This window comes from Melanerpes formicivorus, unplaced genomic scaffold (assembly GCF_026170545.1).
Source record: "Melanerpes formicivorus ecotype bairdi unplaced genomic scaffold, bMelFor1.0.p_v2 SCAF_24, whole genome shotgun sequence".
In the NCBI taxonomy this organism is placed as follows: Eukaryota; Metazoa; Chordata; class Aves; order Piciformes; family Picidae; genus Melanerpes; species Melanerpes formicivorus.
In genome coordinates this window covers 4,353,991-4,407,269 of record NW_027142376.1, presented here as the reverse complement: position 1 = coordinate 4,407,269, position 53,279 = coordinate 4,353,991, and the positions used below count along the sequence as shown (strand labels likewise).

Sequence of the window (53,279 nt, the reverse complement as noted above, 5' to 3'; positions counted from 1 at the left end):
TCATCCACAAATTTACTGATGATGGACTCGATGCCCTCATCCAGATCATCAATAAAGATGTTAAAGAGCATGGGGCCCAGCACTGATCCCTGGGGGACACCACTGGTGCCTGTCTGCCAGCTGGCTGTGGCACCATTCATCACCACTCTCTGGGCTCAGCCTCCAGCCAGTTCCTTACCCAGCTCAGAGTGCTGCTGTCCAAGCCATGGGCTGACAGCTTGGCCAGGAGTTTGCTGTGGGGGACGGTGTCAAAGGCCTTGCTGAAGTCCAGGTACACTACATCCACAGGGCTCCCCACATCCACCAGGCAGGTCACCTGCTCGTAGAAGGAGATCAGGTTGGTCAGGCAGGACCTGCCCTTCCTAAATCCATGCTGGCTGGGCCTGATCCCTTGGCCATCCTGTAAGTGCTGTGTGATTGCACTCAGGATGACCTGTTCCATGATCTTGCCTGGCACTGAGGTCAGGCTGACAGGCCTATAATTCCCTGGCTCATCCAACCGGCCCTTCTTGTGGATGGGCACCACGTTGGCCAGCTTCCAGTCCTCTGGGACATCTCCAGTGAGCCAGGACTGCTGAAAAATGATGAAGAGCGGCTTGGCCAGCTCCTCTGCCAGCTCTCTCAGCACCCTAGTATGGATCCCATCTGGTTCCATGGACTTGTGGGGATCCCAGTGGCTGAGCAGATCACCAACTACCCCATTCTGGAACAGTGGAAAACTGTGCTGCTCCCTGGCTCCTTCTGCCAGCTCTGCAGGCCAGCTGTCTGGAAGACATTCTGTCCTGCTAGTAAACATTGAGGCAAAGAAGGTGTTAAATATCTCTGCCTTTATCTCGTCCTTTGTTACAACGTTCCCCTCCGTGTCCACCAAGGAGTGGAGGTTGTCTCTGCCCTTCCTCTTGCTATTAATGTATTTATAGAAGGACTTTTTGTTGTCCTTCACAGCAGAGGCCAGGCTAAGCTCCAAATGCTTAGTTTCTATTCAGAAAAAGATACCTCTCTGTCACCAAAGCATGAGTTGGTTTAACATGTTACTCTGCACAAGGAAATAGCTTCAGATGTGGACACTCTGCACAATTTAGCTTGAAGAATTGAACCTTCCAGAATTCACTGTGAGTTTTTTATTGCAAGAAGCCAAAATCTAAAGGCAGATTTTTCCTTATTGATGTTGCTTCCAGTGCAAAACAAGGTGTATGTCAGTTCAGGAACAAACTTAGTCTGTTTGGCTTTATGCAAATCTTCCAAAATACAATAGCAGCGGAGAATTTTGCTGATAGAAATATTAGATTGGAAGGAAAACTGTCTGGCAGTGAGATAGTTACCTCCCAGGAGTTTATAACTCATAAGTTTCCTTAACTTTCCACACTTACAGACTTACTTTACGGTTGAGATGGGAGGACAAGAAGAAGCCAGGTCATTCTAGGAACTGTTCCTGTGTTCAAAAAGGAACAGATTCTGTGGTCTGTCATAATTCTTTATGATCACTAAGATGTTCTACTCAAGAACACAAGCTGAGATTTTCCAAGACAGGAGCCAGAGTGGCAACATGCCTCTACATATATCAACACAAGGAACTGATCCAATTATAGCAAAACTAATCCAACAGGCCTTTGGAATTTTAGATGGAAATGCAAAAGATGCTGTCCTTTCCTCCAACTCATTTGGCCAAACTTATGGGGACAGCAAAGTCATCAGCCCTGTGACTAGTGTCAGGGACACCTGGCGCTACTGCTGTGATCACATCAAGGTTCTGTGAATGTCTTTGTCTCCTGCTGTACTTACTGAGTCCATGGACTCTCTAGGCTGTCTAAAAGAGTGTAGATACAGTACCTTTCATCTTTTTGTGTCCTGTGATTTTTACAACAGGGGTAGAACATTTGGCACGTTGGAAGGTTAAAACTGGATTTTATGCCATTAGCTCTTTCACTAGTGAGAGAAATGCAAACAAATTCAAAGAATGCTATGGTTTTCTGTTTCATTCTCTGTTTCTGTTGTACCAAACAGGTGTTTTCCACTGAAATGAAATATGGTTGCATACTTACATTACACTAACTGTCCCACATTAAGGATTGAGTGAGCAAGAGACTGCCCATCCTTCTAGTTTTGGAGGGGTTCCTTGTGAGTTAGACTGGCAGGGCAACAAAAGAAACCTGCTACCATCCCTCTTCTCTGGATAAACACAAAATTCACAGCTACCTGTCTGAAAGCTTTCAATGTGGACGTTCACATTCCATGGGTGGGTATAAAGAAGGGGAAGAAGGCTATGGTAACAGGGTCAGAGCATTATCTGCATGAGTTTGTCATACATAGCTATTTTTAAAACTTTTAGTATTATGGTGTTACTTGCTGCCTTGAATGTCACATATAGAAGTTCCTGAGCATGGGTTATTTCAGTCAGACCAAACCCAATGTGGTGACGGTTCAGCATTATTAGAAGATGCGTGCAAGCTGCCTATCAGGACCTTGCCACATAGGACACCAAGGCCTTTGGTACTGAGGAGGGTCAGGTCCTTGCTTCTCTTGCTGGAGGCCAGAGTTTCTGGCAGACTGAGCATTTTTGCCCGGATTCAGGTTTCTAAAGGAAAAAATTTTAAGAAGCTGAAATAAAAGCAAAATAGGATGAGAATATGAAAACAACATTTCTGAGCGCTGCTGAGTTCCAACACCAACACAAATCTATTCCATTTATATATTTAGCAAAATAAATCCTGGCATAACCACTAGTACGTTTCCTCTTCTTGTAGGAGTTTCTTTTGTGTTGTGACAAACATAGGACAAATGAGAATAAGGGACAGATGTCACTGCTATGAAGGCTGGTGGGAGCTGGAAACTCCCTTCTTCAGTTGCTTTCAGAGTGTTCAAGTCTGATCAGCACCACTCACCTGGATCAGGAGCACTGGTAGAGACCAGCTGACTCTCCTCAATATGCCCATCCTGAACCTGGGATCTGAACTAGCAGGATTAATCCATCTCAATCCCAGTCTTCGGGAAGGCTTGGTCACCAGGATCCCACAGCATTTGTCACCTTTCCTCAGCCCCTACCTGAAAACCTGCCCTTGCCCTGAGAGCCTCAGCAGTGTGTCCCTGCCTACCTTCATGTGGCAGAGGGAAAGCTCTCCCCTTGTCTGACCCCATATCTCCAGAGATTCACAGCTGAACCACAGACTCACGGCATCCCGGCACCAGCTATCTAGCTGCCCTTCTCCTCTCAGCCAGGGATTTCTTCTAGTCTCTTGTCCTTTTTCCCTCTTTTCTCTCCCTCCTGGCTTTTACATTTCTTCCACCGTGATCCCTTGGGTGTTTACTGACAGGGTAATGTGACTTTTCACACCATCTGTCTGCGTACACTGCCCTAAAACTGGGCTGGGGAAAGCCTCTTCCCAACCTCAGCTGACTGGACATCTCCCCCCTCCCCTTCTCCCCCTCTTCCCCTCCCCTTCACGGTAGCCAAGCGAAGGATTCCTCTCTCCCTCCCTCCTCTCCTCTTTCTTTTTCCACCCCTCCCGCCTTCAGTGCAAGCCCAAGACGCAGAATCCTGCCGAGGAAAAGTGCTCCTTGAAACCATCACTGCAGACCCCGTTGCGAAAGTGCAGGAGGAGAGAAAAAAAGCCTCGGCAGCTAATCTCCTGTGGCTGAGGGCTTTGCAAACAAGGAGATGGCTTCAGGCTCTCAGAGATTCTCTCTCACCTTTCTCCAGGGCATGGGATGTGTCTTCTTCATCCTTCAGATCATCTCTGTTCAGGCTGATGGTGAGTCTCCCATTCAGTTTGGGCTGGGTGGCTACAGCTGCAATGAGAGCTGTATGTGGAAATGTGTTATTGCCAAAAAAATAAATTATTGGTTTGTTGGTTTTGGTTTGGTTTTTTTTTTTAATAAGAAACTTAACTACACAACCCAGTTTGGGTTAAGGAACGTCAGATTCAGAGGTTTTTGAGACTACAAATGTCCTGGGGTTAAGGAGAAAAAGGAAATAATAGATCAGAAGGTGAAGATTATTTAATTACAACAAAACTACAAGAGAGTGAACTTTTCCAGAGGAAGTAAGAATAATAAACCAAAGCCAGAGCACAGTTAAGGAGACTGAGCTGTCCTTCAGGAGACCTCTCCTTTTCTCCCAAGGATTCCCTATTTGCCCCCTTGAAATGCCTCTCAGCATCAATTTATACAGGCAGGTACTTGAGGAATGGAAGAGAAGCAGCCGAAAACTTATATGACTCTTCTGTCCACTACCTCACACGCTGAGGATGACTGCTCACCTTTCTGCAGGTGAGCTCCAGCTGCACTCCACTACTAATGGATGGGATCATGACATGAATTTGACTGGAGCACCAGCTACCAGTTACTCTGAAATGGGACTTTTAACTCTCTGATTATCATCCTAAACACCCGCATCCCTTGAAAGTTCCCCGTAGCCTGTCGCTCTTTCATTGAAAAAGCCCGGGTGTAGTAATGAGGAACAACTTGCCTTAGGGAAAACAGTGTGTGTTTTTGAAACAGCCATGTCTTTTCCTGGGAGAGCAGCACTGGGTGGCCACATTTTTTCACTTTCACAGCTGCAACAGATTTATGCCTGTTCTCAGTATTTTTTATTCTTTACTTTTATTTCAGTACTCTAATTCCTTACCACCAGTGTTTACAGCATTATTGCAGAGAACAGAGCTTAAACATTATAGGGCAATAAAACCCTCTTCTTTTTGTTCTCAGAGTATTTTCCTTTTTAAACTAATTCTTTCAGCTGATGACAAAATATGACAAAGGAAAGGGAGAAAATTAATCTTGCCTATATGTTTCTGCCACTTTTTGTGAAATACCATTAATACAACAGAACTGTGTCTTGTAAATGTGAAGAAAACTACTTTTCATTAAGAGCAAAGGAAAATAAATATATCAGGCAATGCACTGTGCTGTAGTAGGCAAAACTGTGATTCTGGTGTCAGGAGATACTCCTTCCCTAGCAAAAGTCCTCTGAAACGAGGAAAAAAAAATTACATACCCATGAAAAGAGGTTTTCCACAGAACTTAAGAAAAGGGGACAGGACAGGAATAGTTAATTTCCCTTGCTACGAAACTTTCATCTGAAGGCTTCCTTTATCTTTTCAAGAGCACCTCCCAGTCTGTGTTTTTCTATAGAATTAGTGGTATCTTCTTGGTTCCTAAATGGATGCCCTCTAAAATAGAAAGGAGAAAAAATGTTGGAGACCATTTTAAGGCAGAGTTCATGACAGGTTTTAATTGTCATTTAGTAGTTTGTCAAATTTCCTTCACACATGGTAAAGCAATTCTAAGAATCAAAGGGTGGAATATCTGAAGCACATTATGATTGTAGAGCATGACTATAATACTTTAGTTTCCATCTTTATTTAATGTCTAAATATCATCATGACGAACGTGCAAGTCCTCTATTAACATGCTCCTCAACCTGTCCTCCTAACTGTGTTCAGGCAAACAACTGCAACACTGCCCTGTAAACCCTCAGAGTGCTCTACGTTGATACAGAAGAAAACACTTCAGGTGAACTTTAAAATTCACCGCCAGACGTAGGGTTATGTATTTAGGACAATCTGAGAGCACAAAACAGGACTTGTACTCTTTATCGTTATAGTTTCTGGCCTGATCCATACAGGAGAAATCACCTTTTCATTTGTGCTGCTCTCTGGTACATGCAAATGCCACTGAAGTGCCAAAGGACCATTCTGGGCGAAAACACATATCTGTGCATTTGTTATTTTAAACTCAAAAGTAACTGCCTGCCTTGAAACCGCTGTAGGGCTTTGGAATTCACCTTGTAAAAACCCAGTAAGACTCAGGCTGGCCCCTGTCGGGCAAGCCTCTAAAACTGGTTACACTGCGTTGCCCTGAGGAAGACTTCCCTTTTATTGTCCCACACGCAGATAAGGGCAGAGGGGAGAGCGTTGAGGTCTGATGAAGGTGTAGAGCCTCGAAGCTTAGTTGATTCTCTTCTGACTAGTCCTTAACCACAGCACATATTGTGTGCTGTCCTTAGTTTCCAGGAAGACGTAGGTAAAGGCTGAAATAAAAGATTGGTTTGTTTCGCTTTACAGGTTTGTGACTGTTGAAATCTGCTTGCTCACAGCTGTTGAGGCTGGGGTGAGGCTGGGGTAAGGCAGGCAGAAGGCTTCTTTAGGGCTTGTTCCTGCTCTGACAGACTGTGCCGTGCCACTGCTGTTCGGGCAGCTACTGCAGGACCACGCAGGCTGTCGTGAGGAGTCTGCGTTACACCACTGCTCATCCAGACTTGTTTAAAATGTCTGCATTTGCACTGGAACAGGAGAATAAGGACGTGGCTTCATGCATAGGAGCTGACTCTGCTTATTGTTTTTTACACACACCACACCCCCCTTTCGCAGCTGCTAATACCACCATACCTTCTCCTGCTGCAGAGCACTTGCAGTGATACAGAGCATGTCAGGAGAGAATGGTGGTGGTTCTTCTCCCTTGCTAGGATACTCCTGAGTTGAAAGAAATATGCCAATTGCAAAAACTGCATTAATTGTGCCAAAGTGGGGTTGGTTGTTGGCTAAATCTGGGGTCTGGGTTACATCAAGCCCATCATCTAGTAGTGACCGTGCATAGTGGCGGCAAAGACTGCAAGTGGAAGAATCGTGACTCTAGGAAGCTAGGCACAGTTAAGTAGGGATCTGAGATCATAAAATTATAGAATAATTTTGGTTGGAAAAAGCCTTTAAGCACATTGAGACCAATCACACATCTGACCTAGAACCAGGTATGTCTGATGTAAAAGATAGGGGGAAAAAAAATCACTCTGGGCTTTCCTGTGGCTTACTTTGCACTTTCTTTTTTAAGAAAAGGTAAAAGGATATTAAAAGGATATTTTTTCTCTTCTGCTCTCTCTAGACATGTGCATTTTTATAGTAGGTGTTTTGTTTCCAGGCTCCCAGTTGCCCACCAGCACATATTCTTGCAACACTGTGAAAAGAAATGCATAAACAATTTCAGCTACTTGATCCTAAAGAGTGTAGTAAAATTAAAATTTAAGCTCAGATTGAGCTCCAAGATGACCTCCTGATTTTGCTGTTTTTCTGATGATGTAGTATTTTAAACAATTTAAATTAAACAAGGTACTATTCACTTTGGTTTCTCACAGAAATAAACTCCACATTCATGAACACTAAGCAGAACTGGTAGTTACAAAAATCTCTGACTGTAATTGTACAGTTTTACTGAATCCTCCACCCTTACTATTACAATGAAGGCCATTGTTAGACCCAGCCATAGAGATGGAAATTAAATTGCTCTTCAAGTACAGAAATGACTCCTCTTCCCCTGCTCTCTCTCACCTCAATTAAAAGTTTTTAGTATTTCAGTTAAAATAAATTGGACTTCACATTTGCACATCTTTCACCACATTTATTTTGTTGGAGCTGCTTTGAACTAGTATCACATCATGACATCAGCACACTGGACATGCCTTTTAAATAGCTTTCATTTTATATTACTTGTGAAAGACATTTCTATTTCAAAGTATATTTGGCCATGCAGTTTTACGTTTCTTCTTCAAGCGTGATGCAAATACTGCTGAAGACACGGGGAACTTTGAACTAATTTCAGTGGGCTTTGAACCATGCCTATATGCCTCAGAAGAACTTGTTATATCTGTTATCCAATTGGAATAAGTTAGCCAAGTTCTGTCTTCTGAGCAACCAAGAGAATTCTGCTAATTCCACTGAGATTCCTAAGAGTATGAAGAACCTGGTTTTGCAGTGATTTTATTTTTAAGAGCCCCCTTCTCTGTTTCCATACACCTCATGGCAGATGGCTCTTCAGTCTTGAAAGCATAATATGGTCCAGTTGTTAGAAGCTGAGTCTAGCAAAATTCGAAACTGGAAATAAGTTGGAGTGAGAGTAATGAACCATTGGCACAGTTTACTGTAAAGTGTGCTGTAAAGTCTCCATTAGTTGGAGTCATTGAATCATGACGGGGTGCCTTTTGAAAAGACATGGTCTGGTTCAGTCATAAATTTTTGGACTCGATGGTGGAATTACTGGGGGGTAATTTACAGTCCAGTTAGGTAGGAATTAAACAAGGTGGTAAAAATGAATGCTAGAAGCCCTGACATCTATTCTTCTGTGGAGATATAGATATATATATATATACACAAGGCTTCTCTCAGTAAAGCTGTGTTCAGCTAGTGTTTGTTTAGAATTTTTTCATGCCAAACAATAAAGTGATTATTTTATAAATATATCAAAATATAATCAATATTCTGTGATAATTGTGATCAAACAACAGTAGAGGCTGGCAACACAATGTAAGCCAGTTATTAAAGACAGGCTTTCTTTGGTTTCAAGGGCAAATTTTTCTTCAGAACTGTAAATCCAACTGTTAACAGTAGAAAAAGTTGTGTATTATCATTTATTTCTCACCATTGAACTTGAAATGTTTTCAATGGTTTCAAAAGGCAACCTGGAGAAACTTAGTGGGACAAGGCTGGTTTTCATTCTAAACATGCTAAACATATTAATTAAGCCTCCTGGTAAAGACTGCTTTGCATGGATTTTTAGCTAAATTAGAGGGACTGGTTCTCTGGCCTTCTTTATCCATTTCTGGCTAACCAGAATTTCCTCTAATTTCTTCTAAACAGTTCACTGTAATGTTCCCAACCAGTAAGTCCTTCCTATGTCACCCTAAAAGCTATTTTTCTACATAATGTCTACATCCTAGGTACACTTTTGGAGGGTAAGACTGTTTTGAATCAGTCTTCACAATTTCTATTAAAAAGTTCATGCATCTTAGCAAACACATAACAGGAGCTGAAGAAAGCTGTTACAGCCTCAGTCTTGGCTAGCTAAACTCCTCTAAAGATGTCCTTGTTACTTGCTCGTAGAAAGGCTAAACAACGAACCTGATTTCTTCTAACTGTATCTAGATGGAACTTGATCCTTAATGATTTTAATGTCTTGTAACTGAAACACTACTAGCTGGAAATTAGAATTACAACCATATCAAACTAACAGATACTATGCAGATGTTCCCTGTGTCTTTGATGATGTGCCTCAATCCTGACAGTCAAATGGTGAAATGTAGAATGGGGACAAAGGTTTATACTTAATCCCTGCTTGCCTTTACAAGCAGAACTTATTCTGCAGCTCAAGAATCTGGTGATTTATTTTGGGGGTAGTTCTCCAAATTATCTGGGGGTTAGTTTCAACTCACCATATTATATTATCACCATGCTTACTTCACTATGTCTATTCATGGCTTTGGAAGCAGTAGCCTGTGTCGATCTTGTGCTTTATTTGGGACATTTTGAAAAGGTAGAGGCTCTGTGTAGACTCCCCTTTTATAATTGCAGTTCATGGTGTTGATCACAGTATGGAGAGACAATGTAGTCTAGCGGTTAGGACTCATTGTTGCTTAATTAAATTGCTGTCTGCCCAAGTCTGGATGACTTCTTACTGGGTGCATGTAGAATTCCCACCCTTGTAGAGATCTTCCTCAGGACCCACCTGCACTTGCTAGCTAATGTAAATACAAATTACATATTTGCTTGAAAGAAACTTTGTATTTTTTGCTGTAAGGCCAGGGATTCTTCCAGCAAGTTCAACACAGGTGAGAACAGAAAGCTGCCAGGTACAGACTTGCCCTGTTTTGGTTCCCTGTGTTTAAGATGAGGTTCAGGTGTATCAATTTGTTGAAATAATATGCAGTCAGGGTTGCACTTGCTACAGAATCAGGCTGAACCAGTCTAAAGATTCCTGATACTAGGCAATATATCCTATGACTGTGAAGCCAGCTACACAGTGAACACCCAGGATGTGCTGGCATTTATGTCTTCATATAAGCACTACCATTAATCTGCTTTTGAAATAAGACAAAATAGGAGTTCCCAGGCATTTACTGAATAAACAGCGTGTCAAAGTTGTCTTCCTGTACCTGCAAGCAACCTCAATCTGTCCTTTTGAAACTTAGAAGGTATTCTTAGGGATGTTATTTTCAGAAAGAAGATCCTTATGGCAACTTAAATGTCAATACTATAAACTGTATCATTGTTTGTTTATTTTTCTGGAAATATCCAGCTAATGTGTTTATTCCATGAGCCAGTAACTTCTCAAGCTTCATTGCCAAAACCTCAACTGCCTTGTTCCCAGTTGCCAAATCCTCTAACTTTTAGCCTTACAGCTTTCACAGTATTAGATAAATTAAAGTAAAACAAACTGAACTGAAAATACAAGTAACACAGAAATTGTTACACCAGTTATGCCCTCATGCTCATTCCAAAAAGCCACCCATTAAGAAAAATCTCCCTGTCTCTCTGGAAAGGTACAGAAGCACAGTGGCTTTGCAGCAGCGTTTGAGCACAAGTTGCTGTAGAATTGTATCATTTTTATTTTAGAGAACAAGTATAAATCTATTTCTGACACAGAAAAATGGATTGCAATACTGTCTTTTAGATTTGTGCTTGGTTGTAGTTGTGATAAATGTAGCTGTAAAATGCTGAGCAATGGATTCCAGTGTTGTAGCCCACAGGAGATGTTCTGACTTTGGCTATATGTGTGCATGTGAGAGTGTTGTGCTTTCTCTCTCCAAAACTAAAGCACAGACCTGTAGAAGCTGGACAGACTTCTCATATGGACTAGGAATGAGCAGGGTTTAACCATGCTTGCTTTTCTGTTGATGAGCAAAGCTGAAAGAAAAGCAAAGACAAAGGTACTTACAGTGTTGATAAGATTACTCATTCTAAGAAGTAGGCTGCTCATCAAAATTAATTAAGTAAAAGCAAGAAGACTTTATTTGGTGATAATTTGCAGTATTTTTTTTTGTTGAGTATGTGTTGACTACAGTACTGTGGTGAGTGACATGTCTTTTCTTGGTGCTGCAGGGAAAGTTTTTGCACTAGAGTCCAAGAACAACTCTCAGAGTCTGGATTTAGCTGAAGCTGAGAAAGCTTGTGTTGACCTGAGCGCTCACTTAGCAACTGCAGAAGAGCTGAAAAGGGCTGTTCTGGACTGTTCTTTCACGGGCTGCACCACAGGATGGCTCGCTGGTGGCTCCACCGGGTAAGGACAACAGCATAACCCCTCCTGAGAGCTGTGAATGACAGCAGTTGAGCTGGTTTTCCTCATGGCATATAGCACATAGCCAGGTATATGCCACTGGCACAAAGCTAAGTGTGCCGCTCTCCCCATGACATTGATTTTGTGCAGCTCATATTGCAGGAACTTGTCAGTCTTAGATCACATATTTCACTTTGCCCTTCCTCTTTCCTTCTGAATTATGTAATTGTGGTTCCTTTCCCCCTGGCTTGTAGTGGGGTGCTGAGCCCTAGAGGAGCTTGCAGGCTGAGAGCACCATGTTTGAGTTATTGTTGATGCTCCCTCTGATTCTGTCATTCTTTACTCCAAAAACCCTGAGCCTTATGTAGAAGCCACGTGTCTGTCCCAGGTATTCACACTTGTCTGAACAGAATCATGGACTCATTTAGATTGGAAAAGGCCTCCAAGATCATTGTGTTCATGTAGCTGTGACTTACATGAACATAGCTATGATAGCACACATGGTAGTTTGTTGAGAAAGCTTACCAGGAGCTAGTGTCAACACTCTTGCTGAATTGTTCAAGGTAGCTCTCAAGTGACTCAGCAAGGCCCTAGGCTGAGCTTTCTCTTGCATTACAGATAGTGTTGAGAGATGTCCTGGCCTGCCACAGTCTCGTCAGGCAGCATTGTTTCCCCTGCTGGGACCAATTCAAAGCAGGAATGTAAAAGCATCCTGTGGTGGAAACTGCTTCTGTCTGTTGAGCACAGTGTCAGGAAGCTGAAGTCTGCCTTCAGGAGTTCTCCAGAAATCCCAGTGGCTCTCACTGAAATTTAAGATTTTGAGGGTATTTGTTGACATAGGTGCTAGCTCTATGCCAGAAGCTGCATGGCCCTGCTACCTGCAGCTCTGCTGTGGCTGATGAAGGGTTCCCAAACTCAGGAAAACTCAGACTTAGCACAGGCTTGCACAGCAGCTGAAGGCAGCAGCATGTCAGCTCCTATCAGGCAGCACTGCCTGAGACCGAGTGTGAAAGTAGCTACCAAGTGAAAAACACAGAAAGGAGAGGTTCATGCAGGTCATGACCTGGAGCAGAAAATCTGGTGGGTTTTCAGTTCTTTCCACATATTTTGTTATGTTCATCAAACCCATCCTTCCACTGCAACAAGGACACTGACAGTGACTGGCAAACAGCCTGAGTTCATGTCTGGGATCATTCAGCTTTCCCCTGCTCTAGCTCACAAAGTTGCAGCTACCTTCAGAGCACGTGGGAGAGCCTGGGGACTGCATGAGATGAGGCAGACTCAGCCTTCTTGGTGGTCAGCATTGGGATGAACACAGCACAGTGTCAGACCTTGTGCTGCACCTTGTGTCCTTTGGTTTAGACCAAGAGAGTGATCATCCAGTTCATCTCACTTGTACAAAGAACCATTCCTGAAGCACAGTGTGGACAAGATGTCTGTTCCATGTGCTCATGGAGCCCAACCTGACTATTGGGCTTCCTTCTAGGTACTGAAGTCCTTTCTGAATGGCTGTCCACCTTCACTCATTAAAGGAGTTCCTGGTTATAGATGACTCTGTTGGTTTAAGTAAAACAGGAACCTGGCCAGCACTCAGAACTACTAGAGGGGGCAGAAAAATGTAGAGCCCAAGTGCACATATCAATTTCAGCAGATGTCTCTCCCAGTGAAGGTCAGGAAGGAAGAATATGAGGCAAGATTATACAGCTAAGAGGCTTGTATCAATTAACTAGAAGCAGGGACAGGCTGCCCAGGGGGGTTGTAGAGTCTCACTCTCTGGTGATATTCAATACCTGCCTGGATGAGTTCCTGTGTGATCTGGTGTAGGTGATCCTGCTCTGGCAGGGGGGTTGGACTGGATGACCTCTTGAGGTCCCTTCCAGCTCCTCGCATTTTGTGAATCTGGAAGACCTCTCCAGGTTAATATAGGATCTGCAGCATGGTCACAAGAATAAAATATAGGTATAGCAGAAGTTAAGCCCTGGTGTTGAAAAACCTTTAAGCTGAATGAAAGCCAATGGCATCCTGGCCTGTATCAGGAATAGTGTGGCCAGCAGGAGCAGGGAGGTCATTCTGCCCTGTGCTCAGTACTGGTTAGGCCACACCTTGAGTCCTGTGCCCAGTTCTGGGCCCCTCAATTTGGGAAGGATATCGAGACTCTTGAACATGTTCAGAGAATGGCAGCGAGGCTGGGGAGGGTCTCAAGCACAAGCCCTGCAAGGAGAGGCTGAGGGAGCTGGGCTTGCTTAGCCTGGAGAAGAGGAGACTCAGGGGTGACCTTATTGCTCTCTACAACTCCCTGAAGGGAGGTTGTAGCCAGGTGGGGGTTAGTCTCTTCTCCCAGGCAAGCAGCACCAGAACAAGAGGACACAGTCTCAAGCTGTGTCAGGGGAAGTTTAGGCTGGAGGTTAGGAGAAAGTTCTTCCCAGAAAGAGTAGTTGGCCACTGGAATGTATTGCCCAGGGAGGTTGTGGAGTCACTGATCCTGGAGGATTGGATGTGGCACTTGGAGCCATGGTTTAGTTAGTCATGAGGTGTTGGGTGATAGGTTGGACTTGATGATCTTTGAGGTCTTTTCCAACCTGGTTGATTCTATGATTCTATGAAAGATGTGGTAGTGTGAAGGTTTAATCCTCCCACCACATAAAGCACAGCTAAACACAGTCAGAGAAGTGAATGAAGAGCTGTATTTTACAAGCAGAATGAAATGCAATGAATATATACAAAATATACAGAATTTAGAGTATATACAGAAATATACAGGAAAGAATGTAACACAGAAAAACCCTCCCGAGGAGAATCCCCCCGGGTTCCCCCCAAACCCCTCTCTTCCCCCCTTTCTTGTCCAAGGCTAATTGGACAGAAAAAGGATTAAAAGAGAAATGGATATTAAGGGAAAAATCATTAGTTCAAAGCAGTTGTTAAGAAAGTTAGTTTTCTTATCTCATAAGTTTCAGTCCAAGGTCAGGTGCATACAGACTGGCCAGGAACAGAAAAAAGAGGCTGAACAGACTGAAAACAGACTGTAAGTTCTTAAAGTTACATTAATTTGTTCAGAATTATCTTTGTTCTCCTTTTTACATCTAAACATTTCAGCTAGAGAATTCTGTAGCTGTCCTTTTCTTAAAGGCACTGCCTGCAACTGTCACAAAAGATTCAGTTACATGGCACTGCACTGGGCCAAGAACCTTGGTCACAGCTGCCCAGTCTCTTCCAGAATCAAAGTCTTTACAGCATCCCTTGGGGACAGGTAGAGAGGCTTCTTGTCTGACAGAGGCCAAATCACAGAGCTTTAAAAAACAGAGGGCAAACAAAAGCGAGGAGCTGAAGATTGATGTGAATGTCTTGTGTCACTGAAGCTGGGACCCTACAAGAATTGCCCAGAAGGAGAGTGTGTAAATCTGAAGCCCCTTCTCTCTTGGATCTCTCCTTTGGGCAGCTTACCAGCCACAGACTTAGAATAATATTGATATTCATTCCCTGAGGTGCTTTACAAAGTTTTCATGAGCTAGGAGTAATATCTAAGTACTGTCAGCATTCAGTGGTGATACAGTTTTGGGTTATCAAGACACTGTTTCCAAGTTCCCAAACATCAGTATACCATTGAATTTTGTGACAGTTATCAATCAAGTACGCATGGAGGTTTGTGTATTTTTGGTGATAAAGTCTCCAAAGGGCAGTCAAATTGGTGCAATTAATGAAAGGTTATATTTGAACAACTTCAAGCAAAAGCAACTAATTCCAGTTAAGTAATGCAGAAATCTCTCAGGCGGTAAGACAATGATCCTAATTTTGTTGGTTTGTGGGGTTTTTTTGTTTGTTTGGTTTTTCCCCTAAGCCACTTGCTGAGGTGTCAGGCAGGCTGAGAAGCCAGGAAAACCACCCACCTCTAAGAAATGCTTGTCACAATTGTTGTACAGGTTCTTTTCTGCAGTATTCGTGTTATGGATGATGGAGAGGAGAAGAAACCATCCTTTTTTTTTTAAATCTAAGCAATACCACTAGCTAGGCCTGACAGACCCTCAGTTAATTGATGCAGCTACTAATAGACCAGTCATGGACCTATCCCTAAATACCTTCAGTATCAAACTTGGCTAGAGTGATAGAGTTTGATGATCAATGTAGTCATCATCATACTGTTAGGAAGGAAAGGAAGATTTTTCATCCCTTCTGACTTTCAATTCCTCCAGTAAACCTCTCCTTAGTATGGAAGTCTGAACTATTTAACAGAAGCGACATTGTGGGGTCGCATCAGCATACCATTGCTGTGCAGTCACCATATCTGACCTCAATTGGAGAGCTCCACCAGAGAGAATATCTCTCACAGCTGGAAACTGATGCTCTCTTCTCTGGGACTATTTTACCCATGTCTGAGCAAGCACCAGAATGTGTGTCACTTGGTACTGAACTGGATGTTACTGACTCTGGGGAAAAACCAGGCAAAGTATAATGCCTAAAAGGATTATAATGATTTCACTGTTACTCGCTGCCACTCTGGAGAAGGAAATGAGCAGCTGAGCACAAAGTATACAAATGAGACAAAATTATTGAAATTGGACAAGCTCAAAAAGAATAGAAAGATTGTCAGAGGGATTTATATGAACAGACAAAATGCTGACAAATGGAGTTCAGTGATAATACATGCTGGAGGAAATGCATTCTACTTAAAGGGCTCTACCAGGGTTCTCTGTCAGCTCCAGAAAGATATGCAGATATCACTGTAGACAGCACACAAGAATCTCTGTCAAACTGCAGCTGTAGTGAAAACAAACAAGCCAAGAAGTTCCTAGAGTGCTTATGGAATGGGATAGAGAATAAGAAAAAAATCCATGTGTCTACACAGAGAGGTCAGTTAAACAGCCTCCGCCGCAATATTATTACGTATTATTGCTGCTGCATGTTAAGAAAGGTCCTGAAAGAGGCTCGGAAAAGACTCAAGAATTTTTACAGGAATGGAAAAGCTATAAGGAAGGGACTCAAAATATTTTACTACATTAGTTACATAATTCAAAAAATACATCTACAGTTACCCATTCAATACTCCAAGTGTCCACTTGGTAAATGGAAATGTAACAGCAAGGACAAAAGACGGTTGGTAAATAGACAATCTTCAATCCACACTCAGATGATGTAACACAGAGTGGGGCAAGCAGGCTTCACAGCATGCCTAGAGCATTCCAGAAGTGGGGAAAATTATTTTCAGAAGAAAGGACTCCTCACTGGGCACACCTTGTGTTATTTATGTTTATGAACCTCCATATCTTTGAATGTATTTGCCAGATTCTAAACCACTCAGAACTTTATAGGTTGGATCTAAAACCCTGGATTACTCTTAGCATCTGACTGGTGTCCAGTGCAGGTCACAGAGCTTTAGTCCAATGTTCTCTCATATCCTCTTGGACTGTCTATATGGGAAAGGAGATTAATAAGAGTGAGCATGATAAAAGAAGTTCCTAATTTCACTTTGTTTTATTTATTTGGTGCCTGGAAAGTATCTTAAACCTTTCCCCTGAGGAAAAATGGATTAGGCATTGGCAGTGGAAGTAAACAGAAACAAATTATGTGACTGAAGTCATTATAGTGTTGCAGATTTCCTGACACGCTTCAGTCTGCCTTTCACCACACAGACTTAAAACTGAGCAGGACCTCTAGCAGAGATACAAAACCTTTTTCACCTTTAGATCAATTTTCCAGGTTTTGCAAAATCAGTGATTTGGCTATTTTATGCTCTTACTGAATAATTACAATCCCACTTAAAGTTAGTATATCCATTACTGTTGTCTGCTGTGTCCTTATTGCTTTTACAGCCAACAGAGGCACATCACTGGATCAGATCAGCGTGAGCACATTTACAGTGCCTGCTCACTGGGCAAAGAGAAGTCAGTCTGAAGAACTATCTCAGTTTGGATGATTGACAAAGTTTTGATGTCTCATATGTAAACATTGATCCATATGTGAGTATGTAAAAGTTTTGAGAATATAAAGGGATTTCCTCTGTTGGATCCAGTGAGGTTGTGGCCACCCAGCTCACACCAACCTACTTATTACTGAACCACTACAGGGACTGTTGCCTCCTCAGTTGTGCTGGTAGAGGTGCTTGTCTCTTGTCTATTTTAACTCAGAAGTTACCTGAGTGGGCCAGCAACTAGGTGATAAACCCCATTGTTCTGCAGAGTGATGCTGGTGGAAGAAGACACTGGTCTGCTGGTAGAGATGCTCATCTTGCACTCACTCCCTAACCCACTTCAGTCCCTCCAAACTGGGCTAGCACAAGCACCTTGACAAATATAAAACCATAGAATAGTTTGTGTTGGAAAGGACTTTTAAGGGTCACCTAGTCCAACCCCTGCTGCAGTAAGCAAGGATGTCTTCAACTAGACCAAGTAGTTCACAGCCCTGTCCACCCTGGTCTTAAATGTTTCCAGGGATGAGGTTTCTATCACCTTCTGAGAAATCTGCCAGTATTTAACCACCCTCAGTACAAACATTTTCTTCCTTGTACCTGGTAAAAATACACCCTCTTTTAAGTTTAAACTCTTCATCCCTTGTCCTAGCACAACAGGCCCTGTTAAAAAGACTGTTGCTATTTTTTTATAGGCCCCCTTTAAGTACTGAAAGGCCACACTAAGGTCTTCCTGGAGCCTTCTCTTCTCCAGGCTGAAGAACCCAAATTCTCTCAGCCTGACTTAATATGATTCAAATCAACTGTAGGATTGAAATTGCTTAAACAAACAAATCCCTGCCAGCAAACCCAAAGAGACAATAAACTGGGTGGTTTTGTGGTTTGAGCAGCCTGGGACAGAACCTCTCTCACAGGCATTATGGGATGGTTTTATCTTTCACTTCCAGTTGTTCAGACTGATTCAATTCAGAGTTCAGGGCTGTTTGCCCAGGCAGCCATTTACCTGACATGTAGCTCAGAAAGCATCACACACACGTTTCCATTTCAGGAAATGAAATGCCACTAGGCAGGTCTTGTTTGTCAGCTAAGCCCTACTGCACACCCTCCTATGGCTTATTTGCACATCAGATAAGTGAGTGCTTGAACCAGCAAGCAATGACAAAAGCTGGTAGCAGTCTCTGAAGGGCTTTTACTGCTACCTTTGTAGTTCAGATGTTGGACTGGAAAACTTTGTGTTGAGTCCTCCAACTCTGGACACCATGTTCTGCAGGGTCATGTGTTCATTTCTGGTGATTTTTAAATTTGGAAAGTGAACATGACACAGATTTTCTTATGGTCATCCCTGTGCACAGAATATTAGAATCCCTTCTATAAGAGCTTTGAAGCTCTGCATCAACTTTCTGTTATATGATAGACCTTCTGCAGGGTTGTCAACCTGTTCCTTTGCATTAGATTGCCCCAGGCTGGTTCCTGCCTAGTTCCTGCAGGATTTATTTCAGAGGGGATAGCTCTGGAGCAAGCAAGCAGAGTCAGCTACAGTAAGTCTTGCTGTGGGAGTCAGAAGACTGGGGTTCTTTTCTTGGCTGACCACAGACCAGATGTTTGCTGCTAGGGAAATTACTTCATCTCTATTTTTCCTTCCTTTTGTCAGCTTCTTGAGTTTTGCTGTGACTCCTTTTGAATGCTTCTAACAAAACAGGGCCCTCATTGCAGATGACACCAGTGGGAAATGTAATAATATGAATGAGAAATGACATTTCACAAGTCTACCTACTTTTTCTGCAGAGTATGGGGGACCTGGCAGCAGGGAAACAACAGCACATTTCTTAGGAAAGAAAAAAAACAATATCCCAGGAATGAAAACAAGCTCAGTGGCTAACCATTACCATGAAAGCATCTGTGTGTGCAACCCTCAGGCTTGTGGGCCCTGTGAAGTCTCTCCAGGTGTACAAGCTGCACAGGCTACTTGCTTCTTTGCAGAGAAGCAGTCCTGTATGTTAGGTCAGCTTTGGCAAGTTCTGTGTTTTATTTCAAGGTTGTGCTCTGCTGCCTGATAATAATTTGTATGAATTTGCTTCCAGATATATGTGTGAGTTAGGCCAATTAGTTCTCTTCAGCAGAAAAGTTCAGACATACCTGACAAGATGTGGTGCAACTCAAAATGCTGAAATTGCTTATGAAAATGTCTGAGGAGGTCTTGCACTTTGAAAGGCCTCCTAGCCCCAGAGAAAATAAAGTACTTATGTTTCAGGAACAGGAATTGCTACAGGAAGCTCAGTCAGGAGACTTAAGTGTAATGTATGAACACAGCCAGTTCACTCCAAGGAATGATGTCACTGAGAAATGTGGACGAGCCGCTTACCTTCAGCTTTGGGGGGGATGCAAATCTTTCCTTGGCACAGCTGGGAAAGATGGCATGGCCAAGGTATGGCAGCCATGGCTCTTATAAAACAGACAGCCCAATAACTCAAGTACTTCTTATAAAATGTACTTTTTCAGGAGAAGCATTATATAAAAGAAGATACATTTTTGATGTATTTTCTAGGACAAGCATCCCAAATATCATCTGCCAAACTGTAACATCAGAGTCTTCAGAGAAGCCATTTCCTTAGCTGGCACTTACACTTTGAAACTGTGTTTTTACCGTGACTTTTTAACAAGCATTGAGGGCTTTAGCAAAGCTTTATCAAGCTTTGGGAAAAAGATAAGGGTGTGCTAGTGAAACTAGGTAATGCCAGAAGTTGTTAAAAGTCACAATATTGAACAGGAAGGTAAGACTGACATCAGAGAGAGAGTAACAGAAAGGAGGTGCAGTGTAGCAGTATTACTCAAACACTGGTAGCAGTTCCTGCCTTAAGCTGTGGGAAGAGGTTGTTTTTGGATAGCTTTGGAAGACTGTAGGGAAGATTTGCCTTTGCTCAAATTAGAGAAAGCTATGTTTTGTCTTTGACTCTGAGAGTAATATAAACACTTTGTAGCTGAAGGAGAGAAACTGGCCAGAATTTGGTTGGATGTGTTAAAATAGTGTTTTGTTATTTTGACCTATTGTGTGCCTTAATTACACACATGCCAGTAAAAAATGACCAGCTGAGATGTGACACATGTGCCTTCTGATAGACTACATAACTTTGCTGTATAATGTAATAAAGGTCTTCACCTGCTTACATCTGGTCCTGAAAGCTTGCTGGAGGTAATTAGAACATCTATACAACAACAAATGGTGACCCTGATGTGATTTGAACACAGAGTCTTCTGATCTTCATCTATACAACAACATTAAGCAGGCAGTTGAGCTGGAGAAGGCAGAGCAGGAGGGAATGCTGGGTTCAGTCACAGAACACAGGGCGACAGTGAGCCTTTCATAGAATAAACTAGCTCACATAAAGACTGTGAGAAAAAGGAATGCAAAGTATGATCCTCCTAAAAGATACCAGCAGCTCTTCAAGGAGAGAGAGGGCAACACGCAAGGACTTGAGCGCGTGAGACGCCACCTGCAATAGTGCAATGTGGATCTGGGTATCTGAGCTCAGAAGAGGTGAGTTCAGGACAGGCTCAGCTGGTGAAAGCACCTTTCTGATCAGAAATTACTAAAGGTGATCAGTTTGCTTAGCCTGGCAAAATGAAGGCAGAGGGAAATATGCTAACTCATAGCAAATGCAAACAAGAGACTAATATGAACCTGATTTTAAAAGAACTTCACATATTTTGCCCTTTTAAAGAATCTCTGTAATGTTTCATCCTATTTGAAAGCCTTTTGTCTGAGAACTGAGCTTTGTAAATCAACAGCATTTAGCATTTTCCCCCCTTTGGGAGCTAATCAATAACATCTGTTATGAAAGCTATATATTAAACTGCAGCAGATAAGATAAAATTGGGTAAAACCAACTTTCTAGTATCAGTTCATGTGTCTTTGAGTAGCCAAGTAGTCTAGGCCAGGAAGCAGCACAGTTCTCCTCTACATGCACTAAGAACAACCAAATTACAGTATCACAGAATCACCAAGGTTGGAAGAGATCTCAAAGATCATTGAGTCCAACCTGTCACCACATACCTCATGACTAGACCATGGCACCAAGTGCCACATCCAATCCCCTCTTGAACACCTCCAGGGATGGTGACTTCACCACCTCCCTGGGCAGCACATTCCAATGATGAGTGACTCTCTCAGTGAAGAACTTTCTCCTCACCTCCAGCCTAAACTTCCCCTGCTGCAACTTGAGACTGTGTCCCCTTGTACTGGTGCTGGTTGCTTGAGAGAAGAGACCAACCCTCTCCTGGTTACAACCACCCTTCAGGTAGTTGTAGACAGCAATGAGGTCTCCCCTGAGCCTCCTCTTCTCCAGGCTAAACAATCCCAGCTCCCTCAGCCTCTCCTCACAAGGCTTGTACATAGTGACATTGTAGTAAAACGGCGATATAAAATCTTTCATTCTCAGCTACAGTATGAAAATCTTCACGAATGGGACATATTTATTTAATGAACAGAGGCCTTACTATTTCAATAGTCTTATGCACAATTTTAAGCACAAAAGGCTGCATTTTGGTGTTTATTTTTAAGAATCTAAAGGATGTTGGTTCTGCCTTGGTAAGATCTCCTTTTGACATTTCCAGTGGCAGTATTGCTGTTGGAATGTCTTCATGTCACACTTAGCAGCTGCTTTCTTTGGGTCACATCCAGCCAAAATTAGTCTCTATAGTTCCCTGTCAACAGACTTTCCACAGCCCACCGGTGCTCCCTTTCATGACTTTTCAGGGAAGTTTTCTTCCCTTTGGTAACCATGACCATGTCATTTATACTTTATTCCTCATCAGAGCCAGCTCTATAATTTGCAGCTTCCCAAACTACAGAAGGGAAAGACTAAGAATAAAAATCCCCTAACTTGGCTTCCCAACTACTGATTTTTACCCCTCTCACCTAGTTACTGAAACACAAGTGCTAAAGCTGACCAATGGAAAAAAAATTAGCACAGGATGTTAAAGATTTATCTTGAGTAAGAAAAGTGATGAAATTTTTAACTTTCTAATTAGGGGAAGGTTTGTTACAGTTACATTAGGTTATGAATCAGGCTTTCACAGTGCCTCAGCTAACACACTGTTGATGATCTTCTTCTGAGTTGAGTATATTCATATGCAAGTTCATAATACTATGAGTAAATGTCATAAGACCATTCTGACTCAGTTCAGTGAATTTATTCACTAAGACTACAAAACTTACAATCAACTGACAGGATAAGGTAATGACAAAACATCTCAGTCCCACCTGCTGGTGGTGGTTCACACTGTGTCATATAAACTCAGCTGTTAACTCCATATGTTTTAATTTGGGTTTGCTGAAAAGTTTTCAATGATTACAAAATTAGAAATAATATTAGAGGAGAAATTTACAAATTCAGAATGTATAAAGTGTTGGAAAATACAAGTAGCAGTGGATACTCCTTTAAACAAAATGTATAATGCATATGTAAATCTTAAGTGTTTATGATGTATGTCTTTATTATGCATGCATATTTGCACTATATAAAATTAGGTACTGTCAGTATGGCTTGAATATATCCATTTTGGGCTCCCCATTTCAGGAGGGACAGGGATCTACTTGAGAGAGTCCAATGGAGGGGGGTTGGACTTGATGATCTCCTAAGGTCCCTTCCAATCCCTAACATCCTTTGATCCTGTGATTATAGGAATCATAGAATTGTCAGGGGTAGAAGGGACCTCAAGGATCATCCAGTCCCACCCCCCCTGCCATGGGCAGGGACACCTCACACTAGCTCAAAGCCACATCCAGCCTGGCCTTAAAAACCTCCAGGGATGAGGCTTCCACCATCTCCCTGGGCAACCTGTGCCAGGCTCTCACCACCCTCATGGGGAAGAAATTCTTCCTAACATCCATGAGATATTTAATAGTACATATTACATAATGGCGTATTGTGAAATAAATACTCTCCACACCAGCTTTCTTGCTATTCCCTTCTTAGAACAGAAGAATTAGGAGAAGTGCAAAATACACCAATTACTATTGATTACATAGTACACTAGAAACAATCTAACTGGTGCAAGAGTAAGTGGAAGGTTTCTAGGAAGTCCACTTCATATCTTATTGTGATACATATTAAATCTCCTCCTTGTGTGTGCACATGACAAATGAAAGATCTGAGTCATGGCACAGCAAAACAGCTATCAGCTTGGCCGTTTTTGGGGGGTAGGTACAGAGGAGGCATTGTCAATTGTTTTCAGTTGGATGAATTGTACAGTGGGAATTAAACTGAGGTTGAACACAGTGCAGAGTCTGAGGCTGCTTGATTTCTCACTTGTGAGAAGATACACCATGAAGCAGGTTGCCATTCTGGGCTGGGTAAGAGTGCACTGAGAAGATTCTCTTTAGCTCAGAGCTTGTCGAGGAACAAAAGGAGGCACCATTAGGCAACCTCCACTCTCCATCAGAGAAGGGACTGTTGTGAATACTGCTAAAATCCCTCTTTCCCAACTGCATTTTTACCTTACTGTTAGTACATGGCATCTACACAATCCATAGCAATGGTATGTGTGATTGATTTTTATGTTGTGGTTGTGAGTCCGTGGCCATGTAAGAGTAATTTCCAAAGAGGCATGCATTTTTCAAGCAGATGTGCATGAAATATAGAGGATTATTACAGGTTATCTGCCATATCCAAACTTGGTATATTTCTTCTTCTTTCATAAGAGACCTCCACAGGAGGAGAAATAACTTGCAGATTTGTTAAATACAAGGTACCAAATCATGCACTCCACTGCTGTAAGCATCAGATTACAATGTATGCTGAGATGAGTAATGAACAAGTCTTAAACTGTGTCCAGTTCTAGGCCTCTCAGTTTAGGAAAGATGTTGAGTTGATGGAACATGTCCAGAGAAGGGCAACAAAGTTGGTGAGGGTTCTAGAGCACAGCCCTGTGATGAGAGGCTGAGGGAACTGGGGTTGTTTATCCTGGAGAAGAGAAGGCCCAGAGGAGATCTTATTGCTCTCTACAACTACCTGAAGAGAGGTTGTAGCCAGGTGGGGGTTGGACTCTTCTCCCAGGCAACCAGCACCAGAACAAGAGGACACAGTCTCAAGCTGTGCCAGGGGAAGTTTAGAATACATAGAATATATACATAGAATACATAGAATAAACTGGAGGTGAGGAGAAAGTTCTTCACAGAAAGAGTAATTTGCCATTGGAATGTGCTGCCATGGAGTCACCATCCCTGGAGGTGTTCAAGAGGGGATTGGATGTGGCACTTGAAGCCATAGTTTAGTTAGTCATGAGGTGTTGGGTGATAGGTTGGACTTGATGATCTCTGAGGTCTTTTCCAACCTTATTGATTCTATGATTCTAAGCTCAATGATTGCATGAAAATAGCAGTGAACAGAATTAAAGTTCCCTGCATGACGACGTTCTTCTAAATGACTGGGTAGGCGGATGTATCCCTAAAACAATGTAAAAAGTTTGTGGCATTCTCCCCATTATGATGCAACAATTCCAGATAGCAAAGAAACAAACTAGGTAACACATTTCCACAATCTGTCAGTGGGGTGCTGGAAAGAGCAAGGAAAATGTATGATTTTTTTGTTTCTTCTTTCAGTGTGGTGATGCTGTTGCCTAAGGGATTTCAAAACCTGCTGAACTCTGAACTGATAGTCATTTTTCAGTCCTCAAACGAATAATATAACATAGTTAAAAACATCAAAACCTACCTTTTTGAACCGAGACAAAGGGATACCTAGGTATTTATAATTATAGATGATGACTTAGCATTTTAGGATTTAGGGACACATAGACCCATCCTCAAGAACTCAGGGAAAAGAGACTATGATTGTGTATTTGTTGCCATACCTGGAGTCTTAGGGCCTGGCGGTGTCTATGCCAAAGGCATGGCATATCTGATCATTAGACCCCTTTCTGAGAAATGCTGAGAATCTTGAAGCTCCTTCCAGCAGCAGTAATAACAGTTTACTGAAGAAGTTTAAAGTTTTCTGGATTGAGTGTATGGTAGGAAGCTACTTACAGAGAAGAATGAACAGGGGAGATGAAATAGATGGCATTTTGCTCTGTTGTGTGTGCACAAGACATCTTTTTTTCATCTCAGAAGAATTACATTAGAATATGTGCAGTTTTAAGCAGATCGATTTTCATAGAATCATAGAATCAACCAGGTTGGAAAACACCTCAGAGATCATCAAGTCCAGCCTATTACCTAATACCTAACACCTCCTGACTAACTAAACCTTGGCTTCAAGTGCCACATCCAATCCTGTCTTGAACACCTCCAGGGATGGTGACTCCACCATCTCCCTGGGTAGCACATTCCAATAGCCAATTATTCTTTCTGAGAACTTTCTCCTCACCTCGAGCCTAAACTTCCCCTGGCACAGCTTGTGACATCTTAACATGACAAAAGTCCACATTAAAGTCCTGAGTAGAAGATTAACCAAGGTACAGTCGGTTGTAGGGAAAAAGGGAGAAATGGACATGAATAGTGGTTTTTAATTGTCATGTAGAAAACAGTTTAGTGAGAAACACATTTAAAGCCTTTCTTTATGTGTAATGGAGAACTACCTGCAAGATACACCTCTGTAAGTTTAGTCTCATTGGATAGCACCTAAGAAATGCCCTTAAGATTCATTAACCAATCAATATATTCATTCAACTACAAATTAGTAATGTATTGTACAATACTTGGGAAAAAAAAGAGTAAGGAAAACTTGCTTTTAAAATACACAGTCTTGTTTGTGAGCCAGGTGTCCTGGTTTGGAAATAACCTGACTATACCAAGGATGTGCCACCCACAGGTGACTTTCTAGGCTACTGAAGAAACCATAAAGAAATTGCAGTGCTTTGGGCAGGAGCAAAATGTATTGGCTAGAGACTGGAATTAGAAATGAGAACATTCAAATGGGATTTTTAGAAGTCGCCTCCAAGTATCAGGGATTTTATTGTTTGATTGAGCATAGAAAGGAACATGGCCTGATTCTCAGAGACTAGACTTGTGTGATGACAACAGCATGTGGAGTGGTTTTGTGGGTGGTTGGTTGGTTTTGGCTGTTTGTTTGGTGGAGTTTGTTTGCTTGGGTTTTTTGATCGGTTTGCTTGGTTTGGGTTTTGTCTAATTATGTCTGAAAACACAATTGGAGATGAAAGGCGCGAATTTTAAAAGCCAGGTTGGTATCTGTCTACTCAGTGCTGCAATGCTTAACTCATCAAGGTACCTGAGTGAGTGATGGATTATTGGAAAGACTAAGGTTGCTAAGTCACTTTTTGAATGGAGGCATAACTGTTCATTCACTTAGGCCTTGTTAAACCTAGTGGAACAATGTGTGAGTACATACAAACATCTCCTAATTGATGGCTTGATTTTCCCAGCCAGCTTAGCTCTCTTTGCTAGATAAGGTCACTTATCTCTAGTTGCCTGATTACTGACCTAGACTTTAAGTGCATTAAGTTCAAAGAGAATTTGATTTTAAAGTTATATGGACAAAACTGTCCTGCAGGTGACCTCCAAAAAATCAAGGAGTGTTTTCCTAACAAAAGAAACATATTTGATTTGAAATTGTAAAGGGGCTCTCAGTAGGGCCTGGCATCATGTTTTGCAGAGCAGAAGCATGGTAGGAACCATTCTGGTAGGTATGCATGACCCCCACCACGTGGCTTGCTTCATGTCATTTTCATATGTTTACATTGAAAGAACACTAAAGTTGTCTGTTTGCTGCCTAAAAGCCAACCCTTGCCAGAATGGAGGTACCTTGTGCAATCATAACTCAGCCCACTTCTATGAATCATTAAGTATATTTAAGTGCATGAGCTGGGGTCCCACTGCTTCTTTTCCGTGCTCAGTGAATGGGCAGTTAGCCAATATTTGTTTTATTCCTCAAATTGAGTGCGGGACTGATGGCAAAATTAGTTCAACCATTGCACAATACAACATGATCAATTTCCTCCCCTGGAAGGATTCCTCTGTGCAAAGCACTTTTCCCTTGCTTTCACTGGAGGAGCTGACCGTGCAACACTTTGCAAATCTGCTGTCCACAAAAAATAAACCCCACACCACTAATATCCAGCTGCAAAAATTTGGGCTGAATTCGTGTTCCCAGCCTTTGTGACCTTCAGTGTGACAGTACAAGCAGTGTTTTCTACAACAAACTGTCTTCTATTTGTCAGTTTGAAGCCGCCAGTACAGCTGAGAGAAGAGATAATTAGTAATCTCTTCCTTCATGTTCCGTGCTACGGAGTTGTGAATGTAAATACAGATTTATTGCCTTTGTTCAAGCCTGCAAAGCACCACAGGATGAATTAGGCACTGATGGGTATCAAACCAGAAAAAAATCAGTTTACACAAGAGGGTGGAATTGCTGTTTAAAAAAAGCAACAGTTTTTCTTCCAAGAACTGCAGATGAATTTTCTGAGTTTGCCTGTGTTAGCTTTTGGGCAGCTGACTATGTGACATTAATGGCCTTTCAATGTAAAATGACAATGATATATAATCTTTCAGACCAAATCTTGAGTTTTCTGTTAGTTCTTATGCAGGTGCCATTGGTGGATATCTGTATTGCTGGAATGTGAGAGCTGAATATGGCCTCAGATACTCTGGGACTTGGTCCGATGTTTGGAAGCATTACAGATTATAACAGATAAATATTCTTTAATGTTTCCTATGCCTTGAATTGAGCTACAGCGATCAACTTTTTAATTACTGCTAATTCTTGCTTAGCTTTTTCCATGGATCATCCCACACTAATGCTTTGTGTGCCAACTAAAACAGTTAAGCCAAGGCTAAAGCCTGATGGCTGTGATAAAAGATCTCCAAATTTCATCTGCATGTACAACTTCAGAAGATTTCTGACTGGTTTTTTCTTCTTCTTCTTTATTTTAGGACAATTATATGCAGAAAGACGGGCAGCAAACAGCAGAGCGTGAAAGCCATTGATGTTAAAATTGAAACCAATCGCTTTGTGAATGACCAATATGATGCTTTTTGTGTAAAGGATGAAGGTCAGCACTAATACACTATTGAAGTAATGCAGAGTCATCTCTCTTGCAACACTAAAAGTTTTGCCCTCAATTTTTCTATGCTGAGAGGCAAAGAGAGAGTGTTAAGGAATCAGTCTTTACAGTAATTGCCCATGAAGTGAGCCAACTGCTGCAAAAACATTGGTGGCAGAAGATAAATTGCAGTAACTTTGTCTTTGCTGCAGTTTTTGCAAGTTCAAGCAGCACTACTGACCTGGAAGAACCCATTTTGGTGTTCATAGGACAACCTTTATAGAAAAGACTCTATCTGACACCAGCATAACTGGAGATGCCTAAAGCATTTCCCAAACTCAGCACCATGGTTAAATACAACCGAGGAAGCTGGCTTCCAACTGCAAAGCACCACACTGTTGCATATGTATCAGTATAGAACATTTCATGGGATCATTTTGCATACAAACTTCATTGCCTACATTTTATTTTTGTTTTGGGTTGTTGTTGTTGTTCTTGTTTTGTTAACAAGTGCAGACCAGCCTGCTAGGGCCCTTGCCCTTGGATGATTCTGAAAATCTATATATTTCCAGTTTATGTTGATGCTTAAACTTTTAGATATTCAAATGCTGTAACCTACAAGCAAAGATAGATTCTGCAGTAAAAAACTGAATTGTTACCAATAGGCAGGATTGTGTAAAGAAGTCTGGGAGCCCCTGAAACAGATTGATGATGTCCACAGTGATGTTTCACATCTCAATTCTGAGAAAAGCAGGAACAAGCAGATGGCATTTACTGGGAAATAAAAGTTCACAGCACAGGAAAGCATTTTGATAAACAGCAGTGGGAATGAAAATATGGTTGCAGTGAAACGTGGCAGAGGTGATGCATATTTGATGTGCACCCAGGTATTAAAAAAATCACAGAGATTGGCTGACCATCCTCTCAAGTCACCCTTATGATAGCAGCTCCAGGCTCCGTGCCTCTATGAGTGATGCCAGCTCTGTCACCCAGTTGCTAATGTGGTCACACAAGCACCTTTGTGCTTTCCTCCATGCTGCTGCTCACAAATAGGAGCATCTCCCAGTAAACATCTACAAAACTCTCTCATTGTCTTCATTCAAATCTCTTTTGTCATTCCCCCACCCCACCCCCGCGCTGAGAAAAACCTTGCAGTGGGTTGGGACAGCTGTGGGACGCTGAAATCATGGCTCATGCCACTATTGTTCCATTGTGCCCTTGTGCTCCCCTGTGTGTCTCCACCTTCTGTGTCTGAGCTTCCACGTAGATGTCGAACCTTGCCCTTTGCATCTGGTTACTGAGCACAGTAAAGTGGCTAAAGTGAAGATACGGGCATAGTCTGACAGTGCTTGTTGGGAAGGAGTGCTGCTCTGGACTTGGAAACCGCAGAGTTAAACTCAGGGGCAAATTCAGATCTTTGCAAAGAAGACAAAATTGATGAACAACTTCTTTTGTACAAGTCAGGGAATTTCCTGATGGCAGAATGCGATGATCATGCAATGTGCTTTCACACAAAAACATTTCTGGATGACAGGAAGGTCCCCTCTTCTTTGAACATATCAAAAAATCTGGATGCAGAGTCAGTGTTCAAATAGCAATGTTTAGGTGAGGTAGAGTGGCAGAGCCTACTGTATAGTTGGTATGAAAAGAGCAGAGTTCAGAAAGGCAAGACCCTTAACATGCAAATGTAGTACACAGTAACACACAAACCTTTTGACTGATGAAAGCACAACTTTCACCTCAGCAATGCTGCTTTCAGTTTTGGGAAGTAAATCACAGAATCATAGAATTAATTGGAAAAGACGTTTAAGATCAAGTCCAACCATATCCAGTAAGAAGCAGCAAGAGCAAATCCTTTACAATAGCCTCAGCCACAGCGTACCTGTTTTGTACATATGGCTAATAGCTACATCTCTAAGTTATGATCAATGCAATGGTTCTTACCTGGAACCTCCCAAGTATTTTTTATTTTTAGGAAAGTGGACATTAATACAATTTCAACTATAAGTCAGCAATACCTAAGCATTAAGACCTATGCAATGAAATTAAGAAGAAAAGGCAAATTGTTTTGCCCTGCTAGAAATGATAGATCCCAGGTTACTTACACTGAGACCTCTGCCCCACAACAATGCATCCCCCACAACAACTGCAAGCCTTTTCATTTCTGCTTTTTCCATCCAACCAATAACCTTCACTCCTATAGGAAATTTACCTCGTTCTTTCTCCACTGTTCCTTACCCTCTCCCTGTCATCTCCCTGCCTTGCTATGTCTTGGCAAGGCTGGCTGGGCAGCTGCTGCTCTAGAAGTAGGACTATGCTGGTTTGCTCACCAGTATGTGATGCCAACTGTCTGGCCAGCACTGCTTGTGGGGATAGGCCAGAGCTGGGCCTCACCCATGCCCATCCCGACAGAAAAGATGCTTGGCTTTGGATCTTTCCTCTTTTAAACTCATCTTAACAAAGTGCTGCACTTTCCTTTTGTCAGGCTTGGCTGAGGTCATCCAAAGGCTCAGAGAGACTGGCAGGTTTAGGACAGACAGAGGGAACAGTCACATCAGCCTTTTCTTCAGAGGATAAATTGACAGCTCTTCGCAACCCTGTTTTGAGTTCTTAAACTTGTGCAAAGGGAATAGAATAGAATAGAATAGAATAGAATAGAATAGAATAGAATAGACCAGACCAGACCAGACCAGACCAGGTTGGAAGAGAGCTTCAAGATCATCGTGGCCAACCTATCATCCAACACCACCTAATCACTAAACCATGCAACCAAGCACCCTATCCAGTCTCCTCCTGAACACCCCCAGTGGTGGTGACTCCACCACCTCCCTGGGCAGCCCATTCCAATGGGCAATCACTCTCTCTGTGTAGAACGTCTTTCTAACCTCCTAAACCTCCCCTGGAACAGCCTGAGACTGTGTCCTCTTGTTCTGGTGCTGGCTGCCTGGGAGAAGAGACCAACCTCTGCCTGTCTACAACCTCCCTTCAGGTAGTTGTAGACAGCAATAAGGTCGCCCCTGAGTCTCCTCTTCTCCAGGCTAAGCAGCCCCAGCTCCCTCAGCCTCTCCTCACAGGGCTTGTGTTCCAAACCCCTCACCAACTTTGTTGCCCTTCTCTGGACACACTCCAGCAAGTCAACCTCCTTCCTAAACTGAGGGGCCCAGAACTGGACACAGAACTCGAGGTGTGGCCTAACCAGTGCAGTGTACAGAGGCAGAATGACCTCCCTGCTCCTGCTGGCCACACTGTTTCTGATGCAGGCCAGGATGCCATTGGCCCTCCCGGCTGCCTGGGCACACTGCAGGCTCATGTTCAGCCTACCATCAACCAGTACCCCCAGGTCCCTCTCTGCCTGGCTGCTCTCCAGCCACTCTGCCCCCAGCCTGTAGCTCTGCATGGGGTTGTTGTGGCCAATGTGCAGAGCCTGGCACTTGGATGTGTTCAATCTCATGCCCTTGGACTCTGCCCATCTGTCCAGCCTGTCGAGGTCTCTCTGCAGAGCCTCTCTACCCTCCAGCAGATCAACTCCTGCCCCCAACTTGGTGTCATCCGCAAATTTACTGATGATCGACTCAATGCCCTCATCCAGATCATCAATAAAGATGTTAAAGAGCATGTGGCCCAGCACTGATCCCTGGAACCCACCACTAGTGACTAGCCACCAGCTAGATGTGGCACCATTCATCACCAATATGGCACCCTATTGCACCACCATGAAAGTTTCCATCTCAAAATTCCCTTCTTAAGCCCTTCTTAAGCCCTAATTTCTAATCAGTCTTTAGTCAATTAACATTTAGCATGTGAACAGGTTTAGTCAAATTGTTTCAGCATACACCTCAGCACACCTCAGCAGTGGCCAGAGGCTAGCAAGAGCTCTGAGTACATGAGGAGGGTTAGGTCTTTGCAAATAAAAATCCTGAAGAGTGAGATATTTTTTCTCTCTCGGTTTCTGAAACAGATCTTGTTCTGAATACACAGAGGAATTGCAGCAATATTTGATACTAAGAGTTGTGTTTTCCAGGGCATCAGTACTAGGAGTTATGCCTGACAGGGAAAGATGTAGCTGTGATGTTTTATGAATGTTGTGGAGTATAGCTGCAGGTTTGGCAGTAGGGAGAAATGTGTCTTCTCAGTTCCTTGTAAACAAATGTTTTATGCAGCCATTAGAGACAGGAAGACAACTCTGTACCACCAGCTTTGGAGCTGCTGAGATCAGAGAGTTTTTAAGCAACAAAGGAAAGATCTCTCTCTTGATAGCTCCCAGCTTTTATTTGTTCTGTCTTTTGGTGACCCACTGACATTGACAGGCAACAAGATCAATCTCTGTTCCATAAGGCTTTGATTTGCTGTCACTATAGAAAAACTAAACAGGCAGAAACTTACACCAGCATCACCAGCATACAGTGTAAATGCAAATCAAACTTTGTTAAGCACAACTGCTGGCTCCAGATACCATTAAGGATTGATGGTTACATATTTCAGTTTGCCTTTTAAAACAGAAACAAATAAATTAGTGTATTCTGAATATATTAAAAGCAGCCTCCAAGAGCAATCAAACTGCCATTTGCTTTATGTGATATTTGAAGTGTTTCTTTGTCTTTACCATCCTTTGCTGTAGAGATGCAGCTTTTCATTTTTTCATTGCTGTAGCTTTTCCAGATAGTGGACAGTGAATTTCCAGCTACCTGGTGATGTCATTTAAACCAATACATTGTTACGAGCCCTGTTGAAGGAGGTATTGACATCCTAAAATTGGTGGCTTACAAACAGGACTTATGTTGGCTGTGACTGACTGAGTTTTGGTTCTTTGTACTCTATTTGTGCTCAGTGCTTTTATCCAAAAAGCAAAATTCCATAGGCTTTAGTGTCTCTGCAATCAAGAAGAAAAACAAGCACACTACTCTTTCACAGGGCTGAGAATTAAGAGTTGCATTTTCCAACTTCTTAACGATGAGATGACATCCTATAAATTCCAGTGGTCTCTCTGGAAAAACTCTGCTGAATGAGACAGTTGTAGCAGGGGATGTTTCATGTCAGCTTTCTGAGCATGGTGCACAGTTAAAGGCAGCAGTTGTAGATAATCAGATTTCAGTGGATTCCCAGTTCTGCCAGGTGGCGTAGAAGCTGAAGTTTACTTTTTTCCCATGTTGGTGGGGGTTTGCATTGATCTGAGGCACTCTTTTCTATAAGCAGTGTTTTATGAATACATCTCTAAAAAGCCTTTACAAACTGATGCTATGCTTCAAGTCTGGACTGGGGAGGAGGGGTGCTGTGTTGTTAAAGTGACTTGTGTCAACTCTGCCAGAAATCATTTGTCACAAATCCTTTCCACCCATGGTTTGGAGTCAAAGTTACCCTTTAGAGGGGCCAACCAATGCTGAATGTACTGACTCAATTAGCAAGAGGCATCTTCAGCACCTTGTAAAAAAAAGGAGTTGCTAAGTCTCTCAAAGGTCTGTAACCAGAGTCATTCCTTGCCCCAACACATCTACACTCAACTCGTACATCTTTGCTGTGCCACTTATTCCCATCCTGTTGTCAGATGTTGTCTATCCTGATTTCAACCCATTTATATTGTGTTAGGGGTAATTTTCACTCCAGGAGACAGTCTGTACCAAACTACTGCTGACATGAAGATCTCCTGCGCATTTCAACATTGCTTTCTATCTGTACTGTGCTGTCTTGCTATGTAGCCTAATCCATTGATGTTCGCTGAAGTCCACCTATAGGTGTTTGAATTCACTGTCAATATGTGGCAAAGCCTCACAATATCCAGAAACTTGCTCCAAGTTTCCAGGTTTGAGATGTGATCTTGCACACAAGCAGGCAGAGCACAGGATCTGCTGGATGGGACCTAAGTATCAAGCCCATCAGGCTGGTGTACTGGACTCATTTTTAGCAAGCGCTAGGAAAATATGCTGGTTTGTGGGAGGATAAATGAGGGGCAAAGCAGTACTCCAGAAACAGTTCAGCACTGGAGGAGACCAGTCCTCATCTAGGAGCATCACCAGTCTAGGCAATCCCTGTGGCTGCCTTAACAAAGAGCACTACTGTTCCCCTACATGACAAGCTGCTGCCAATACACTCTCTGTCCCACCTCATGGCCCAGAGCTGCCTCCTCTGTTCCAGCAAGAAAATGGCTTGAATGCCAGCACTGAGCCCAAGCTGTTGTTCCAAACAGCCCATGCTTTGCCATCTCCTGGTACAAAAGCCACAGACAAAAATCTGAAGCCTGTCCCCAGGAGTGCTCTATTTGCTGAGCTGCTGTGCCAGTGTCACTTCCATACACATACCAGAAAGAACAGGGTTGGCAAAGGGCTGAGCAGGAATTGTCATAGCAACTGAGACTGCAGCAGGATGAGAAAGCTGTCAGATGCTGCAACCTGGAAAATTCCTGTACGTCTGTTAGAGGAGAGGACAGCAGCAAAATAGATACAGGAACTCGAGTATGCCTTTGCGGGGTACAGGTTTCACTTGTTCTTGCCCAGCTGTCACTTAGTGTGCTCTGCAGTGGAGACATGACCTTACCAAGTCTCCTGTGAAAGCATCAAATGTTCCCCAGATGTTCATCCATGAACATCTTCAAACTCCCCAGGTGTATTTTTCCTATCCACACATCAGTCAGCTCTCCTTCAGGATCTCATAAATCTCCCTTACCACATACCCAGTTTTACAGTAAGGCTCCCTTCAGCTTTCTTCTTTCCTGGAAGGTTATAATGTGCTTTTTGAACGTGTTTGCTGTATTTAACTAATGTATGTGTTGCTTTTCCTGCTTCCTCTGGCCACAGGATTAAGAAGCGAGGCTTTGTAGATAAGAATACTCTCTGAGATATAATTGTCCCATACATCCTTGGGATTAATACTTTCCTTGGAGCAGATACACAGCTCCCATTTGTACTGATGGAAGTAGCTAGATAAATAAAGCACATGAACTGCAGGGATCTGTATCCTTGCTACGAGGCAATCAAATATTTTTTTATTCCTTTCATCCACATCAATCTCTATTCATCCAACCAGTTTACAGGAAAGGCATTAGCTGCTAACTGCTCCTCATTTGCTCAGGTGCCAGGTCTCCATGAGCCTGTACATAAACTGAGCTTTGTGTAGCCTCCAGAGCTTGTTTTTTCTGTCGGTGTGTGTGTTCATAACTCCCACCAGCTTCTGAAGGTGTTAGACAGTATATGTGTATGTGTACAGTATGGAGAATAGCCTTCAAAATTTTGACTTCAGTAGTGTGTCCCCTAAATTAGTGGCAGATGTTTTTCAGCATACTTCATTGACAAGTGGTTAGCAAGGTCTGTTGGAGCATTTCTAACAGCCTCATCCAAAAGAACTTTCACAGAGCGTGGGTGTTTATCATAGGATTTTCATTTCACTGCAAGGTAAGCTACTGGCAATTTAAATACGTCACATCTCCAAACAAACAAGCATCTACCTATGCTGGGACAGAACTGGGTAGATGATGAGAAAAGCTGCTGCTGGGACTCACAAAGATCTTGCAGAATGTCCGTAGGGCACAAGCAGGAAAGTCTGAGCTTTTGCAGAAAGTAGCCTGGAAGAAGCTTTTCTGTCAAAACTATTGCCTTGGAAAACCCTGAATGTGAACTGGTGTCAGTGGGAATGCTGTTTGCAAGACTTCATGCTGATGTTGTCCCAAAAGCAGACTCTAACAAACAGCAAGGATGCTCTCTGAAGAGGCTTCTCCTTTTGCATGTTTAGGAACATTGTCTTGGAGGTCACTTTTTCAGCTTTCAAACAAACGCCTTTCCGAGGAATATAATCCTTGTTGAGCCAACTAAGTAATTAGGTTTTAGTACCAAGACAGTTTGGTTTCAATAGGAGAGATTGAAGTTAGAACACAGACTTGGCCCTAAGTTCCCCTTATCTCATTCAATTACCAAATCTCCTGAGCTATTACCTATTAGCCTTCTCTTTTTTGGTTGTTCTGTATCAGGACAAAAGCAGATGTGATTCTTCAGTTATGTCTGCAAGCAGAAATGTTGTTTTCCTTCCACAGTCAATAAGGACTCTAGAACCACTGGGGGAAAAAAGTCCCAGATTTAAGAAAGAATATAGAAATGTTTATCTTCACCAACACTGCATGCTTTGTCCTTGTGGTTCCTGGTTAAATCATGTTCATGCATTACAGGGCATGTGGTTTGGTTGTTGTTTTACTTTTCTGTGACCATCAGAATTGAATCCTTATTCCAAAAGGGATTGTAAAACATCTGGAGAAAAAGGAGACAGGGCGAACCTTTCTTGAAGAGCACTTCTGGGAGACCTTTAGGAGAAGAAAAACTGCAATGCCTGGGCGTTCCCTAGAAGATCTTGATTCATTTGTTGCCAATAGCTGAGGTTCTTCAAACCTGAAAAAAGAGAGTTAAAATTCAGTTTGCACTGTGTTGGCAGCTGTCTGTCTGCCTCCTCTCAGTCCTTTTGTGCAACAGAAAATGCAGATCAATTTTGTTATTGTTTATAGCAGTTTTGGTCTCTTGGCTTTTAGTGTTGTCAGCAGAAATATTATTAAACATGTTGTTAGATTTTACATCCTGATGAATTTAGCTGCTTAGATTCTTACAGAGATCAGAACTATGCTATCCCTGGGAGGTGTTAAGTTGAGGAGCATAAGTCACCAGTTATTTTAGGGTCTCTAACCTAAAATAAGGAGCAAGTGATGTTCAGTAAGACAAGGGGCAACAGGCAAAAACTAGAAACCAGAAAGTTCATCCTGAATATAAGGGAGAAGTTCTTTACTTTGAGGGTAACAGAGCACTGGAAGAGGCTGCCTAGAGAGACTTCCAAAATCTGTGTGGCCTGCCTTAGGTGACCCTGCTTTAGCAGCAAGGTTTGAGTAGATGATCCCCAGAGGTCCCTTTCAATCCCCACCATTCTGCAGTTCTCTGTGATTCGGTTGGAATTTGAGTATCTGTGAAGAACCACTTTGATTTTGAGAAAGACTAGAAGATATTAGGCATAGTTTGAAAAACTGCTGATGTCCACCTGCAACTTTTCTTTCTGTGAACGTGGACTGGGTCACTGCTCAGCCTCTGCTTTCTTGCTCCAGTACAGCAGACATTAAAGTGCCAGATTTAAACAATTTCACAAGCTTTTCTGCAGTTAAGAAAAATCACTGCATCCAAGCTTTTGCTTTCCAGTCCTAACCTACCAAACCTTTTTTAGTCTTTACAGAAGCAGGCAGAGAAGGTAACTGTAGCTTCATGTCCTGGGCCGACTTGGTGGAAACAGGGCTTCTCTAGATTCATTGTCGTTACACATCAATAACATCACAGTTATCACATCACAGCCCAACAGACCACAGACCTTCCCAATTACAGCTGAAAATAGTTATGAAGAAGGGTAAGGGCATAGATCAGATGAGCTGCATGAGTTCTGTGGAATTTGTACTGCATTTAAAGACCTTTGCAAAGTCTCTACAATCTGATTTGCTTTTCCCTTTCAGACAAGCCCTGCGGAGACCCACCGTCCTTCCCCCACACCATCCTGCATGGCCACACTGGCTTTGAGATGGGGGATGAGCTGCTCTATGTCTGTGCCCAGGGCTACATCATGGGCAATAAAGAGACAGCATTCACACTGCTCTGCGACTCCTGTGGGGAGTGGTACGGGCAGGTTCAGGCCTGTGTCAAAGGTAAGCTAACCCAGGATGCAGGGCGCCCCTCGGGGAGGTCACAGCCTCCCATCAGCCCAGCTGAGATCATTTCAGGCTTCCAGGGTATGTGCAGTCACAGTGAAGTTCTTGGTGAATAGCATCTCTCAGCTGGCCCCACAGGGCTTTTACAATCCTACTAGCAGACGTTTCCAGTGAGCCACAGGAGAGGATAATTCATTCATACTCATGTGCATAAAGTTTCTTTCTGGGTAGAAGAAGCTATTTGAATTTCTTTTAATTTTTTTTAATGCCGTACTTATTTTTCCTGTAACCAGTAACCCCATTGCAGGGATTTATTGAGTCTTATCCAGGATTATCATTCAGCTTCTGACTTCCAGTTCTTGATCATTTTTCTTTTTCCTCCATTATTCTTTTTCCTCAGTAGAATCATAGATGTGAAGAGTGCTTTGGGTTGGAAGGGAACTTTAAAGGTCTAGTCCAATTGAGCATAGTTTTCACTCCGTGGAAAAAAGCCCTTGAGAAGATTCTTCATCTTCCTCTGCATATTTAATACCAAAATCAGCCCCTTTATGGAAATCAGCTGATTGCAATCTTACATGTGCTCATTCTGTGGCTGGATGAGGTTTGTAGCTTCTCAGTGTGCTCACTTTGTGTGCTCAAGGAAAGGGATTACTAGGGACTTCACAAGAAATACCAGAGGTAGCTCAAAATCCATTGCCCAGGCAGCCTTGGTGAGCCAAAGACATTGTTTACCAGATGGAGTGTACAATGAGGGTTTTGTACATCCTCTGTTGTGTTTATTTTCACATGAAGCCACAGAGGTGCTACACACCAGGCTACTGAAATGAAAACTTGGTCTTTGTTCTTGCCTCAAGGAATTTAGAACAAGCACAGAAGAAAGCTGGTGTCTTTTTGTAGGCATGCACTAAGCATGGCCTGCATGCAAAGAGCATCTCTCCTTACTATAGATGTGCTGAACTGACTGTGGCTTTACCACCAGGTCCCCAGCCTTACATGTTCTTGTGGTGCTACATGCTGAGGCCCCTAAGAGAACATCCTTCTTAGAGAGAGGACAAGATACTGAGGTGGTACTGTGGCCACATGGAGACAGGGGTCAGTACCTTTCCAGAAGACACAAACACAACTCCCTCCACTTCATTTGATTGTCTAGATTGAATTGAGCTGGCATTCCTTTGGGTGTTCTTGGAATTTTGAGGGGGGAAATGAAAAATGGGTAATACAATAGCAGTCCATCTTATAAGCCTCAGACTTTGTTCACTGGCTCGTAGATAGTTTGACTGATCTGAGCTTTTATTAGCCCTTTCCTACTAATTGTTTTAGTGCTTTTTAACTTCTGGCCATGATAAATGATAAATGGTGCTTCTATTCATTAGCTTAGGAAAGTTAAAGACCTATGTGAATTAGGAGAGCTGCCTGCATCGCAAAAGAAGTCTATGACAAAGTGGAAGAAATAGAGTTTGAGTTAAGCAATATGATGGAAAAGTTTGGGAAAAAAAGATACTATTTTTAGTTTGCCCCAATAAATACTTTCTGAATTCTTGTCTACAAACACAACAGTAGCTACCCTGATATTTACTCCGTTAAAAGGGATGAAAGTGGATTTTCTTACCAAATAACTTGACTCAACAAGTCAGGCTTTTTTGTTTTATAAAATGAAAAAGGTAAAGGCTCTGATAAATTAGAATAATGACACTTCCTGAATTTAAACCTTCAAGAACATCCACCTTTATGTGTTAGATAAGCTCTGCAATAAAGTTTTACTTTTCCTCTTGTTTAAACATAAACTAAATAGCATAATAGGTTCAGGTGTAGATGCAATACAAATTCTGCTCTCTCATGCTTTTTCTCATGTTCGTTGCATAAATCTCAGAATTCTTCTAATAATTAAGAATAATCAGAGTATCTTATTATTTATCTTTTAGAGATCTATCACAATTTCAGGATTCCATTTCTGGCAAAACAGAGAAATTTTAAGCGAAGGAATGGTCAGCTGTTGGGTAGCTGAGCTACCTACACGGGCTGGAGTTAGGATATCCATTTCAGAACTAACATATACCGTAACGCCCAGGGACTTGCAAGGAGTTATTATTACTCCTGAACATATACCAGCAGGCAGTGGAGAAAAGGTCAAATTTGGTTAAACTTATTCTTAGTAGAAACAGGTCCCGAATGTGGATCAGGAAACCAGCTATGCAAAATCATCCAAATGGTGGAGACATAAAAGCAAAAAGGGAATTAAAAAAAGAAGAGGAGAAAAAGAAAAGAAAGGGGGGGAATGAAAAAAAGAAATTATAAGGGAAGGGAAGGGAAGGGAAGGGAAGGGAAGGGAAGGGAAGGGAAGGGAAGGGAAGGGAAGGGAAGGGAAGGGAAGGGAAGGGAAGGGAAGGGAAGGGAAGGGAAGGGAAGGGAAGGGAAGGGAAGGGAAGGGAAGGGAAGGGAAGGGAAGGGAAGGGAAGGGAAGGGAAGGGAAGGGAAGGGAAGGGAAGGGAAGGGAAGGGAAGGGAAGGGAAGGGAAGGGAAGGGAAGGGAAGGGAAGGGAAGGGAAGGGAAGGGAAGGGAAGGGAAATTCCAACATACTCCAGAACTATTTCAGCAGTTCAGAGGATTAAGTGAGATATTGTAGGGAGTGGAGGAGAGACATGGAGGGAGAGAAGGAAAAATTAGTGTCTACATCAAATAAACCAGTGGGTCTGAATCTCCTATAACCCATACCAAACTGGTACTTCATTCTTTCCCTGAGGTTACTGAAAATTTTAACCTTGCCACACAGAGAAATGAAACTCTGTTACATCAGTGTAAGGAAGAAAAAGAATCAGAGAGTTTAAGTTGTGTGTGTTTCACTGTTTTCCCTAGATAAATAGTCAGTTTCCCCTGTTTTGCCTGAGCCTTTCACACAGCAGCGGGGGGGAGGGTGGGGGAGGCGTGGAGAAAAATATTTTTACAAGAAATAGGAAAAGTGTGGCTGTAAAATCACAAACATCAGCACTAGAACTTGGGAGCAGATGCAATAGTGTGGATTATGATTTTTTAAATTATTCAAGTGTAGACTTCATGCAGAGTGGCTTCCTTTGATTAATGTTCTTCACATACTTTGAGGACCTGGGATAGAAACTACAATTATGTCTTCAATTAGTGATTAAATATTCAGCCCTCCTGATCACAATTCTTTAACAAAGGAAGCTTTATAGGAAGACTGAAGTGTGTGATAGTGAGGTTCATTATTTTTTAAAAAGTAAGATTTCAGTGAAAAATAACCAAAAGGGAGGGAACGTAATTAAAACAAACCTGATTTACAGCTGACAGATACTTGGGGGCCATAGAAGAAAGGACAAGAACTGTCAATTAAGGACTCCATAAGTCAGCACACAAAGGGCTTTTTAAGTGCTTTGAGGCAAGAGAATAGCTTTCCTATCACAAAAATTAATCACAGAATCACATTACTCTCAGGGTTGGAAGGGACCTCAAGGATCATCCAGTTCCAACCCCCCTGCCATGGGCAAGGACACCTCACACTGGATCAGGTTGCTCAGAGCCACATCCAGCCTGGCTTTAAAAACTTCCAGGGATGAGGATTCCACCACCTCCCTGGGCAACCTGTGAATGATAGGACTCAACAGAGTATTGGTATCCCTGTTGGCAGAGGATATACTGGCTGATATCTGAGGAAAGATGGTTGTGAAGCCACTTCAGTGGAAGTGTTATGTTTAGAGGCTGGTAAGACAATATGGTTCCCTTGTTGTGCATCTATGCTGGGGGAGCAACTGGAAATGTGAAGTGGTCCCAATGCCTTTAAACCATCACTGGACCATAGGGAGAACTCTTGGATCAGAGTATTGGAAGGTAAAAGGCCTTGCACTGTCTACAGGACAAGGGGCAAGTCACTGCACTACTCTCTGCAACTTATTCCATCCCATCCATGAAAGATGGATAAACATTTATGCAGCTTCCTGAAGTTCTCTGAGATCTGTGGTTCTAATTGCGGATGTTACAGCTGTGCATCACTGTGCTGCTTGGTAGCTGCCACATTTTAATGCCCACCTGTCCAAGCAGGGTGGTAGACCAGACAGCAACATTTGCTTTTTTCCTTTGTCTAAAAGCATTGAGCCTGCTTTACATTCCCAGTTGCTCACCCAGAGCAAATATGGCATCAAAGAACTATCATTATAGCAGTGTCTAAATATAGCTCATAAGTGTTCTTTGAAGTAGCTTTATGATCATCATCCCTCTTCATTTTGATCCTGCCAGAAGAGAAACAGTCCATTCTGGCCCTCAGGATGTGAGGGTACAACCATGCAGCTGGCAAATTCATCAATTACATGAAAAACATGCTTTGTATCTATAGACATGTAATCCAACATACGTGGCAAAATTTGTCTGTGGGCATAACTGACCAAAATCATTCCAGGGTTATATTAAGTGGATTCTGGATACAGCAAACCATGCTGGGAATTCAGAAAGTAGTACACTACAAATGGCTCTAACATACATTGCACACACCAGGTAAGGAACTATAATTTTTTAATCAAGATTCTTTGTAAGGAAAATGTGGCTCTGTATACTTAGTGTTGCCTGCAGTTTCTCATCATGAAAAGATTCTGTGTTCTAGCTGAAAACACAGGGATATTCAAGCCTGAAGGAGAGAAGAGGGAGATACCTGGGTTATGCAGTTTATTATGCAGTGGAGGCAACTCATTTGTTTCACAAAATATATCCTGAAGGTATATATCCTGAAGATATATTTGTGGTAAGGTCTGGAAGAACACATGTATGTGTCATGCTGTGGCTGTCCTGCAGGCACAGAGACTACAGTAACAGTTGCTAAATGACATTTCTGGGGTTTTCTCCAAATGGGCCATAAGTTCAATATCTGAAGCATTAATATTAACATTTCAGTGGTGGTTCAGGTCTGCCTGGCATTAGGCTGCATCCTTGAGTTAGCTTCCTCAAAGAGAAGGTAGATGAGATGGTTGGGAAAATCATGTCACAACCATGCTCTAATACTAGCTAGAAAGAATGTAATCTATTTATCTTTTTCCCTTGACTGCTTTGGGTTTTTCCAACTATAAGCTTGGGGCAGGAGAGTCCTATCTTCAGCACATCTAAAGAGTCCCTGCAGTGTCAGCACTTGGGTACCTGTCTAGTGTCTTCAGAGTTAGTCTTTTTCTGCACTGGGGACCGTACTTCTGATTTCTGGGTAAGGAGAATCTAGATAAGTTTGGCCACCTCTGAAAGCTTCAGCTGCAGTTCTTGGTCTCTTTTGCCTGGTTTAGGTATTCTCATTACTTCAAACTTTGCTTTCTGAGTTGTCAAGAATAGTACTGATTCATGTTATCATGGTCTGTAAGGATGAGCAGCCAGAAACATTCAATTATTTCTCTTTTATTTTTTTAATTGGGAGAGTAAAAGAGAATGTCTCTGGCTTTTGATCTGACTTGGAATGTTTTGGGTTTTTTCTTCTGAGAGTGCAGTGGGAGAGTTGTGGCAAACAAATAAAACCAGCAAAAAAATGTGTCCGTGGCATGTCAAAACAATCGTTATGACAAACTTTGGTTCTCTTTTCAGATCTGTCACCGAGCAGTTGTATTAGATGAGCACAAAGTATTGATCTGGCATGAACTGATTCTGCCAAATTGAATTAGTTTAAAAAATTGTGATGGGTTATATTTATATGAACTAGCTTTCTGATACAACAAAAATCATCCTCTTTTGTAGCTGTTGCAAAAGGCAGCACAACTTCTGCCTGGCAGATTTGAGATACATGAGTTTAGTGTCGGATCCAAATCAAACGGATAATTTGGCCTGCTGCTGTAGTTCACAGATCTGGCTGAGCTTAGGCAAAGGCTACAAAAGGTCTGCGTGCTCTTTGCCTTCCCACTCTTTAAGACAAATGCTGGCTTGTTAATGTTTCCTGAAACTGCTTTAAGATTCTTTGAATAAAGATGTTTTTGTACAGTAGAATTGTTTATGGTGATAGTCTACGTAGAATCAAATTTCAATTTCCTGTACTCCGAAAATGCATCTACAAAATATGCACTGCACTTTATGGCTGTCCAGAACAGCAGCAACCAAAACAGAGCTCGGATGCCGATATGCTATCTAGAAGAAAAATTAAACTGATCTTATACTGTGGAAAACTAGGCTTTTGGAGTTTGCTTCTGTCTATGCTTGGTCACTGTTTTCACATTTGGATCAGAAGTTGTGGAAGATGAAAGCTCTTCAGGACTCAACACTTCCCAGAAAAGACAAGGCTAAATTAGAAGGATTTTACCTTTTAATTGAGCTTCATATGTTTGGTAATATGCTATTTCAGTATCTGTGGCTGTAAAATGCTCATTACAGACTCAGTTCCTCAGATAGAGAATCAAAGCTTGAGTCTGCCTAAAGAGGGTAGACGTGAGATGAAACAATGACCAAATATAGAAAGATTTTGGTCTTGGACTAACTAATTTAACGTCTGTCTCTTCTTAAAACCACACCTGCCTGAATAGGAAGGAAGATGCAATCATTTCTAAATCAGTTGCTAGCTGTTTTAAAAATGTGCATTAGCAGAGGTTTAAACTATTTAGATAAGTGGTAGGGCTGAATCTACTTTGGTTGTTGTTCTTCAGTACTGAGACTAAAATTCAGGGAGCTGGAAAGCTCAGGAAAGTGCTGAAGAGGTGAGCAAAAAGGAATACAAAAGTTGTGCAATCTGTTCCTGGAAAATGGAGTTCCTGACTGACTTAAAATATTGTCATGGTAACACAAACTCACTGAGTGCCAGCCCTGTTGGAAGGTCTGAGGCCCAAAAGAAAGACTAGAGTATTATTGCTGTGTAAGTCAATTCAGGATCATATAAATCAAAGATTTGGAATAAGGGTCTGTATTTCCTTTGATGCTTAGAGAGCTCAATACTTGTTTTCATTCTGGCACCCCATAAGCCAACATTAGTTATGTCGATAGCCTTTGCTATAAACTATACAAATATGGGAGGCTGCATATGAAAATACGTTATAGCAGCTTTACAACTTGGGCCACAATCTGATTGTCAGAAGGAACAAGACTCCCTTATGTGGTGACAAGCAGTGTATAATGAGCTCCATGCTCAGGCTCTCTTCAGACTACAATGGGCTTTTTCTTCCCTCAGCCGAGCATTAAGAAAGCAACGATTCATTTCTGTACATACAGGATCAGGCCCAATGACAGGAGGCTTGATGGAGACTTGATTGATGATTCAACAAACCCTTACTATATTCTGATAGACTGAAGACATATTTTCCTAGGAGCTTGTGCTCATTGTTGATGTGCCTCCATAGGATTTTCTTTTAAAGGGCTGAAAGTACGTGGCAGGAGAGGTACTGCAGGGGAGGAGCTTCAAGTTCCATAAAAAGCATGCTGGTACAGTTGTTAAGCATTCCCCAATGATCCATACTGGTCAATAAGAATACCAGCTGCCCATTCATATTTCTTACTAAGAAGAGGCCTGGAGACAACAACACAAACTTATGAATGTAATTTTTGTTCCTGGATATGCAGGCAGGCACTAGAACACCATAATGTAAAAAGAAATGTTTCATCCTCAGTTGGATTACTGTAATCTGAAAAGTAAATGAGTGGCAAAAATAGAGGTGCTGGAGACATATAGGTAAAGTGACTGGTGTGATGACTCGTCTCAAAAAATAAAACAATTACCATCACAGTTGGTAAATGGTGAGTTCTCTCATTATGGTGCAGGAAAATCTCAGATTCTGCCAGGGGAGGCCTAGGTTGGATATACGGAAAAATGTCTTTAGTGAAGGAGTGGTCAAGGCATTGGAACAGGCTGCCAAGGGAGGTAGTAGTGGAGGTGTTAAAAAAACTGTGTAGACATGGCAGTTCAGGACATGGTTTAATGTCCATGGTGGTGTGAGGTTGGGGTTGGACTCAATGATTTTAAGTCTTTTCTGACAGAAATAATTCTATAATTCTATGGTGTTTGAGTTCATATGTACCTAACAGACACCTACAGGCTGTCCTTAGAGACACTGGGCTTTGGCGAAGCAGGCATTGAAGAGAACAGCTTTTAGCGGGGTGGCAAGAGGGCCAAATTGCTTGAAGCCCCATTTCTGTGCAAAGAAGTAGAAAAAATTCTTTAGTGAAAGTGAGACAAGGGACAAAAGTATGCTAGCATTTGGTGGCTATTGTTAGTGCCACAGAGTGATGGCTAGTGTCATGCAGAGCTTCATAAATAGGTTGGCAAAGTGCTTTGGTTTTCAGAGTCATTAACAAAATCTGAAATACTGATGATAAATATTTTACATTTAGTTAGAAAAGTGAGAGTCCTACTGGTAGGCTTTCCACTCTGAGAGCTAGATTCCCCTGTCTGTTGTGTTGTCTCACCCTATTCCTTTGCTATGAAATGGGAAGACCTGCTGAGAACCTCCAGTTCTCCACCTTGATAGTTCTCACAGAGGTTATGTCACATATTTTGGTTTCCTCAGCATAATTGCTTTGGTTACTGGTAGACACAGATGCTATTCCAAGAAAAATACCTGTTGCTAATATTCATTCTGTTCTGGTACCTGGCTTAAGCTGCTCTGGCAGAAAGTAAGCCGGTGTGAGCTGTGTCACCACTAAGTGTTTTTTTGTCAGGCTGGTTTGACAATATTTCTAATCTTTCTTAAGAGCAGACCAAATATGGCTCTGCCAGAAGTCTGGGAAGCAGTCTCCAAGGAGAATGTGACTCATTCAGAAATTGAGGTGGGCCCCAGATGAAAATGTGAGTCAAATTTGGTTGAGTGTAAAAAAGGCTAAAAAAGATAAGGCTTTATGGATACATTGATTTGTACTACAGCTTCTCCTATTAATCTGTGTTTCCTGTGTCATGCCATGTTGGTCATTTCACTGTCTTCATGAAAGACTGAACACCACAATTCAGTTTGTTTTATTTTCCATATCCCAAGGCACTATTTTCTAGGACTTTTAGACAGCATAAATCTCAGTAATTACATCAACTTTCTATGGAGTAAAACTTGTGTGAGCTGAAAATCAACCACACTGTCTAGTTTGGAAAATTATTCATTGAGCTAAGGCTTTAGAAGAGTGGAATAAATACAAATTACAATGCATTCTATCCTTCAAGTTCCAACATTTGGTTTTATGCTTTGAGTCAATCAAGCCTGTTTTGCTATGACTGATAGGTCTGTTGAGGCATTGAGAGTCTTTCTAAGTCAAACTCATACTTTCTGATGAATCTGTCCCTTTGTGGCATTCAGTTATTCTTTTGTTGGGTTGGTTTGGATTGTGTTTTTTTTCCCCTGTTCAGCAACATTTAGTTTCTTAAAACTGGAAGCCTGAGAGCTGATTACAGGCAGTATTATTTTGACATTTAGGTGTTAGGGTTTAAGTTTTCTATCACTGTAGTCTTGAGTGTATCTCGTTTTCTTCAAATGAAGGTGAACAGAACTCAGTGTCCATTTTGGTGGTGGGGTCTTCTTTGTGCAGCTCTGAAGACCTCTTATGGGGTGAGAAATACCATTCAGCTTACCTGGCTCCAGGTGCTGTATCACTGCAACACCAACATTACTAACAGAAAATAGTGTAATGATAAAAAATTGAACATCAGGTACTGAATGTGATCCCTTAAAATCAGCTGGCTGTAAAACTCAGAGGTTTTTTTTTTTAAGTCCAATTATTAATTAATTTTTTGCTACACATTCCTCTCCACACCTATTTCTTGCTTGAATATACAGTTTTAAATCTGGAAATATAAGATATTAGCAGTTAGCATTGACACCTGTCTTGATTTGTTTTAAAAACTTGATTCTGGCTGTCAGCTTATGGTGAATCATTCCTTCTTCAAGAAAATAACCCTGAATAAAAAACACAGCCTAAAAGTCACTCCTTGCTTCAACTTTCTTCTTGGCTTCTTGTAACAAATGAGCCCAGATCTTTTCTGGAGAAATTAAATGTTTTGGTTTGTTTTGTTTTATGTTCCTAGATGAAACTGAGGCACATATTGACTATGAAGATAACTTTCCTGATGATACATCAATACCTATTATTGAAAAAGAACATATCAATGGCAAAGAGGAAAAGGGGCAGGAACAAGAACCACTTTCCTTCAGCAAAAGTACAGAGGAAAGAAGAACTGGAAGTACCATAGGTGCTACTCAGAACACAGATACTTCTGAAAAAGGAATCAGGGCTCCAACTGAGTCCCCTGTGTCATTCCTAAGCCAAAAAAACTTGTTTTGGTTCCCATCAGAGGCCTTCAGTGCACCTGAATCAGCAAAAGAGACAGAGGATTCCACTAAAGCACAGTTTGCTGAAGGTGATAACCACATTGGAGGGAAGACAGCTTATGATGAACCTGGTGCCAAAGTGTTTTATGACAGTCAGGATTTCCCCATCGGACCCCTTCTCACAAATAACAATTCGAAGGCAGAAGTAGATGCAGGTGCCATTATTGATGAGTCATGGTTAGATGGCTACCCAGTAACACAAGAAGTGGTAGACAATGATGAAGAGGAGGGGGATAAAGTTGATGGTTCAATGGGAATAGATGATGACATCATCCTCACAACTGACCAGCCCAATCACATTGAAGTAAGAAAATCAGGCAATGGTAGTCCAGCCCCAGAGGAAGGTTTAACACAGATTGTGGCAGCAACAACAGGGACAGATGATGAAGGGGCCAAAGAGACACTGGTACCCCTTACATCAGTGAGTGGTTTGGAGAACTTAAGTATGACCAGAAGTTATGATGATGCTGTGTGGGACCACTCAACTACATCCCTGGAACCTGTGACCCAGGAACCCAGTACAACAATGCTGCTGGAGATAACCAGCTTACAAACGTCCGTGTCAGAAACCTCTGTGATGGTCAGCCCGTTCGATCACAGCCGGTTTACAGAGCCAAAAGAAACAACTGCCTACCCAGCACAGGCAGCAGCCACGGCACCAGCTCCAGATGTCGTTACTGACATGTCAGCCCAGGAATTAGATGAGCGGGAAAATCTCACCCAGGGCCTTGGTGAAGAGCCCGCCCCCACTTCTGAGCCTTGTGAAGGAGGGGATTGTTCCAAGTCCAGTAAAGGTGCTATCATAGCAGTAATTGTGCTGCTGCTCTGCTTGTTACTGATTGCAGCTGTACTGGCTGTCTGGTTTTTCAAAAAACGGCAGCAGAAAAATTCTGTCTATAAACTAAATGGAAGGTGTCAGCCCAGACATCACTGCTACCACCACTACCACCACCAGCACATTGAAATGCAGAAAGTCTAACCAGGGGTCTTCTGGCAGAGATGCTAGAAATCAGAGGAAAACCATATTGATGCTAAAGGGATCGTATGACTCATAGATGCTAAAATCCAGCAGTGCAGAAAGCACAAGAGAAAAAAGAACGCTAAAAGGACATAGCAGACAGGAAAGATCTCACTGATTTGAATCTGCAGTTCAGCATATTCAGCCTTTCAAAGCTAAGGAATCCATTTGGCTTCATCACAAAGGGTCTTTCAGAGACATCAGCAGGACACAGTGTGCTGGGTAGGGCATCTACAGTTTGTTCCGCTTTTACATTTTGCTCCCATTAATAATAAATTAATTGATTAATTTCTACGTTACCTGGTTGTAATGGCAGGGCTGGTCAGGCCTTCTTGGTCTGTTCTCAGTGGAAGAGGGACAGAAGGAAAAGAGAAGGATGTTTCTGGAGCAACCACACATTTGGTGTTTGTTCCCTTATTTTGAACCTGCCCAAGCTGACCAGGATGAACCACCATAACCAATGATTACCTGACATACCTAAAAAGCAAGGCTCTTTGCAACCATATTTTACTGGACAGCATTGCTGTGGTTACTAAGGTACTTCAACACGGTGAGTTGAACAAGCCACAGAAGTTGGATCATTATGCTGTTTCTGGGAGGTGTTTTTTAGCCTTAGTGAAGAAGTGCCACTCATACTGAATCATGACATCTGCCTGGAATTCAGAGAATAAGTAAGTGCCATTCTTCCCTGACTATAAGCAGGAGAGGAGTCACAGCACCTTTGATTTCAAGTGTTATGATGAACAGGCTTTTATTACAGAGCAAAACAATAATGAAGCACTTTCCAGGGGAACCCTATATAAAGTTGGCTGCTTTTCTGAACACAACACCAACTGACCAAGATACTGAATTTTAATTCACAGCCAGTAGTACTTCTGGCAGCTGAAGCCATGTATGTAATACTTCTTCTGTATGAACTCTGTGGAAAGACTCATTTTCACCATTCTGCTCTTTCATTGTCTGGAGGGGTGTCTGGTATAGATATCGGCTGTGGGAGATGGGTATCTATTCTGAATGCTACTTATTGTGTTTTTAAAGACAAAGCAAACCTGAGAAGGAGTCACATTGCATCCAGTTGATAAAATGCAAACACTTGGCTTTTAGACTGGGTATTTTTTGTGAGGACACAGAGGCTTTCCCAACACCATGTTCCATTTCCAGTGGTTCTGAAAAGAAACAGGGAGAAAGGTGAGGTATTTTCTGGAGTCATCTAACATGGCTCTTCCTTATTTTTCTGAAGGAACAGGAGAAAGACTGGCAACTGTGAATAATCTGCAGGTCAGAAAGAAATTCCTCTGCCACTCTATTGTACAGCCTTAGCCAATATACACCAGCAGTTCAACACATCAGAATTTTGGAGTTAGAAAAGGTGAGTGAGTTCACTCAGTCTTGTTCTGCACTGTGTCATGGTAGTACCCATCTCCAACTCCATGGAAGGCAGGCTTTATGAAATGGCGTGCAGAAGGGGGCCCATCACACATCAATCTGGGTGCTGGTAGGGAAAACAAGGCCCTCTCAGATGATGTTATCTTGGAGAACTTGATCTCAGAGTGGTAAGAGTTGAATGTAAGTGCCTGGCAAGAGCCATAGTATATAGAAAAGGACAGTAACTGTACAGATGTGTAAATATTGAGTTCTCTGACATATGCATGACCTTATTCTTTTAATGCATTCTAGACTATGGAATAACCTACCATTTATCTTGTGAACTATTTTTTTAACACAGTAACCTTTTTAAGGAAAACCCAACCAATGGATTTTGCACTAAGCAACTTTATGAGGACTGTTAACTAAAACATGCTGTCTGTAATCTCATGGAAACATGCTGAAAAATAAACACAGGAATATCCATTAAAAATATTGCTTAACTGAAAGATACAAGGATGTGTTACAGTTCTGTGTGGCATCATTCACAATGAAAAATCAGTGTATCTGGCTCAGGAGCTGGAGGTGTGAACAAGAGACTCAAAACATAATTGCAACAAACCCAAACCCAAACAAAAAGAGAAAGAGAGAGAAAAAGGAAGCACTTGTCGCATGTCTGCTCTTCAAATCACCCAAGTTTGCCCACATTTATGGAGACAAGATAGGTCTGTCACTTGGATAATTCTTGTAGAAGACACTTTCATATTAAAAAAAATTAGATGAAAAGTGTTCAGCTTAGGCTGCCAGCCCAGTTCTGCTTCAGAAGATCATCTCCCCCCTTTTGCAGCAGCATCTGTTTGCACTCATGTTTTTCACTTTACCCCAATGATTCAGGGAGTTTGGGAAAACTAATATACAGAAGGGGATAAATGGTACTTTTTACTTAGACCTCATTTTGTGTGTGAAACTTGACTACTCAAAGACAGCACAGATCACAGACAATAAATATAGTGGAGTAAATACAAAATATGAATATGATAAGATCAAAATACAGTAGGGGATGGGTTACTGCTTACAGGAATTAAGAGCTGAAAGTGCCAGCTGTGGCTTGAAATTAAGAAGGGAGAAAAGGAAAGGGGGAAATATGGGGAGTGATTTTCTGATGATGACATGCAGTCATTAAGGGACTGACCTACTGCTCTTTGAATAGATGTATTGCCCTCTCCTAGAGAAGCCATATATTAAAACAGGCTGGCCAGAATCAGCTCACTGGGATCTGATCTCCTTTTCCTCTCCTTTCCTTTATCAACAACTGCCTATTGATTGTGCCCCCATTTCCTACAGATCATGTGCTGCTGGGTCTGGGCAGAGCCCTCTATGAATATGCTGTCAGGCAGGCTGAGAAGTGATAGTGTGGGGTGTAACATCAAAGCTACTTGCAAACCATCAGGTCCTTGCAACTAAAAAGGTGTTTGCTCCCCTTTGTACAGAAAGACTGGGATCGTGGATTTGAAGTATTCAGTAAGTTCTCAGACTGAACTTCCCATAATTTCTGGGCTCATCCTTGCATCTGCCAGCTAGATGACAACATACAGTCTATTTTGCTGTACTGCCTTGCTGCACCTCAAAAACTATTTTGTTGTGAATTTGTTGCCACAGGCACTGAACTCAGCATAGACTTTTTTCCTTCAGCTTTTCTGTTCAGTTTCACAAAGATACAACACAATATACAGCCACAAAAGATCAGAAAATGTAGCTATGAATCACCATTTAAAAAATAAGTCATAGCAAGAAATTATTAGATACTTGTAAGACCTTCTGACACTGGTTCAGAGTAATACATAAAGTGTTTAATCCCTTTTCAGATAGCAAGAATGGGGCAAATGCAGAAAGCTCAATTTTCTTTATTGTTTTGTTTTAAAGTTAGTAGCTGCATAAAGTTACACCTCTAACCCACATAATTCCAATTAAAAGTAAGCAAGTTCCATTACTTTGCAAAAGAATTCTCCAGGAAGAGAGCACATTTGTTACTTCATCCTGAATGAAAGGCCTACCCATGAGATGCAGCACAGGGAAGAAAAATTCTAAAATAATCAAAGAAACCTCGGCAAGTTTTTCTACAGAAAAGGTTAGCATGTATAGACTTAAAAATTCAGAAGTCTCTATAGAACTTAGTTTCCATTTTTCAGTGGTACTCTAAGGAGAGAGAAGAGGGGAGGGAGGAGAGACGTGTGTCTAAACCGCTGGATATTTCCTTGCCAAAAGTAAATAAATAAAAGAAATGGTATCTATTTAATATTTTTTCCTAGGCTCTGAAGAGGACTTAAGATACAAACCTCTGATTTGCTGGGGTGTGCAACCCAACTTACTTTGGCTTTTTTGTATATACGTTAAATTCTCCACACTAGGTCATTCAAGCCTTGAGTCACCAGAAAAAAGAAGTCGCTGTTTCAAGCATGGCAGACAACCAAAAGTTCAGACAGCTGCAATGAAGGATTAGTTGTGGGTTTTTCTCACTGCCTTGCTACAAACTGCATCACAGCTCCATGTTCAAACATTATTAAATGGGAATGTTTTCTCTGGCACGGACTACTTCTCCCCACAGTTTAAGTATTGAATTTTCTTAACTGAAGTAGCTTTGGTTTACAGCTCACATTAGAACTTAAAAACGTACTTCCATAGTAGCTGGCATACGCAGGCATCTGTTTATTCTCAGCACCAGCCATAATAAACACTTGTACTTTCATAATCCAACAAATGTTTGTCTAATCACAACTCGGTTTTCAGAACTGTAAAATTTGCGTTATTTAAATCATTCTTCATGAAGACTTTCAAGAACTTGATACATTTTCTGCCTTCATTATCAATATAGACCAATAATTCACTCTACAGGATGTGAAGATACATGATGGGTATCACAGCAAGTCAACTGAGAAAAGGATTTGTTAAGCAGGACACACTATGGGATTTTCAGGGGAATAATTTTTCTTGAGCAGATTGACCTTCCATTCTACCTCAAGCTTACTGTAGTGTTGAGGGTTGGAAGGGTAA

General features: G+C 42.0%; 1 protein-coding gene across 1 annotated transcript; it reads left to right on the top strand.

The window, feature by feature from the left end:
- The first annotated feature begins 3,487 nt into the window (after positions 1-3,487).
- SUSD5 (sushi domain containing 5) lies at positions 3,488-50,977 on the top strand. Its single transcript, XM_068152638.1, has 5 exons — positions 3,488-3,749; positions 10,863-11,040; positions 27,822-27,940; positions 37,392-37,580; positions 47,542-50,977. The coding sequence occupies exons 1-5, from the start codon at positions 3,656-3,658 to the stop codon at positions 48,822-48,824; spliced, it is 1,863 nt and encodes a 620-aa protein (XP_068008739.1). The 5' UTR covers positions 3,488-3,655; the 3' UTR covers positions 48,825-50,977.
- The last annotated feature ends 2,302 nt before the right edge of the window (positions 50,978-53,279 follow it).

Bases quoted from the DNA above. Each gene is read 5' to 3' on its own strand.
- SUSD5 (XM_068152638.1), top strand. From the start codon at position 3,656: ATGGCTTCAGGCTCTCAGAGATTCTCTCTCACCTTTCTCCAGGGCATG. The intron at 3,750-10,862 runs GTGAGTCTCCCA...TTGGTGCTGCAG, and splicing joins CATCTCTGTTCAGGCTGATG to GGAAAGTTTTTGCACTAGAG. The intron at 11,041-27,821 runs GTAAGGACAACA...TCTTTATTTTAG, and splicing joins CTCGCTGGTGGCTCCACCGG to GACAATTATATGCAGAAAGA.